The sequence below is a fragment of the Populus euphratica genome, unplaced genomic scaffold (assembly GCF_000495115.2).
Source record: "Populus euphratica unplaced genomic scaffold, PopEup_1.0 scaffold32.1, whole genome shotgun sequence".
In the NCBI taxonomy this organism is placed as follows: Eukaryota; Viridiplantae; Streptophyta; class Magnoliopsida; order Malpighiales; family Salicaceae; genus Populus; species Populus euphratica.
The window spans coordinates 1210168-1263671 of NW_011499861.1; the positions used below are offsets into that span (position 1 = coordinate 1210168).

The 53504-nt window shown below is 34.0% G+C and overlaps 6 protein-coding genes across 8 annotated transcripts; 1 reads left to right on the plus strand and 5 right to left on the minus strand.

The window, feature by feature from the left end:
• Positions 1–4810: 4810 nt before the first annotated feature.
• Positions 4811–6459, minus strand: LOC105124808 (Calcium-dependent lipid-binding (CaLB domain) family protein). The gene has a single exon (XM_011024946.1). The coding sequence runs from the start codon at positions 5985–5987 to the stop codon at positions 5205–5207; it is 783 nt and encodes a 260-aa protein (XP_011023248.1). The 5' UTR covers positions 5988–6459; the 3' UTR covers positions 4811–5204.
• Positions 6460–8552: 2093 nt separating this feature from the next.
• Positions 8553–13804, minus strand: BAG6 (BCL-2-associated athanogene 6). The gene is made up of 4 exons (XM_011024950.1): positions 13600–13804; positions 12156–13045; positions 10956–12121; positions 8553–10607 (listed from the first exon to the last, which is right to left on the minus strand). The coding sequence occupies exons 2-4, from the start codon at positions 12946–12948 to the stop codon at positions 8850–8852; spliced, it is 3717 nt and encodes a 1238-aa protein (XP_011023252.1). The 5' UTR covers positions 12949–13045; positions 13600–13804; the 3' UTR covers positions 8553–8849.
• Positions 13805–15720: 1916 nt separating this feature from the next.
• Positions 15721–18765, plus strand: LOC105124810 (rRNA-processing protein FCF1 homolog). 2 transcript variants are annotated; one of them, XM_011024949.1, is made up of 9 exons: positions 15721–16040; positions 16132–16197; positions 16323–16428; positions 16571–16613; positions 16824–16896; positions 17141–17228; positions 18126–18182; positions 18262–18367; positions 18417–18765. In XM_011024949.1, exons 1-8 carry the CDS (start codon positions 15970–15972, stop codon positions 18352–18354), a joined length of 597 nt encoding a protein of 198 aa, XP_011023251.1. In that variant the 5' UTR covers positions 15721–15969; the 3' UTR covers positions 18355–18367; positions 18417–18765. The 2 variants fall into 2 exon arrangements, with proteins under 2 accessions (XP_011023251.1, XP_011023250.1); XM_011024948.1 differs by having other exon boundaries at positions 15722–16040; positions 18262–18340; positions 18446–18765.
• Positions 18766–18926: 161 nt separating this feature from the next.
• On the minus strand, positions 18927–26323 carry LOC105124809 (uncharacterized). Its single transcript, XM_011024947.1, has 14 exons — positions 25620–26323; positions 25436–25522; positions 25116–25225; positions 24920–24970; positions 24340–24511; positions 23774–24091; positions 23492–23695; positions 22197–22682; positions 21872–22081; positions 21147–21335; positions 20501–20664; positions 20235–20387; positions 20068–20146; positions 18927–19691 (listed from the first exon to the last, which is right to left on the minus strand). Exons 1-14 carry the CDS (start codon positions 26070–26072, stop codon positions 19242–19244), a joined length of 3126 nt encoding a protein of 1041 aa, XP_011023249.1. The 5' UTR covers positions 26073–26323; the 3' UTR covers positions 18927–19241.
• A 3069-nt stretch (positions 26324–29392) lies between these two features.
• On the minus strand, positions 29393–32562 carry LOC105124813 (UDP-D-xylose:L-fucose alpha-1,3-D-xylosyltransferase MGP4). Its single transcript, XM_011024952.1, has 5 exons — positions 31868–32562; positions 31612–31670; positions 31062–31164; positions 30220–30435; positions 29393–29884 (listed from the first exon to the last, which is right to left on the minus strand). The coding sequence occupies exons 1-5, from the start codon at positions 32345–32347 to the stop codon at positions 29675–29677; spliced, it is 1068 nt and encodes a 355-aa protein (XP_011023254.1). The 5' UTR covers positions 32348–32562; the 3' UTR covers positions 29393–29674.
• A 2712-nt stretch (positions 32563–35274) lies between these two features.
• LOC105124814 (protein ABIL1-like) lies at positions 35275–39841 on the minus strand. 2 transcript variants are annotated; one of them, XM_011024954.1, is made up of 9 exons: positions 39365–39839; positions 39072–39154; positions 38331–38481; positions 38140–38239; positions 37945–38037; positions 37745–37829; positions 37576–37628; positions 37388–37494; positions 35275–35689 (listed from the first exon to the last, which is right to left on the minus strand). In XM_011024954.1, the coding sequence occupies exons 1-9, from the start codon at positions 39458–39460 to the stop codon at positions 35534–35536; spliced, it is 924 nt and encodes a 307-aa protein (XP_011023256.1). In that variant the 5' UTR covers positions 39461–39839; the 3' UTR covers positions 35275–35533. The 2 variants fall into 2 exon arrangements, with proteins under 2 accessions (XP_011023256.1, XP_011023255.1); XM_011024953.1 differs by having other exon boundaries at positions 37388–37628; positions 39365–39841.
• Between the last annotated feature and the right edge of the window lie 13663 nt (positions 39842–53504).

Consider the following 53504-nt stretch of genomic DNA (forward strand, 5'->3'; position numbering starts at 1 on the left):
GTTTTTTTTTCCGTTTGGTTTTTTTCTGTTTTTTTTTTTTTTTTCAGTTTTTCGGTTTTTTTGAACACCCCTATTACCAGTGCTCAACTTAACACAATTTATTTATTTTAATTATATATATATAAAGAGAGGGGTAAGGAATGATATATTAATTATACATGTATAGAATTAAAGTAAAAGATATTTTTGGTATTGAAATATGTTGTGAGCAGATAAGATATTTTTTTCATTAATTAGGATAAAAATTAAACATGTTAACTAAATATATTTTATTTCATGATTAAATAATCATAATAAAAAATTATTATATCATATAAATACGAATTGAGCCATTGAATATATTTATAATATTTATAGCTGCATAAAAATATTATATGTTACATCATCTATATATTTATAAATAAAATTAATGTCATATTCTAACTTCGTAGTTTTGTTATGAGTTAGGCGTATAAATATATGTTCATGTGTCAAATGCAACCAAGTTAATTTAAGAAGTGTTTAAGAATACGTTGTTAGTTGTTTTTCTAAAATATTTTTTAAAAAATAAAATAAATTTAATTTTTTTAAAAATATATTTTTTAAAAAAATAAACAGAATATTATTAATATATTTCGGATGCAGTTGCAAATGGTCGTGGCTAGTGAGTTCCGAGAGTTACACCAAATCCATGGTGCCCATAAAAATCTTAGTATGTTAGACTTTACTTAGAAAAAAATAATAATTTATTAAAAAAAAAAGAAAACTGGAAATTTATGTTTAAGTGCAATATTCTTCCATAAAAAAACTGGAAAACTAATTTTCAGTTTTTTAAACCTGTACTGAATTTAAAAAATAGATTCTAGAAAATTTTCACATTTCTTGAATACAATTATTCATTGCTTTTTAAATAAAAAACATGAATAATATATTTTTTCTTTTATATACAAGCACTTTTTAGTAATATAAAAGATTAAAATTATGTTTTTATAACTTGATATTTAGTTAGTGTCATAAATTTATTTTTGAAAAAAAAATAATGTAAAGAGATTTTTTTAGTTAACAATAGTTTTTTCATGATAATTTTTCAATTCAAGTGAAATAAAATTAATATTCTATAATTAGATTATCACAAGTATAGAATACTAACATATCTATTATAAATTTTTTTTTTTTTATGAAAAATAGTTGTAATTTTGATGTATTTCTTATTTTTCCAGTAAAAAATTTATTTTTGTTTTCAACAAATGAATATGTTATCTAATTTTCTATTGCAAAATGAAAACTAAAAAAAAATGAAAAATGAAAAATGAAAACTATTATGAAAAGACTCTTCGTTTTGCTTTCACCAAGGCAATCAATTTGATAGGTTGCAAGCTTGCAGCTATACAAATCAAGATTCATACCTCATGAAAATGCAAGTTGCAAATGTGATTTAGAGTATTCTCGGTATTGTTGTAGTTTTAATAGTCATGATTGAAAAAAAAAATATAAAAAATATTTTTAATTGAGATTTGTTTGTTAAAATATATTTTTAATTAAAATTATGGTTAAAATTGAGAATGAATAAAAAATTATTTAATATATTTAATTAAGAATACTTTTAAAATTAAAGTTATAAAATAACTAATATATATATATATATTGATGATTTTTTATTTCAATATTGTATACTTAAATATTGCTATTATACTATGAAACAAACAATACTTTGTATAAAATATTTTCTATTGTTTCATTAAATAATTTATAATTTCATTGCATATAAAATTCATCCAACAAGCATTATAGTTTTCATAATTTTTTGTGTATGTAACAATATTAGATAAAATATCATCGAAATAAAATTGAGATTGTAATCAAATTCTGCGTTATATTATTATACGATATTTTTTTAATAAAATTATATAGTGTCACATTATTATATGATATTTTTTTAATAAAATTATATAGTGTCATGATTGATATATTAAATACTAGTTTTTTTATAATAAAATATAATATCTGAGTATTGTTTTTGGATGTTTTTATTTTATTGGTCGAAGCGATCATTTAGGTTTGGATTATACCCTAGCTGTTTCTATTGTTCACTTTAGTGAATAACAAAGAGCAGCCCAAACGAAAAAGAAAAGGAAAGGAAAGAGTAGTGCAGTAGTGATAGACTGAGGGATGATGAAAACACCAGAGGCCAGTCACTATTCATTCTTCACATGCAACGTGAACAGTGAAGATGAGGAAATAAGTTGAAGGTGAAGGAGAAGGAGAAAAGGAAGGTTGCGGATCTGTTTATGCTATTCTTTATCTTTTTTAAACAGTGCCTCTGTTTACAGTTTAGACGCTTTTCATTGTTTACTTTGTAGAACCGTGGAGACAAGGTAAGCAGCAAAAGAAGAAGAGGAGGAAGGGAACATCACGCCTCTATTTACAAAAGAATAGGAAGCAGCCTGACATCGTCTTTAACTGTGTCCCCTAGACTAGAAAGAGAAGCAGAGGAGGAGAGAATCCAACAAGTAAAAAGAACAAAGGATAGGAGGCAGTATTAGTTAACCAACTCATTCCTCACTATCATCTATCAAACAGTAGATTGAAGGTGTTTTTTGTTAACCTTTAGTATAAATATAAAATAATAATGGATCCCACAAACAATAATTTATTTTAATTGTAATCAAATAGTTTATTTTTGTGATTTTATTTCAAACATAAAAACAACAACCACAAAAATAAATACTCTTTTACCGTAATAGTATAAGTGCTTGTTGAAAATTTAAGTATAGAGGCCATGCTATGAACGGACACTCTTTTATTGAAGTAATAATTTTTTTATAAAATAAAATATTATTATTTTAATTCATTTTCAAATAAGCAACATTCTAAATTAAAAATGGGAAACAGTTTGAAGTTTTGGCACTGTATAAAACCTCGAATTTGTCGATCATGTTAAACAACTGAAGGAGTTTCCCTTCAATTTCGGAAGATGAGATTGGCAACATGAGCTTCGTTAAATTTAGAAACTTGTTTGCAATTCGTTGGCTTTTTTTCTCTCGTGAATGCGCTTTATATGCATACAAACGACTGGTATGCGCATGAATGGAAACAAGGGCATATATACATGGGGGAACAAAACGAATGTCGCAATAAAATCACATGGGACAGTATAAATATCCTTTTTCCAGACACCAATTATCGCTGCGGGATAATTATTTGGAGACCCAGTTACTTAGGATAGGAGCTCATAAACAAAAAAAAAAAAAAAAAAAAAAAAAAAAAAAAAAAAAAAAAAAAAAAAAAGGCAATCACATCATAAGCCCATTGACCTCAAATCGCCACAACTGTCTCCAAGTTACCTTTTTCCTTGTAGTTCATCTCAACCCAAGGCACTATCAGCTACAATGGTTAATACTCTTTTCACTGGGATCAAGAACAGGGAAGTTCAAAGGTTTTTGACATCAAGTTGTAACAGAGGAGGAGGTGAAAATGAGAGAAACACAGACGTCGAGAGCATTGCAGTAAATGGGCGCAAAATTTGGAGAAATAGCCAGAGAGGCCACGAAGCGACAAGGAGACCCAGAGCCGTTGCGTCAGATATCAAATCCATCCCTCCATCCGATGAAAATGTAGTACTGCTCCTACTTCCTAGTTTCTACTATACAAACCTCGATTTACCAAACACTGATTTTCGATCACCTCCAACAAAAAAAAAAACACTACTTTGCCGTGGCTGGCTAGCTGGCTTTTGTAGCGGTGCTAAATAGTAATTATCAAATCAATCACATCGTGTTCTGTGCAATACGACTGCTACTGGGGCTACAGCTAACCCTGTATGCACCAGCATGCTATGCTGCCTTCTCTGCTCCCCTCAGCACGTTTGATTTTCTTCTACTTTGTCACCTGTGCCATTTCCTCCCTTCTGCCTGAATTGTGATGATTTTGAGGGGTGAAATACGTTTTTTTAATGTTATTTTAATTAGAAAATATATTAAAATAATATTTTTAACATTAATTTTAATATTAAAACACCAAAACAATTTAAAAATATATAAAAATTAATTTAAAATAAAAAATTTAAAATTTACCCGATCCCTATTTCAAAACCCTGTTTCTAAAGGGTTTAGAAAAATTTAATTTTTTTATTTGTAAATTATTTTGATATAATAACATCAAAAATAATTTTTAAAAATTAAAAAAATATTATTTTAATATATTTTAAAATAAAAATAATTTAAAAAACAACTTTTACAGCTATTTTCAAATACCCAGCAGCGATCAGGATGAAAGAGTTGAAAACCTTGACAATCCAATCCTGGTTTATAATGGGCTATCGGAATAAATCAAAGGTTAGAGGTGTCCATTGGGCATCATCTCGGCCTAAACTGTGAAACTCTGTGCCCTCTAGGGCATTTTCCAATTGGCTCATAACTGTTGAGTCTTCTGTCTCATTTAATCATGGCAGCAAAATCAACCAAATGGAGAACTGCCAGCTCCTTGACTTGAAGGCCACTATAACTTTCCATGATACGAAATCAGACCACCTTAACATGAGCCAGCCCATCAGGTTAACTACATGACCAAATTATGACGGTTCATCACTTACCAAATTGGACTCTCATTCAGTTAGCTGAGAGTCCAACCTGATTTCAGAGCCACTGCTGCCGTGTCGCGGAGACTACAGGTCTTTTTATAAATACAAAGGCGATTATATTATTTTTTTAAAATATTTTTTATTTTTGATATTACCTCATCTAAAAAAACTAATAATAATTTAAAATAAAATAAAAAATTTCGGCATTGCATTGAGATTTTAATGTACTCCAGGTGAAGAGATCAAAAGCTGTGAAAAAAAGTATCTAATTATTACTAATTAGCAAATGCCGATTGGTCCTCACAAATCAAATACCAACACCACCTCTGTTCATTTTTAAAAAGGTCAAAAAACCAGCACCAGCACCAGCACCTGCACCTGATAGGCAAAGAAATATTTGAAATATAACCGCTACGCAACGGCTACAAGATTCAAAATCATGTACGGCATCAAGAAACAAAGCACCGGAGAGAGATGACCTCCACCGTTGATCTGTTTTTGCCTTGATTCACCTTGGATGATGTCTGCCACGCAACAGCTCTACTTCAGTTTCAGCTAGACCTTCTTGTTCAGAAACTCAAAATCTCCAAACCTCTCTCGAAAACAATCTCGACCGCTAATAAAAAATCATGATTAGTAATCATGATCAGTTCTCCTTCTGTGGCTCACCAAAGGACTGAAGGTTCTGTTCAGACAAACATGGAAGGAGCCTCCTCTGCATCAACAACCCACACAACAAACCTCCACCGTCTGATGAAGACCTAACAAGATTGGTCCCTGCAAAATCCCCAGCCCTATTCCAATCCTTCAACACGGTTGATGCTGTTGACGATGATGAAGTCGTTGAATCAGTACCGTCTGATAAATCTCCCGATTCACCACAAGAGTGATTAACATCCTCGCCGACTGAACTCTTCGTGTCACGCGGTCGCTCCTTCCGCCGCCGACGGATACTCTCTCCCATAAGATCACGAAATCCAATCGCCGATGCTCCATGCAATGCCCAGAAATCAGAGCCGTCGATCACGTTCGCTCCAATATTAATCACGCCGTGGAATCTTCCAGAAGGACGGCGAATTTGGAGAGCGATACAAGAAGGCATGGTAATCGCGGCTCTTGGGGTAGAAAGCGGGAGATTACTGACAAGAAAACGGACGGTTCCAATCAGAGCGTCACGGATGCAACCGATGGCGTATATTTGGATGGAGACACCTGAGGTTTCACTGGATAGGTATTCCGGCGTGACTTTGAAGAGGAATTTATCATTCCAGGTAGGGTTTTCGGACCCCACTCGATCTGTTCGGGTTCGGAGCTTGGTTGAAGGGTCAATCCAAACGATGGCGTATGTTTGCATCCGGCGTAAATTAGCAGATGGCGGTTTGAGACCTTGTGCAGAAATCAAGTTGACTTCTAGAACCTTCATCTCCATGTGAGTCTCTCTTTAACTTTCTTGTTTCTGTTTTGGTCTCTTTCTTGATTTTTTTCCCTAAGGATTGAGCGGTTGTGATTTGATCAAGAAAGCGAAAAACATGGTTTTCTTAGTTTCTAGATATTCTGAGAAATGGACGGTCAGTTTTTGATCAGGAAAGCAGAAAAAGGGATTATCGGTGGAGGTTAGAAACAAGAAAGAGAAAGCAATGGCGAGACATGGTAGTCGCTGCAAATCCTTTGCAGCGGAGATGGGCGTGTGGGAGACACACTAGGATGAGGGGAAATGATTAGAGAGAACTTAATTTGGATATTCTGGGCTTTTATTTGGTGAAAAAATATGGTCTGGGCTTTTATGTGGGCCAGATATCCCTTTTTATTGGGCATGTTGGGTCATCCAGAGGCCGAACGATGACTTCCAGGACAATGAATTCCCTTAACTGCTCCTTTATTCGAATTAAATGTGTCTTGAATGAAACTTTGTTTTAGTGCTGACAATTTTTTATTTTATTTTCTTTTCTTCTTGGTTTTTGGAATTGACCATTTATATTTTCAAAATTGCCTCTCACTTTATTTTATCTTTAAATTTAATATATATTTTTTTATTTATAATTTTTATCTTGGCCTTTTTGTAGAGTCTTGATTATTTTTTTAATTTTATTATTTAATCTCAATCTGTCATGTTTTGTTTTTTATTATGATATTCATTCTTTTAATTTTTATTTTTTTTTAATTATGTTATGCAATTTTTATTGGTTTTCAATATCAATTTTTTTCTTAATTATTTTATGCAATTTTTATTGGTTTTCAATATCACCACTTAATCCAAATTTATGGTGTGCGTATATATTTTAATTTGTTCTATTTTTTTTTGTAAAGGTTATTTTTATTTTTAATTTTACCATTCAATTAAAGATTTATAATTGCCCTTTAATTTATGTTGTATTTTTATTTTTATTCTCATTCTTCCGGTTGCTATTTTTTTTATCTTTTTGTATATATTTTTTTTAATTTTATTTTTTAACATTTAATTTATTAGGGATTGAGTTTCGTGACTTTTCCATATATGGTGCTTCAAGTCTCATGATTGGGGTCACAAGTTAGAAAAGTTAATACAATAGATATCTTTTTTTTTTTGCTTGTTTTTTTAATTGTTTAGTATTTAAAAAAATAATTATGTTATGATTTTTTTTAATTTTTTTCTATAAAATTATCCTGATTTCATAATGTGGATCATGAGTTTTGTTTGTCAATCCATGTTGAATCTCCCTTTAATACGCTGCATGCCTTTTATACCACCTCAAGCTATCATGATTTTTTTTTTCAATAAAATAAAATTAGTTTATTAGATCCCGTTAGAGTTATAATTTAAATTGTTAGTTTTTTTTTTAAAAAAATTCTTTGAAATATATTTATGATACTTAGGTTTTTTTTTAAAAAAAAATTATTTAAAACATGCTTACAACATTTAGACATTATTTTTTAATTGCAAGGTCATGGTATAGGATGAAACTAGAAAGCCATTTGGGAACATGTTTGGAATAACATTACCCAATAAAATGATTTTTTAAAGATATTTTAATATGTTAATATTAAAAATATTTTTAATTGTAAAATAAAAAATATTCATTATCAAACTCAATTACATAACTATTTTAGCTTTTGTTATTAAAAGGATATTTATTTAATGGAAAGAGATTTTTTAAGAATCACTTCCCAAACTTTTCTGTGTTTATTTATCATTAGAAAAGTTGGTCAGTGAAAAATACTTTTTAATGAGAGAAAAATTTATCTTGGTTTTCAAGAAAGTGTTTTTTTTTTTAAAAAATTGGTCAGTGAAAAATACTTTTTAGTTAGAGAAAAATTTATCTTGATTTTCAAGAAAGTGTTTTTTTTTTAGTCAAAAAATACTTTTTAGAAATTGTGAAAAATTTAAAAATATTATTTATTTTAATTATTATATTAAATTTGATTCTCAAACTTTTAATTATTATATATATATATATATATATTATTTTAAATATTATTTTAATTTCATCTTTTAAAATTTATTTTTTATTTTTATAATTATTTTTTATTTTTTATTTTTTAATTAAAATTTTTTATTTATCAAATTTGATACTTATTTTTTTAATTGTTATTTATTTTATTTAAAATATTTTATTAAATAATTATTAATATTATTCTAATTTCTTCTTCTTTTAATTTTTTTATAAAATTTAATTTTTATTATTATTTATTTTATTTAAGATAATTTATATATATATATATATATAATTTTATTTTTATTTAATTTGTAAAACTTATTTCTCATTATTTTAATAAATTTAATAAAATTAAAAATTAAAAAAATATTTTTTAATTTAAAAATATTTTAATTTATTTTTTATTTTTTTCTACCAAGCATTAAAAAATAATTTATTTTTTAAAAAATCACCTCTCATAAAAAAACTACTTACAATCGATGCGGTTGCGGGGAAATTTACCAACAATGCACTTATACCAACGAACTGGGCCAGAGGCTGAGGGCCTAAGGAAGAGCAATCACAGACTAGCACTCAAACAATTACAAAACGACGGCACTGATAAACCACTACAATGTTCAGAATGTTCAATAATGAGGGAAGGACTGCAATCTAAACCCAAATAGCGATGACGTTGGTGACCTGTTGAAACCACTTAGCAAAAACAGCCAGCCAGGCTATATTAAGAAAGATGAAACTTGACAGAAAATCAAACATTGCGTTCTAGTAACAAAACCAGCTTTCCATAAGAGTGTTTATTATGGCATGTGAACATATATCTACAAAGAGCGTGCGGAGTTATCTCACTCACATACTGAACATCACAAAATCCAATATGGTTAAGTTGCAACACCAGCTTTTCTCCTTGGGGACTTGACTGATGGCCTTGCACTGGAAGGTGGACTTGCTGTCCTAAACCGTTTTGCCCATACTTTCTTCTTCCTGGTAAGTTTTTTCTCCAAATCTTTCACTCTCTCAGTCAGATTGGATATAACAGTCAACTGATCCTTTCCTGTCTCCATTAATAGCTCCATCATCTCTCTCAGTTTCTCATTCTCATCAACCAGCTTTCTCTGACTTTCGATTCCCATCCCCTGTTCATCAGCAGATACCTGGCTGGAAATGGCAGTGGATGATGCAGGCAGTTCCTCTCCTTTCTCTTCATCATGCTCCGCACGCATTTGAGAAAGGTTCGGTCCAATCATGGATAAACTCTTGGTGGTTTCCGATCCATCCAGCCGATCTTCCATGGCGTCATTATCACTCAAGACCCGTAGATCATGGGATTGCTTTACTTCCAACTTCATTTCTTCATTTCCACAATCTGTTAGTGGCTGGCAATCGTTGTCGTTTTCTTCCTCAGCTTGCACTTCCTCCTCTTGAGAAAAGATCTTGTTTGCTAATTCAGAAGAGCAGCTATGTTCAGTTTGGCTATTGTCATCTTTCTGCTTTTCTTCATTGCTTTCTTCTTGTTCCCGGGAAAAGCATAGCACCTTTTCCTGTCCACGTATTTCCACTTTTTCCTCATCATTTTTGACATCTAATGCTTGAGGCTGTTGCGCACACACCCCAACCATTGCATCTTCATGGCTGTCATCCTTTTCAGGGCCAACCTTCACTGAATCCTCTGATTCAGCAAGAAAAGCCCCTTTCTTGAGCACTTCCATGCACTGGTGCTGTAGCTCAATTGGGATTATCACCTCTTTTAATGAAGACGGTTCTGTATCATCTTTATTGTCCCCACCACATCGAACTTCATTCTCCTGAATATTCGAGTTGTCCAATTTCTCTGGTGCCTCGTCATCAATCAGTCCTGAAGGGAATTCTTGTAGCAAATTTACGTCAATAGTTTTTGCAGAAGTTGTCGAATCAGGAGAGTTAGCAGTTGAAGATGACCATGATGCATTTGATTCCATCTCCTCACCATCTTTGACTGCCACCAATTCTGTTCCACATTCTTCCTCTTTATCAGAAATGGCACCCACCTTACCACTTATTTCATGTGCCGGTGCTTCAGTTCCTTTCACTTCAGGACTATTTTCCACATTGCTCAGTTTCATCCATCCAGCTTCCTGCTTGTTATGTGGACTGCAGCACATATTCTCCGGTAGAATTCCCCTGATCTCCTCTTTTGCACTCTCCTGTGACTGGGATAGGACAGATTGTTCAATTGCTGACGTTTCCTGCCCATTCTCTGTCATAGCAACTTCACTAGATTGGAACCCTCCACTGCCAACCTTGTTTTCTTGCTCTGCCACGTAAGACCCTCCATCAATTTCGACCTCCCTACCTTCATTTTCAGATTCCCTGTGCTCCTCTTTGATAACAATAGGAGACTTTGAAGTTTCCTTATCCTCCGAGTCACCTCCAGAGTCTACCATTTGAGAAAGACAGTAACCTGGCTGTTCTCCTAGCTCCATTTTTTGTGCATCCTGGATTGCTGTAATGACACTGGATGGGATGAGATGGTCCTCAGAATTTTTGGGCGCAGAAGTTTCTTCGCACTTCTTCATTATGAGTGAATCAAGCTTCTCCTGTAGAGCTACAAGTTCCCTTGCTAAGGATTTCCTGATATCCCTGATAGTTGGATGCAAGCCCTGGGGAGCAAAAATAACCAAGAATTGAATCAAGACACTTAATTCCAGAAAACAATTCCAAAGTTGCTCATTCTACTACTCATTGCTATGCCTAGTAATAATTCATTCCAGAAAACAATTCCAAAGTTCTACAAGACAAAATGCCACACAAAAAGTTGCTCATCGTACTACTCATTGCTATGCCTAGTAATAATTGGACACATAACTGCTGCTAAGCAAACAAATGGCATTTGCACAGTCAATCCTCCTGGATAACTTGTATTATGCACAGAAAATTCAAATTTTCCTTTCCTTGTGCAAACGCTTCAAGAGCAAGAAGTCATTGATAGTTGCATCATGCATACGTACCTGGATAGAGTCCAATTTCAGCAGAAGGCTCATTATCATTTCTCCAATGACTGCCCTTTGCTGATCATCTTTCTGGAGGTCAGAAGAGGACTCGAGAGCATAAATCTTATCTCTAACCACAACTACCTGCTCCTGGACCTTAGCAATTTGCTTTAATTTCTTCAAAGGTTCCCATCTCCTCACTTCAAACCCACGATAAGCTGATTGTATAAGCAAGGCGGCTGCTTCATCTGATAAGTTCTTTCTCTGTTCTTTATTTTCATCAATTGCTGATCTGGTTGCATCTGTTACTTCCTTTGACTTGGTTGCTTCACCAGCTGCCAAATCTTTAGCATCTCTTGCTCCTTGTTCCTCTTTTTTCACGTATTTATCATCATGAGTTTCAGCTTCCTCTGCTTTTGGGTTTCTTAAGACCTCCTTTTGAACATCTGTTAAGGCAACGGGAGTCTGAGTTCGAGATTCATTCCTTGCTTCGCCATCCTTGTTTTCAATACGTCCCCTCTCTACGACCTCTATGATTTTCCCACCTCTTTTATTTGCCTCTAACTCCTTGCCGCTACTTAGAGCGGCATTCTGAACTTGTGGGTCATGATGAATATTTGCTTTTAAACCTGATGAAGCAGAAGGTTTAGAAGTGTCCTTTGATGCCTCCTGCAGCTGACCTTTTGACCCTGGAGGACTAGGAGACCTTGAGCCTGAATTTCCATTCTTCTTCTTAGGCAATGGGTCAACTCTTAAACAAACAGGAGGTAACTTCGATGCCTTTGGGGAGGCTAAGGATTGTCTTTTTGCACAGGTCTCAGAAGAGTTACCGGTTGGGTTACCTTCTGCATTTTTCAAAGAGGCAGTTCTACCTCTCTTACCCATGCCTTCAGAATCTTCCTTCTCCCTAAATGCTTCCATTTGCTGCACTGGTATGCTTTTCTGGTTAGCCCCTTCCTTCTCCCCATGCAATTCCATTTGTTTAACAGGAGTGCTTTCTGTCCCTGAACTTCCTTGGTCTCTAGAATTGTATTGGCCTTCTAGAAGATTGTTAGAGCCATCGCCGCTGCCAGGTAGTTTCACTGGGAAGAACTTGACCGCAGAAGGTGGCTCGTCTTCAGGTTTTGAAGATGCAATTGTCTGTGCACCATCTTTGTTGGAAGTGTCATTCTGTTTGTTGTATGGTGGCAGCCAGAATATAGGGTAGTTTGTTGTATGGTGGCAGCCAGAATATAGGAAATGGAAATTGTTGCAATTCGTCCTCATTTTGATGATTTTGAGTTCTCTTCTGATCTTCAGCTTGCATGAAGGGTCCAAAGCTTTTCAAGTCAAGAGGAACCCAGCCATTCCACACTCTCGGTTTTTCTTCGGGTGGCTTTACAGTCTTAGGAGGCTTCATAACTGGTGAAGCCTTCTCCCCGCTTGCCATTTCTGAGTCCACAGGTTTTCTATCTTTTTCATTCTTTATTTTGTCTGGTGGGATCCACATAAATGGGTACGGGTAATTTTTCACCTGGAATGGAACCAAGGCGTCGCCTTCTTTCTTCTGAGAGTCAGGATCCAGCTCCTCCACCTTCACACTTTCATCTCTCTTCTGGTCATGGGTGCGACTCCGGCAACCACAGCAATGATTGTTGCTAGAGAAGACCTTGTCATATTCATGTCTTGGCTGTTCCATCGAATAATTTGGAGAAGGGACATACTGTACAGGCATAGTTTCATGATACGGAGGATATCCATAGCACTGATATTGAGGTGGTGGAAAATGAGAACAAGAAGGTATGGGACCGTAGTAACCAGTGAAGTTACCATGGCCACAGCAGGCATGGCATGGAACCGAGTACCCGAAGATGTTCCCATAAGGACAAAGTCCATATGGAGCAGCAGATTTGGATGGATCAACATGCATATGAGGTGAAACAGCCCCAATGCTTGGATGATAATGCTGCATAGGAGGTGCATGGTCTCCGCGCATCGGGTGTGAGTCCATGTATCTATACACAGGCATCATTTTCGGTAAAGCTTATCCAAACCAAGAAGCCTTGGCAGCAATTTAGCAGGTTGAAATTCCTGGCTCAAAGACCACCAGAGGTCGATGTACGATGTAACTGAAAAAGTTAAAATGCAGATCAGCATGAACGATCATCTTGAACATCGACACAGAGCCAACAATTATTTTTTTCATCAAGGAGAGCGATAAAAGAACAGAGGCCACCATCTGGACATATCCAACAACAGACACAAAGAGCAATAGAAAGAAAAAAGAACAAATAGTAATAATTATAAAGAAGTTGCATGAATTCATAGAAATATCAGCTTTTATACATTCAAAACATCATACTGAATGCTTAGTCTTCGATTTTCTTATTAACCGATAGCTTAAAAATGGAATAAATCTTATGCTGTTCCAGAGAAGAACCTATGCACATGTAAACCCTTAAGAAATCCTCTAAAACCTTTTAACAACAACTTGATGCATTGTAAATCCACAAATTGTAGAAAGAAATAATTCCTAGAAGGTATAAAATTACTGGCATTATCGATTCATTCATTGAGCAAGAACATCCCTTTACATTTCAATAAATCTCCCACAGATCAACAGATAACAAGATTATGAAATCAAAGCCAAGCAATCATCTACAAAGCAGGAGGAGTAACTTACATTCTCTTTTAGCTTTAATACAAAGTAACAAGGAGAAAACGAAATGTCCAGCCTAACGTTTCCACAAATCCAATTGACACAGCAGCGCTAATCAATCCACCCCACCAACCTAAAAACAAAAGCTTCAAATTCTCGAAACCGCGAGCGTGTTTCTTTTTATCAACTGATTTCTGATTTTCCTGATATTAATCTTGTGTTAGATATTGCCTTTTATATGCCAACTTACCAAGAGGTATTTTCAACTGTTAAGACATGTCGAAATCATCTTCTCCTCCCTTCCAGATGTTTCGCGCGCCCCCGCCAACTACCGGTGAACTCTCTGGAGTTTTCTTGCCACGTAAGACCTTTTTATCGACGTCCACGTTTCGCGATTCCAAATGTAGCTCGGTTTAACTAGAATTCTGCGTGGGCCCTTTGGTATTTGAAAGATATTGTGTTTATCCAGTTAACAGATTTTATCCTTTGTTTTATTGGACACGTCGGCCTAAAGTTCCCAGCCCATCCCATTGAGCTTTGATTCATTTATTCTCACGACGATTAAGGGGGTGATTGGGTTTTTTTCCGAAAAATATAAAAATAATATATTTTTTATTTTTTAAAATTTATTTTTATCATCAATATATTAAAATAATTTTAAAATATTAGATTTATATAAAAATACTTTATCACCGCAAAACTACACAGGCTGCAAGTCAAGTTCTTTTTTAAAATATTTTTTTAATTAAAAAATATATCAAAATAATATATATTTTTTATTTTTTTAAAATTCATTTAAAACAACAACAAATAAAAATAATCTAATATTATAAAAATTAAAATTAAAAATTTTCAAAAACTGTTTTTTTAACGAAGAAATAAACACCCTCTTCATTTTCTCCCCCCAGCAAACAGAACACCACCCTCTCCCCTCTCCCCTAATCGTAAAACATGATGGCAGTGTAATGCTGGAGGTGCTCTCTCTCCGGTAGTTGCTTGTGTGGATTTGCCATTATTCTATACATTTTTTTTTAATCTATGATATCTAGCCAAATAATCAGTCTTTCTGATTTTCACTACGGGCGATAGAAGCTTGCGCTGCTTTATTTCTCATCTCACTTTAATTTTGTGCGATAATAAACAGCATGAATATGCTACTCATATATTTTGTTATCCACTTTTTCTTATTGCTATCCTGTATGCGTAAGTATTGATCCATACGGACGATGGCTTTAAAAAAATAATCTTGGGTTAAGTATTTTTTATTTCAAAATATATTAAAATAATATTTTCTATTTTTAAAAAATTATTTTTAACATGAACATGTTAAAATAATCTAAAAATATTAAAAAAAGATATTAATTTGAAATAAATAAATAAAATTTAAATTTTGTTAGAAAGTATTTTTGAAATGGGCCTAAAAATTTAATGATTCAGGGAACCAGTGGACGTCATTTGTTCCGGCCCAGAAGTTCTTGTTGGACTTTCAGCTTCTCAACAGGCTGCAGGCAATGGTTATGTAGGAAACGTTCTAACGATTTATTTGTTTTTATATTTTTTATTAATTTTAAATTAATATATTTTTAGTATTTTAAAATTATTTTGATGTGTTGGTATCAAAAATAATTGTTAAAAAATAAAAAAAAGTATTAACATATATTTTTATACAAAAAATTATTTAAAAAGTAATCACAATTATATTTTCAAATAAAACATAAATAAATATAAAGGTCTAATGCTTTGGAACCAGCACCATGATGATCGAAATGGATATTGTTCTCCAATTACGAACAATGTTTAATTTCTTAGAACTAATCCTTGCATGTTATGAACCGTTGGATTTCTTTTATTAAAAATATTGTATGGAAGTTCTGATTAATATCATAAAAATCAAAAGACTATGTCACGATATATATATATATATAAACAGCACCAATCAAAATAAACAAAAAGAAAGGCTTTTCGTTCTAGAAGTAAAAGGAAAAAAAAAGATTTTTTTATCTGGGCTGGATTCAATATCCTCTGAAGCCCGATATAATAAGGAAAATGGGCTGGATTCAATATCCTACGAAGCCCAATATAATAAGGAACCTGGGCTGGACTCAGTTCCGGCTCATATACATCTTCCAGGTTAAACAAATGCCCTGCGGCGGGCGTCTCTTTTGATTTTTTTCCTTCACCGTCACCGTCCCCGTCCCAAAAAAAAGGCTGCTGTCAGATTTTCTAATATCAGGCCATCACTCTCTGCGTATGTTATCGACCAAACTGAAAGTACTTTAGCGAGCCAAACAGCATAAGTATCTTTTTTGGAAGGGGTAGTGAGTTGGAATTTGCAAAAACAGTCTCTTCTTACCTCTCCCTCTATATTAGGATTTATACTCTTCAAACGTCGCGATGGGGAGAGCCAAAAAAGGCCCGAAATTTGCAAAAATGAAGAAGATGATTACCTCTAGAGCAATTAAACAGTAAGCACTTGTTTCTTTCTCTTATTATTTTAGTTCCCTCTCTAATGTTAGCTCTCTGCTTAATTAGTTTTGCTGCTTAATCCCTTACTAGACATAAAGAAGAAGTCTTGGATCCAAAGAAAAAAGATTTGTCCCTCGAAAAGCTCCCGAGAAATGTGTAAGCTTTTATGTTTATAACTATTGCTATGATTGTTGTTTTTTGTTCTAGCAAGTAAAGTAAAAAAACATTTGGAGCTCAAGTAACGCCCCCCCACCCCTCTTCTCTTTTGTTTATTTGTACAGTCCACAGGTTTCTTCAGCTCTCTTCTTCTCATACAACACAGCATTGGGGCCGCCATACAGGGTTTTGGTGGATACCAACTTCATCAATTTCTCTATTCAGAATAAAGTTAGTGTTAAATGCAATTGCCAATTTTTACTTCCATCTGGTTTTGATTCAAAAATTGCAAAGGTCAACTTAAACTTGCTGTAGGCTCAGCCCACGGAATTGAAATTTTGGCCCTTACGATTTTCTGGTTTTCCATTTGTAGTTGGATTTAGAGAAGGCGATGCTGGACTGCTTGTATGCGAAATGTGTGTTCGCTAGCCTCTGCTCTTTTTTTTTTAGTAGCTCTAATTTATATGCTTTTGATTTAAATAATATCTCAATTGTCTGAGTAATAAGACTGGCTAGGGAATGAGATGAAGTCCGGAACTTCTTTTTACTGCTTGTTTGTTGATATCTTTCAGTTTTTGGATTTGTATAGCTTGTTTATCGATAACTTCCACTTTTTGGATTTGAAGGCACACCTTGTATCACAGACTGTGTGATGGCAGAACTTGAGAAGTTAGGTCAGAAGTACCGTGTGGCTTTAAGGTATGATTTCATGTTGCTGAGTTTTGCAATTGATATTTTTTTACCTGCTATTTTTTGCATCAAGAGTCTAGGTTGTTGAATGTGTCTATGGAAGTGGTTCTAATCTGCTTGTAAATTTTGTCACTTAATAGTATACATCCACAATGTTATTTCTTTTTGTAATTTGGAGGCCAACAACCTTCACTACTGTTCAAATTTCATTTATTTACAAGAATTTTGATGATGGATGTTTGTGTCTGAACAGGATTGCTAAGGATCCACGTTTTGAGAGACTACCCTGTGTTCACAAGGGAACTTATGCTGATGATTGTATTGTTGAAAGGGTTACCAAGGTACAAATCTGACGCGAATATATTTGGCCTACTCTTCATGTTGAGTGTTATTTTCTCAAAATAGTAACCACCTTGGAGATAACTCCCCCTCCTCATCATACAAAGCTAAAAAGCATTAGCCAGTTATTTGCTAAGTTGAATTTGCCAGGAAGATGATCTTTCATTTTCATTAAATATGGACTGTTAACTTCAAATGAATGGTTTGGATTACAACAAATTCCCACCACTTCCCACTAGTCTGGAAAACACCCTAACCACTTGCTAACTAATAGAAATAGAATGTGACCATTTATTTTAAACCCTATGGCTTGGATTTAGCAAACATGATACATCATGTTGCAAGGAGCATAAGGGTCAAACCTGTTTTAAACCCTACGGGTTGGATTTAGCAAACATGGTACCTCATGTTGCTAGGAGCATAAGGGTCAAACCTGTTTTAAACCCTACGGGTTGGATTTAGCAAACATGGTACCTCATGTTGCTAGGAGCATAAGGGTCAAACCTGTTTTAAACCCTACGGGTTGGATTTAGCAAACATGGTACCTCATGTTGCTAGGAGCACAAGGATCAAACGAGATTTATAGGTTTTGCCATTTATTTGACAGTAACAATGGAAAAAGTAGCCAATCCTTGCAGTGTGTGCGCAATTACAGAAGTTAAAGAAAATTATTCTTTTAAATATTCATGTCCATCTTTTTTTTCTGTTCTATGAAAAACAATAATCTTTATTTGAAGAAAAAAAGTACAAAATAGTGGCCATTTGCAAGGAATAATCCTTTATGTGACTCTATTTCAAAGTATTTTACTTTATGGATACTGCCTTTCATGATAATTAATTTGCAGTTTATTCAACATGTTTTTTTAATGTAACTAACCAGATCATTTGTTTGGGAACAGCATAAATGCTATATTGTTGCTACATGTGATCGAGATTTAAAGCGGAGGATCCGCAAGGTACCTTCAAGTGAATACTCTCTTCCTGTGCATTTGAAATGAAATTGGTTCTGATATGAAGTTGCTTGCTTGGTGGCAGATCCCTGGTGTGCCCATCATGTACATTACTCAACACAAATACTCAATTGAGCGGTTGCCTGAAGCAACAGTAGGTGGAGGTAGGTCCCCGTGACTCATGTTTAGTAGAAACATCAATTTGGTAAATATTCTCTGGTGATATTGATTGGACTGATTTCATGACTGACTTGTGTCTTCTGCTGCAGCTCCAAGGTATTGATAAGTTTCCAGAATGGGAGAACAGAGGATTTTGCCTGAGGATGTTGAATGTTATTTACCCCACCTTCTAGAGATGTAATTGATGTCGTTTACCATGCGGTGACACTCTTGGGTGTAGTTGTTTCCTCCCTCCAAATGAGGGTTGCAATTTTGTTTCTTTTCTGTGATGAGAGGAAATACTCCCCGCTATGCAACTGATTTTAGCCTTTTCACTCTCTGTTTCATTGCCCTATATCATGCTTACAGTCTGAATCCTGTATTGGTGTTTAACCCTTCTGAAGCTTAGCTGTGTTCCTGAATTTGGTGATACCGCGTGATTATAATTTCTATCTGAAGGTCGGGTCAAATGTCGCCTGATTATATTTTCTATCCAGAGGTCGATGTGGAAGACAAGGCTGATGAGCTTATAATTATTGCTAATGTGATCTGGCGAGTATATTAAGCTCTCAAGACAGCGGAACATGGATGGGAGTATAATGAGTTATTGAAATTACAAATACTCAACACAATTCTTCTTTCATTGTGGTTATGAATGTAATAGCTTCTACAATGGGGTGAAAAAAATGAAATGAACAGGAAAATTAGTATACATTTGATACACTCACAAACACTAATGACGTAGGGATGCAGTTAGTTAAATACAAACCCCTTCATGAAAAAGATACAAACACATGCATCCCTTTTGCCAAATAAGAACTGAAGAGGAAAAATCAAATATAAAAGAATCATCGAGCTAGACTCCACCTCCAAATGCTGGCCATAGTCGGACGGGTGAACTTAATGCTATAAAGTTTCTGACGTAGACATTGTAGAGTTTGAATTTTCTATGTCTTCTGGTGGGGGCTTCACGTATTTTCCCAACACTTTTTGACGGTGTTTTTTCCTCATTCTTTGTTGTTTGTCCTTGCTTTGTTGTCTCCTCTTCTCTTTCTGATGATTCCGTAGATTCCTCTCTTTCTCATATACACCTTCCCATACAACCTCACCCGTTGAAGGCCATAACCACCTTCTCTTGGGCCGATCAGAATCTGCCTCTTCAGCCAAGTCCTCATCCATGCTCTTAAGAACGCTGTATGAGAACCATCTAACCCACATCTTGCCTCTGCGGCTCTTGACTGTGTGTTGCTCCTTCATCAGGCCAGTCTCAGGATTCACGTACACCATCTGTCTTGCGCTGTGGTATGCCCAGACATTTATGAGCAGCTCAAGAACCCGTGAGTAGCAATGCTTATCCTGCAATACATAAAAGGAAAAAAAAAAAAAAAAGGGTCTTGCGGTTATCAAAAGGACTGCAGATCTATCTGTCAATTTTGAGGGAATTTAAAATGCCTAGTTGACTGTTCAAGCAGCATCTCCCAAAAACAGAATTTGCCAGCCGATTGAGCACCAAGTGAGGTGAATGGTATGGTTGTAGTTATTCATCATAAACTTGAAGGGTAAACTGAGCTTCAGTTGAAACTGTTGTCTAGCACTTGGGGTTGCAGAGTTTCTACAGGTGAACTCATTGAAAACCTAGACTCAACTCATACTAGTCCCCAAACTAAATTCCAAGAACAGACAAGTTACATGCTTGCAGCACAGAAAACTCATCAAATGAACTCGAAGTTACCTTAGCTGGACTCAGATAACATCGCCCACTTTGATGGTGCTCATCATACATCTGTGCATCCAATGCGTCCACAAACATTCTGCACTCAACAGTTCAAATCAGCATCTGAACCAGCTTACACTTTGAATTTTTGAATTCCTAAAGCCAACAAACGCAACTTATCACACCTTGAAAACATTACAAACTCCAGGAAGGACCTTGTTGGCAAAGCAAAACTCAACATGACAGACCATGTATCCCCATCTTCAGGCATGGATGGTAAAGAATCCAAATCATGCTTGATGCCGTACATCCTCTTAAGAGCCTCGGAAAAAGCTAACCTTCAATCACCAACAATTAAATGGTGGAAATCAGCTAGAAGAATGCAAATGAGAAAGGAGCGCAATTGTCAAGATTCACATGATAAATCTTGATAAAACAGCATAGCTCTTACTTGCAATTTCCAGCATTTATAGCATCACAGAAAGACCAAAAGTCCCTTGTTAAGTGACTTCTTGGATCCATGTCCATGGGGACCCAAAAGTAAAGTGCGTCCCGATGCTTTTGTGTTTCAATAGCATCTATCAATGCCTTTTCAGCAATCCTAGACAAAGATGCCTGTTTATACCCCAGAATAAGAAATAGTTCATTAAATGTATGAAATTAATTATGAGATTGCATTTGTTTAACAATGAACTCATTACTTGCATAGATTTCAGAGAACCAAAATGGTAACTACTCATAGTAAAGGTAATGGCCAGAGGAAATTTGGTGCTAGAATCCCAGAAAAAAATTTCATCAATTTAGCTCATTTTGAAGCAAGGCAAATCACATTTGTAACTATAGTTGCATAGGATGCATCAATTGATCTCTGCAACTGCCACATGCGCTCAGAAAGCCCAAGTGGTTGCAAGTAACCTTGTCTTTTTCACATTTTACAGTGGATTCAAATCTGACCATGTTCTGGCAATATCAGTCTGAATGACCAAAAATGCAGGATTAAAGATCAATATCAGATCCTAAAATTGCAATGTAGGGCAGAGCAAACAACATGACAGCAAGAATACAGGGTAGACAGAAAATAGGGAATCATCATATACCTTCCTTGCCGTTGCTCTCCAAGATTGGAACCCTATCCAAGAATTCTTGTGAATACGGTCAATTCGATTTGCAATTGCAAAAAAAGCTCCATAATCACCTAGGGCATCTCGATAGTATGAGTTGCTGAGAAGTGACAGACGGGAGGGTGCATCAATGTCATCTGTCCTGGGTCTTCGACCTTTTGTGGACTGCAACCATAGTCAGTATACAAAATCAGGAAGGAAACCAAATTTATAAATTCCAACTACAAGCAGAAGTATAAAGCAAGCTCCATAAAATAAAAGGTGCCACATGGTTTGGTTACAATCGCAAAGGCATATGCGACTAAGGGCCTTCAAATTCCTTCAATGTGAGATGAGCAAAGGATTTCGTGCAAGTGTTCAACCAAAATCATTTTGCAGGTAAAACACACCATAGTGCTGAGGAATATGCAAATGGAGAGCTTTCAGATACATGAATAAAGATACCCTGACCATTTACCTTTTCCTCAACTTGCTAAATGTGGAAGATTAAGATTGAAAGTTCAAGTAATTAACACCTTCAGAAAGTAGAATCTTTATAATCAGCACAGAAGATTTTTAACCATAAGCTACGTGTTAGAAGAGGGTGATGTCAATAATGTTGGGAACAATCATCTGACAGGACACAAAAGTCAAGTAACTTTGAGAAAAATAGAGATGTTGTGCACACGGATTTCCAGTATAAAATACAGATGCAAACTCACCAATCCTATGCCTCGATAAAGTGAACTTAGATGAAGAAAAGACCAGGTTCCTTCCCCAAAATATGGTTCATATATGCATAACGGTTGCCCTGTCCTCAAAAGTTCTCCTTCATCCCGTTCATGTAAATCATTCCTGGACCTATCAGCCCTTTTGGCACTTCTATATACTTCCTCCCATGTTCCACGAGGTTGATCAGTTCTATCTTTTAGCTGCCAAATATCAAAAAGGTCAGATTTTACAAAGGATGCACTTCAATAATGTAAAACAGGAAGACCTGTTCCATCAAAATTTACTCTTAATATTTATCACTGCACAAACTCTTACCTCTTCTTCCTCTCTTCTTTTTCTAGTATTGAGCATCAGAATATTTTTCTCTTCCTCCCAAATGTCATATGAGAAAGAATCATTGGTAGCGGCAATTGAACCAGTGCTCTCTCCTTGCTCATGGTTCCACTGTTCCTCAACCTTGTTTAAATATCTAGAACTTTTCAAAGTTATGTCTTCATGTGTTGAATTTAGAAATACTTTAAATAGATTCCAGCACCACTCTTTTTTTAGTTTTGGAGGAATTTCTGGAACAGCCTTAGGAAGTGCAACTTCTGATGGAAGCTTGAGAACATTTTCAAGTAGTTTAGCATAGCCCTCAATGGTTTCTAGAACCATCAGGTTTTTAGCTGTACTTTTTCCTATTGAAGCAATGTTACGAGCTAGAGGTGATAATGTCCCTTTGGAGATCGCTTGCAATACAATCTGTGTCAAAACCTTGAGGTTTTCCTTGGGAAAAAGATAGCCATTCACCCTGTCATCAACCTAATTGTTATTGCCAAAAAAGTCAGTAGTTTGCTTAATGGACATACGTGTGTAACAAGAAGATTATTCATTATAATGTAAAATAAAAATATGACACCAATAATGTTTTATTAATCATTGTCTATTTGATATTTCAAAAAGCTGATAAAAAATTTGTCATTGCCCAAAAAAAATTAAGAACTGCTAGTTTCCAGGGCCACTGGCTTTAAAGAAGGGCAGTGACTATATATCGAATTGGACAAAAATTATGTCTCAGTGCAAATTGATTTGAAGAAGCCATTCACAAAACAGAATATTAGTCTTAATGAGGCAACAACATGAACTATAAAAGAATGTTCCTGATGTGATGACAAGAAATGAGCAAAACCTATATGGGGATATTGAGATGAATGGCTTGTAAGATTAGATAAAGATATACAAATTGGGCAAATAAATAAGAAGTTATTGCCCTGGTAAAGGGAGGCAATCTAATTCATACATGCACAAGGATCAGAATAGGTTAGGCAATCTATTCATACAAATACAAGGATCAAAATAAGCCTTATAAGAACTCAGGTTTAGGCTATGAGTAAGCCCCATTGAAATAAGAGTTCTTATTCATCAAGAAAATTGAGTCTTGATAGAGCTGAAAAGGCAGTAAAAAACAGAAAGGCTAGTGATCCACTCTAAGTGATGGTGATAGGCTAGTTGAGCTGACAACACTCAGGAATGCGAGATCATCTTTCAAATCATCCACTTAAATCAATGTACTTCGTGAATTCAATCTGTTTGTGCATAAAGACTAAATATAAAAAATAACTAAGGCTTACATATTTCCCGATCATGGAGAGATCTGGGGCTATGATGGGTTTTCCTATGGACATGGCTTTCACCAAAATTTCAGGAAAAGACTGCTCCTCAAGAAAGGATCCATATATCACAAGATCAACTGCGCTAAGGGCACTATTCACATCACCATCAACAGCAAAGTGTTTTACAGTTCCTCTTGGATAACTCAAGTTAACAGCAATAGCCTGAGAAAATAAAGAGATCACAGGAGTTGGCATCTATTTTTAGATGTAATTAAATCCAGGCATGCATCTAAACCATACCTCAACAGCTGCACTGTAGTTACCAGTAGAATCCCCACTTAAAACAATGATTTTGAGATGAGAAATTGAATTACTATCCAATGGAAAGTCTTGCAAAAGTGGTAACAGAGCCTTCAAAACAAGCGCATGCTCCAGCCACAAACCCCTGTACAAAAATTGACTTCCCACAACTGCAATGACAACGTCAGTGGGCTCATAGCCCATCTTCACACGTATATCATCATTGTACAGTGTCATTGTAGTATCTGCTTCCCATACTTCAGCAGGGGAACCAGGAATAACATAATAGTTTCCAGCATCAAATGCTGAGTACATCATCTGTTTGATATGCAGAAATGGAGATTAATGCCAACTTCAGCTCCAATGTTAATAGCATGAACATTGAGGACAACATCACAACACAATAACGTTACAACACATTAAGTTGCTTATTACTATGTATAGGAATTTTTTTAAAATATAGATGAGATTTATTGGGGAGTTGCATTCTATCTGCAAGTCCACATTAACCCCATGGAATTTTCAGATAGTGTCCACAAGGTGGAAGACTTATCACAGTCAATTACCGGAAGGATGTGATTTGGGAAGACTACTACAGTAGCCCGGTTGAAAGCTTTTCTCCAATCATTCAGAAGCTCAATTTGCCAACTTGAAGTGTACTGTCTTGAACGAATAGCAAGTGCTCTTTCATGGATGGTCCATATAAGAGGCACAGGCTTAAAAGGTTCCTGCATAAAACTGGTGAAGTGAAATCAATCATGTTACTTGACTCAGACAAGTAGCGTCTCACATAAATTAACTAAGTTACTGAAAGGTTTTATCCTCATATATACATTTCAACTAGAACGAAGTAACAAAATTGTGTTCCATCACATTCAGCACACTGAGCATTTTAATTTGCACAGGCTGTCAAGTCTTGGGCATAGGGACAATTTAAGATTCCTGGGTAAAGATAGCATCCTCAAATCATTACAATACTAAATAGGTTTATCCTAATTCACTGCTAATGAAAGACTAATCACTTAGGATTGCCCATACAAATAGAATGATTGAAACAGAGAAATGGATAAAAGAAAGAGTTTGAGTCAAACCATAATTTTGGAGATACATCTATTATTTGGGAGAAAAGATGGTAATATATCTTACCAAGAGATGACACTCCTTGTTTCAAGAGAATTCACAAGTATGCCATCATAGCTGCAAAAGGATACGTCAAAATTCAATGCAACCAAAAGCCTTTAAATTCAATGACACAAACCATGCTCAATATTTTTTTTTTCAAAAAAAGATGATAATTAAAAGCTCATCATGTTTCAAAAATGCAGTAGAATGCCATGCATACTTTAGCCAATCAACAGCAATTTCAAGTTTGTGGCTAATTTGAATGATGGTAACCGGAATTCCCATGCTCTTCCAAATGTTTTGCACAGGACCATCTTGTAGTGTATAAACCTGCCAAACAAATTGCAAGAATTTGATGCCAAGAAGAATGAAATATCATTAATCTAACAAATTCTTATACAACTTAATGGAGAACCACAAGCACTTAAAAAACTAAAAAAAAAAGAAAGAAAGAAAGATGCACAATTGTTGCTCGAACAGTTCGCTTTTTTCTTTTCACCAAACAATCGGCATTAAAAATTGAAGCACCAAAATACATACATGAATTGTGTAGCCAATCTCTTGCAATGCAGTAGCAACAGTCACCATTAACAGTTGCTGTGGATCAACCAACAGATCCGCAAACACCTGAATTAGAAAACATAATTAGACCACAAGTCAACCCCGCAGAAAAATAACAAAAAGGAACAGCAATGGATTATAGCAAATAGTAGCGGAAACTAACCAATGCAAGCTGCGGTTTCCTATAAGGAAAACGACTTAATGTCCCGTTAGTAAATGGCATATTCATCTCTCTGTTCTCATTTTGAAACTTTTGTAATATCTTCGAAGGTTCGAACTTGATATCTTCACCAAAATCTAACCCACCAATCTCCTTCAAATACAACAAATCCTTATTAACCAGCTCCATTCCTCTCCATGGAGAAGAGCCTAGTTCAGATTTCTCCACAACAGAACCAGGCAAAAACATCTGAAATAGAACTACAAAGAAGAGAAAAACAGCAACAGTACAAATCCATTGAATGTAATCTAACTTCTTGAAAAGCAAGAAACGAGAAAGTCTCGATCTGGGTCTATACAAAAAAGGGTTTCTTTCAGTTCTACCAGCTGAATGAGAACGAATAAGATTGTTGCTGTCTCTTTTGAAGGAGATTCCTCCACTCTCTAATGAACCCATTTAGAGTTCCATAAAAAAAATCAATCCTTTGCCTCTCAGGACAGACATGCATATAAGCTAATCGTTGTGATGTTGAAAGGTGGGGGAAGCAAGGCCAAAGGCAAAGTGGAGTGATTGCAAGATGCTTGTGAGTTGAGTAATTAGTGAAGAGAGGAGGTAGCGAGAGAGAGAGAGAGGTCAATTCGGGGAGTTTCTTTCTTTTATTGGATTTTGAAGGGTATTTTCGTGTCCTGTTCTTACAGTGATTCACACAGCTAAGAAATCGGTAAGAAACTTTTTAATATATACACACACCCACACATATTAAATTATTTTATTTTATTTATATAACAATACGAGCAGCCTCTCCCAAAGCTAAACCACGGAAAAGGCTAACTTAAATCATCTTTCTTCAATGCATAATATCTCTCTCTCCAAATTATATTTTCTATCTTCTTCTTCTTTTTTGAAAACACACATTGAAGTTCAGAAAGAACCCTGATTTCTTATTCTGTCTCAAATCTAAGTACTCTGTTGAGATTGCGACAGTGGTTTTGTGGGAATTATCTGTGCTATTGACAAGCTTCACCAAACCCTTTCAAGTTCCCTTTCAAATTTGATCTCCTGCTGACATCACTTTATAGAAATAGTTTATTTTATGTTTTAAAAATAGTATTTATTTATTTACTTTAAATTAAATTATTTCTGTATTTTTCGATCACTGTTATGAAAAATAAGTCAAGAAATATGAATCAAAAGTGAAAGTTTGAACGTTGGTTATCTTCAACTCTTATTATTACCAGCTGCTTAAAACTTTTCCCTCCCAAAATTATGTCTTTGCTCTCATCTTTTTGCATCATAATCCCAAAAAATGTCAAACCTAATGGAAAGATACCAAAATCTTGGTTACAAAGAGGCCTTAACATGAACCCACCATTACCCTGTAACTTGTAAGGAGCTTAACTTCATTTAATGAGAGAATCCTGTAACAAGCAACCCAATAATCTTCATTCTCTTGTCTTTCAAGACATTTTTTCTGCCTTCAAATTCCTTCATCAGTAAGTTTTTATTTTCCTGAATTGTTAAGAGGACCCGGTTTGTTATGTTAATAGGTTTAATTAAGCCCTTGTCTGGTATTGCCTTCCAAATCAAGGTTGGGAAAATTTTTAAAAATTATTTTTTTATATTTTGAAGTTCCAAATCAAGGTTGGGAAAATTTTTTAAAATTATTTTTTTATATTTTGAATTTCTAATATTAAAAATAATTTTTAAAAATAAAAAATATTTTAATATATTTTTAAGTAAAAAAATACTTAAAAAAAGACAATTCTTGCACATTTTCAAATACCCTTTGAATCAATAATCAATTAAAAAATTGTTTTTCTTCATCATAATCAATCTCGCATTCGAGTTTTATTTAAAAGATAATATTTTTAATAAAAAAATATGTTTTTGTTAAAAAAAGTATTAATAAGAAAATTTAATTTAATTTTTTTAAAAATATTTTTTCCTATTTATTTTAAATTATTGAAATTTTTAATAAAAATATTTTAATTTTCTTTACTTTTAATTAAAAAATATTAGTAATAAAAAAAGGGTCAAAAAATACATGAATAATAAAAATACTACTTTTAATGATAAAAAAAAATACATCATGATTCCGGTGCTGATCATTTTAAAAAAACACTTGTTTTGGAGTGCTGCCCAAACAGAAATTGATTGAAATTCAATTTTTTATTTAAATTTTTTTAATATAATGATATAGAAAATAAATTTATATATATATATATATATATTAAAAATAATTATCGTCACATTTGAATTTGTAGACCTAGTTGCTTTTGTATGGTGTTTGACATCTATAGTAAACAGTTCAACTTCCTATGTGCACAATGATACAAATCTCTATTCAAATTAATGTCATAATCACCGTTGACAATTGAAAACTAATAAATTTGCTGATGGCCAGGAATGAAAAGTATTGGCAATGACATTGAACACAAAACATTTATGTCAAGATCACCAATCGCTTCAATAAAGCTGTGTTTATTCATGTGATTGAGGATGAGGTTTTTAATTATACACAAAATTTAATTATAAAATACTAATTTTTTTGTATTTAAAAACAAACAAAACCCGAACTGCAGTGATCGGTGATTCCAGACAAGGAAGCGTGGTGGAGATGAACATCTCAATGATGTGCACAAGCACAAAAAACAGTAAGGCAATATATATTTGCTTGAATTTACGGTGATTTGGCAGTCTATTCAGTCTTATCTCTCTCAGTTTTGTCTGCTTTCCGTTTCAGTGTATTGATTGATGTGTATATATAAACCAATTTTGTCCGATTTTAATTTCATTTGATTCTTCTTGTAAAAAAAAGGTACTAATAACTATAACTACTGAAGAAGCTCACGCTAGAAACCTCTCCATCAGAAGCAACTCATGGAGAAACCATATTTTTTTTCTTTACATGCTAATCAATAATTAATATACATAAAATTAATATATCTAACTAGAATCTACCTGTGTTTATTTTTATTAAATATTTTTCCTCGCTAAGTGTTTATTTTTATTTTTATTTTTATTAAATATTTTTCCTCGCTACCACTTCACAATTTTTATTTTTATTTTAATTCCGAAGACCCACTTGCTTGCCCGAATCGAATTCAGAAATTTGTTCACCATGCCTGCCTGATGTCAATCAAATGAGGGGCCACACCCAGGTTTCAATAATTGAACGTTTATTTTACGCAGTGTATTCCTCACCGACACTTCTTTGATACTGCCTCCTCCTCTAAGCTGTAGCTAGTTTGACTCCAAATTTTTATGCAAATAAAGGGAAAGAAATCAAATTACTTGCAGTACGCTCCCGAGGGAGGAAACATTTTACTACCACTTGTTTAACTCCTTGACATGTGGCAGCTCTCACCACTAATGCCTCATCTACTCTATTAATGCAAGTTATTAGCTTGACTTCATTTGGCATTACCTTGTTGCGCAAGACTGTTAACTGCCTGAGAAAGTTGGCGCATTGATGCCCTAAACCACTAATCGAGCATCACCAATGCTTTCATTCACAGAGCTGGGAGGGAGCACATGAGACTGCGAACTTCACAGATGATATCAATAATTTCACTGGTGAAGATTTCTGAAGACATGATTGATTTTGTAATGCAGGGAAAAATTGTGTTTGCATAAAATTTTAAGCAAATAGTTCCTCGGCTTGACCACAAAAAGGTGGGTCAAATATGAACCAGAAATCCAATTGATTCAACAGACTACTCGTGGGCTTCTGCACTTCCTGCGTGAAAGGAATTCCATCCATGGGAGAAAGAATATGAACAAAGCCATTTCCTTTGCTTTTTGCACTGTCTATGTGAATTGAATTCAATCTGTTAGAAAGGATATCAACCAAGCCATTTCCAAAGCAATCCACCCTTGAGTTAATGCATTGCTATTATAAGGAAATAAAGCACGAGGAAAAGAAAAGGAAAAAAACTAGAGTTTCTAATCATCCATATTCTATATGTGATTCCATGAACAATAGCTGACATTTCATCCAGGGTTCTGAAAGAATGTGATTAGCCACGCAGACAAAACTAACATGGTCTTTTGATTCATTATAATTTACCAAGTGGGGATTCACTAGCATGACCATCCACCAACCAGAGACCATAATCATGGAAACGCTTTATCTTCTTCTCAAAACCTGTGATGTAATTGTTGTGAATGATAACATGCTTCCCCTTAGTTTCTTGCACCCATGTCTGATTCTTGAAGTATAATCCTCCTGTTGGGAATGCTGCCTGGGGCAGAAGATACAGATCCACCTGTGGACATGTCATGAATATACAGACATCACAACTCAATTGATGCACCATGAAACGTATGGAAAACCTAGGGGGAATAAATCTACTATTTGTCTACTGGGTACAAATTTGAACTCATTTTACATTTTTAGTTCATAAATTTAAAATGTTATCCTTCAGGCTCGAGCCTCGATAGCCAAAGCACTGTCCACATGTTTTCAATACCTTAAGCAGAATTAATTATATCAGAAAAAAGGAAAAGTGAAATCCAATAATCCTGTTTGTGGAATGTGGATGCACTAAAAATGTGGATGCACAAACCTGTCCAGCTGTTTTGTTCAATGGTCAGCACAAACCTGTCCAGCTGTTTTGTTCAATGCCCAATTAAAAGCAGGCTGATCATTGGATTTCTTTGTTTTGGACCAAGGCTGAGCTTGAAGTTCCTCAATCCATTTCTTCAAAACTAGTTTTGCTCCATCAGTGGGGTGCATGAAAATCATGCAGCTACATATATAAGTGCGCCCCTTCTTTCCCGGGGGTGGTAAATCGTGGGAATGGCCCAGCGGCTTCACCTGGTAATGCAAACGAAAAGGGCATTACATATAGTATTTATTCCAAAGATTGCTGAAACCACCCCACCGCATAAAAACAAGCTTACAGTCTAAGGACAGGTTTCATTTACTTGATTTTAGGTTCTCACTAACCATATAAATACCGAATTGCTTATAATCAAGTGGAATGGTGCGAAGGGATGCATAAAGCTGATAACAAAATAGTAAAAAGAAAAATGACATATCCGCCACCAATATCACTAGAAATGGAGTTAAACTTAGTAGGGAAACGATCCACAGACAGCCAGTTCATGGCCACAAAAGGATATCGAATGGTGAAGTTTTACCTTAAATACCAAGTATTAACAAGCTCTAGACGAGTCAAAATGCAAGAGAACAAGATACAGGATTCGAGAGTTCTAAGGCAAGGTAAAATAAGGTTACTGCATGGTGTGATTTTCAGCCACGACACGCCAAACTCACTCAAAACAAAAACTAGAATTTGATATGAAAATCAAGACATTTGAAACAAAACACAAGTTAATCAACAATGCTTCAAAGAGTGCGATGCAGCAATCATGTCCCAGAATAGGGTAGGAGTTCATTCATACCACACATCAAAGGTACAAGCAGGTTAGCATACATACCGCAGCCATGTCATCGGTGAAGTAGACATCGTGGTTTCCCTTCAAATACGGGAAAGGATCTTGCAACCAGACCATATCCACATCATTGTACATCACATTAATATTTTATAAAAATTATAAAAATTAATACTTTTCTATTATTTTAATATTTTAATATACTAATATAAAAAATAAAAATAAAATTATTTTAATATATTTTTAAACAAAAACTACTTAAAAAATAACAATCTTAAGCATTTTTTAAATTTAAAGATTTTCAACTCTTCGCTCACGCGTGTTTATGACCTTATGGAAACGGAGGAAGACTGTCAAAACTATTGGAATTATAGTTATAAGACATGGCTCAGCCCATCTAGTTATTTGGTTGATTAAATAGGGTATCATCTAGGTTGAGTTAATAAAAAAAAAATTATTAAAATATTTTTTTTTTTACAAACATAAGAAAAAAAAGATTCTAATAAACTTGTAGTTCATGATTCTAGTTTTGAACCGAGTGGAGCCAAATTGTTTCTATTCAGCATCCACAAATCAATCAATGAGACCTTTTTTTCCAAGCTCCAAAATGTGCAGCAAGTGCCTAGGCCTCCGGGATGTGAAATTGAAAAACCCCTATCCAACGAAACCAATCAGAATCGTCTTTTCAGATTATCAAAATAAAGTAAACTATTAGCAAGCCAAATCAATCAGAATCCTTAAAATAGCAATTTCGTTTGCCACAAACGATGATTGCCAATTCAACAACGGCGACAAAGAAAATAAGAGTTAATTGAAGATAAATGAATTAAAGAATTAAAAATAGCAAGTACCTGAGAACCAAACTTATGTGCAGTCTGTGAATCAGGAGCAGGAGGTACGAGAACAGCATGACCAGGCCATTTCTCATTAACCTTATAAAGAGTAGCATAATCCTCAGCAATAACAAGAACCTTATCTTGATGCTTTTGTCTCGAAATACTAATCAACCAGTTACTTAAAAATGGCAAGTAAGGCTGGCTGACCGCACAAACAATCACTGTCTTGTTTTTTGCAACAAACGACACCGCTTGGGATAGTGTGTACTGTTGCCATTTTGTTAGTGAGGCAGGTTTTGTTGCTGAGAAAATTGAGGGCGTGCCTGTCCAGGGTAAAATTACGCCAAGAATCAGGAGGAGGGACAGTAAGGCTATTAGACCTGTGCGGCTGAAGAGGGGTATTTGTCTTTGGGAGGAGAAAGATTGGCGTGGTGATAGTGGGTCGGGATCTGAGAGTGGGCTGTGGAGAGGTCTTTGGTGCAAAAATGTTGGCATTTTCTTAGCTTCTGTGTCATATAATGGTGATAAATTAATGGGATTGGGAGATGATGGGGAAGAAAAAGCGAGGAGATGAGCTTGGGAGTTTGGTTTTGCTGGGTTTTTTGAGATTGGATCTGTGATTTTGGCGGTGACATGTGAGAAGCAGAGGATGATGGGTTTTTTTTTTTTTTCCTCTTTTTGTTCAAAGGGTCGGGTTATTTTCGAGCACAAGGGTAACAGAAACAGGTTCGGGTTTGACGGTGCTGAATAGATAAAAAGTATGTTTGAAATTGTGTTTTAAAAAAATATTTTATAAAAATTATAAAAATTAATACTTTTCTATTATTTTAATATTTTAATATACTAATATAAAAAATAAAAATAAAATTATTTTAATATATTTTTAAACAAAAACTACTTAAAAAATAACAATCTTAAGCATTTTTTAAATTTAAAGATTTTCAACTCTTCGCTCACGCGTGTTTATGACCTTATGGAAACGGAGGAAGACTGTCAAAACTATTGGAATTATAGTTATAAGACATGGCTCAGCCCATCTAGTTATTTGGTTGATTAAATAGGGTATCATCTAGGTTGAGTTAATAAAAAAAAAATTATTAAAATATTTTTTTTTTTACAAACATAAGAAAAAAAAGATTCTAATAAACTTGTAGTTCATGATTCTAGTTTTGAACCGAGTGGAGCCAAATTGTTTCTATTCAGCATCCACAAATCAATCAATGAGACCTTTTTTCTCTTAATTAGTGTCTCTTGTCCAGTTTTTCGCAATGCTCCAACTTCCAGTTGGTGATACACAGCTAGTCGCCTGCCATGTTGAAGAATTTGCAAAGATCGAGAAGTCTGATGTTTAATTTGAAGGTTGTATAATAGTATAGTGTTGGTTATTTTTTAAATTTAAAAAAATTATTTTTAATATCAGTATTAAAATTATCTGAAAAGAAATATTAATTTAAAGTATAAAATTAAAGAAAAATTAAATATTTTTAAAACGTAAAATTATAAATGGCAATATGGACTTTTCTCTTGAAAATCAAAATATATTAGGCAACGCTGTAGGCTGTTGACACCTGACAGTGGCGAAATTCACTAGGGCCAAGCCTCTGGGGCCTCACAAGTCTCTATGGACTGCGAATTGCAAGTACATGAGGTCCTTCCTGGCTTTGCAGTCAGAGTTCCTCGTGCCATGACGAGCCTCAGCCCCGGAGGATAGGAATCTGAAGGTCCCCCCGTCTTTCTTTGAACAACAAACGCACAATAAAAGTCCCACATAAGTTATGATATGCTTTATGACTTCTCACCGCACTGCGCGGAATTATCAGCAGATTCACAATGGCTGGCATACACGCATATCGTAGTATATTTATCTTCGCTGGCATCCACTACTTGTGGGCAACAAATGCCTTCACGGCCTCATTTTCTCACGTCGCTAAGCTAACAGATGACCCACAGTAATTTAAAAATTTTAGGAGAATAATACATTTTGAAAAACTTAAAAAAAAAACTTACTGTCAAAAAACATAATATTTCAATGATATCATGTTTTATATCTATAACATTTTAATTGATATTACAATTAAAAAAACATTTTAAAATTTTAATTATATTACAGTTCACAATTATATTTTTGCTTTGAATTTTTTTGATGCGGTATCTTTGCTTTCTCATATAAATTCTGGACTTTATCTTCGTCCCCTCCAATATCTCTTTCAGTTTCCTTTCCTGTACAAATCTTCAACTTTAAATTTGCCTTCTCTCTCATTTCCGACCCATCCCTCATTATTCTAATTCCGAGTCTACTTTTTTGGATGACGATGATGATTATCACAACAATGACACCGATGATGATGATGGGTATCATTCTTATGGAGGTCAGGAGGATATGTTAAAAGACAGTGATGGAATGGAGATAAGAGATAGTTAAGGGAGGAGGAGCAAGAAAAATTACCTTGGGAGACTAAACTTTGAAGCAGAGGAGAATGGCAAAATATGAAGGGTAGATTAAGCCTACAGAAGGCAAACCGTGTGAATGCAAAAGGGAAGGAAAGACCGAGTTCTCACATTGCATCTCTAGTCGATGTTGCTTCAGGATCAAGAAGCATTCCACGCTCATCCTTGTAAATACACTCAACTTCTTCTTCCATACTTTGCAAAGCCTCATCAACTTAAAAATATAGAGAAATGAAGTAAATGGAACCATTCAATAAAAAATCACGTTCAGATGTATGCTTTGCACGCTCTGGTTAGAAACACTAATAGCAGGGTCTAATATAAATCGACAGACAAAACAAACTAGTACTAAGCGTATATTTATGCAAGGCCCAAATTTCCACGAGAAAAATATGATTAGACTCTATCAAGTCAATTCTCTAACATCAATTAACTGATATAGCGATTACCTTTTGTTGTGAGTGACAACATGATATTTAATAAATATTATGATTCTAAACCACAATACCGCCGCGATATCCAAAACTATACTATTTCCCTATATTAATTCATCATTTCTTGCTAATTGCACAATTTATCCGCTATCCTCGGCACCTCTTCCTAAAATTCAAGGTTGTTGACAGTAGCTGCTACAACCACAACATCGATAAAAAATAAACAAAAATAACAGATGAACATGGACGGCTTACATAGTTTATTAATTTCAGGACCTGTAACGCAGTCTAGACATCTAAATTAATTAAAAAATAATAACATATCAGCATAACTTGCTCAAGTGACATTATCGAAAAGACACCAGTAAATAAGCTAATCCTATGGACAAAATGCATACAAACTAACTCGCAATTTCAAATGACAAGATTTTCCAAAAATCAGTGTCAGTACATCCGAAACGGAACGTATTCACAAACACCACCAATCTGACATCACGTAAATTTGTGTTATCAATCTCAGCAACGTAACACAATGCACTGTGACATCGACCATCATCAGAACCCAACTTTATTAACATAGGCCAGGGGCAAAAAGTTCAGGCAGTAGACAATCTCGATTATATTCATCACTGGATCTTTATGCACAGCATTCCCATTATCAGAGTCAAGCTAGGGGAATTATTGGAGTGGAAGAAAATATAATTTTGACAAATTGACTAAGTAGTGAGCTGAAAAGAACTCATTATCAACAACAATTGGAGACATTTACTGGTAACATTCAATTTGCTCCACCTAGGAATCACGAAGCAGAGCCAGCCTTCAACTTCGGGGTTTTCTGTTTTAGAAAGAAAGCTGATAGCATGCTTTTACTGCGAACAGGAGCACGCACAATCTCATGCCTTGGGTTGTCAAATGACCTGAATGCTGTCAAAGGCTTCGAAGCATCCAACAATTCCTGCAAATTGAAATTCTTATGTTAGCAATGTCTCAACTATCAGGGCAGGTTTCAAAATTGGAATAAGCATATGCCTAGCTGTAACGCATACTGTAAGCAAATACAACAGAATGCTCGGATGAGCCAACCAAACCTCGAGATTTGAAATCACATCCATTTGGAGAGGACATGCAGAAAATAAACTGATGACAATAATCCTCACCAAAATTTGTCAAGCAAAGAAAGTTGTATGACTGGCCAGAAAGATACGCAGTTTTCAATCAATGATATAGCCCAGAAGTGTCTTGGGTGATGATTAGAAAAATAGTCAGTAATAAGCTAACAAGAACCCCTTCATCTAATATTTAACCATAGTTCACTCACCCACAAATGGACCCCTAAACCGGGTGGTCCCAAAATATTTATTTGTCTACTACATGTACATCTGTAATGGCATTTGACAACTTGTAAAACCCAATCTTTCCAAGAAAAAAAATAAAATCAAACTAGCATATATGAAATATCCAATCAAACCGGGTGGTCCCAAAATATTTATTTGCTTGATATAAATGAATTCTTACAGTGAATCATAAGAACAACTAGTTCCCAGCTGCTAGGCCATTTTAGGTGAATTTTGATATGTACTCAAAAGTTCAAAAGTCTGTACTGTTACATATTCCTACTTCTTTGAAAGGCAAAAGGAGAGTTCATATGGTGAACAGCTCTACTGTGCAAAATTTTATCCATGCACCTTCTTTTTAAGGCATGTGGTGTTAACCAGAATTTCCAGACTTGAGAGAAGCAACTGCTTTCTTTGTTTCTTCATTAAAGCAAGCATAACAAGGTTGCAATAGACACTACTTTCACTCAAAATCAGTAGATTCTTTCTACAAAGAGAAAATTTGAGCGTTGACAGCCCATCAAGGTACATAAGGTGAACACCATAAGGCATGTTCAGTCTCATTACCACAATCATGACCATTTCCAGATTGCACCTAAGAACTTTCAATACAAGTCATTAAACTATTATGCAAACCCAAACAAAGCATAGCCTTTTCCTGCACTATCATTGAATATCAAAAGGACAGCACTAGAGCAAGGGCAAGAAACCATCCACAATAATGCCTATGGATCCAAACAGCTTAAAAGCTTGAAGTATTCTGCAACACTATTTAAATAATGCAGCAGCTTGTCATGATTTCCCCATAATAGCAATTGGAACCTCAAGACCTCAAAGAGTGGCACATCAATGTTCCTCAAGCAACTTACCTGGCACTAGATTAAGACTCATACCATTTATGTTTATGATTAATTTGAAAGATTTTTCAGAGCAGGATATCACAAACCACTTTAAATTGCAGTACTTTCCCCCATCAAAGCCAAGAAGACACGCACTTTCAGAAGCAGTCAAAAAGAGGTGATGAGAAAAATATAATACAGAAATTAAGGGACTTAATAGCTGAGCATGAGCTCCTGAGGTATGGTTTTAAAGAAGAGATCATGAGAACACGAAATGAAAATATGATAGAAAAGCTTTCCAACCGAATTTGGCATGAATGTTTGAAAAACACTATAATAATCTCATGCAAACATGCCAACATTATATGAATCTCATGCAAGGAGATGCTGACAAAATTTAATATACTCTTTGTTAGATAATCAAGTATGCACTTGGAAGAATATTGGGCGTATCTATGTTCTAGCTGATTTTGGCATTACCCTGCGTGGGACATCAAATGTTGGCATGATTGCACCAGCTGCAGGACTTCTGCTTGATAGTTGAGCAAGACCTCCTGAGGATCTTGTTTTTCTACTCTCTTCTTCATCTGCATGCATAGAATCCAAAGCATAACACATTAATATTTCTAGACTGATTTGGAGTTGCAACATTCTGCTTTTATACATACCCAAGAGTTGAAAAACTGCAGAAGATTTTCCAGAAGTTTTTGCATCTTCATTACTGGATGATAAGCACATGTAAAACACCTCAATGTCATATTCAGCAAGAGAGATGCAAATAGAAAAGTTCTTGGCAGACATGGTTGAAAACCCAAGAAAGAGTTTTTATAGGGTAACCTTGTCATAGCATGCAGAGTCCCTTTCAGTGTAGACTTGGTCTCGGAAACTAAGTGCCAGGAAAGAGTTTTTGATGCTGGGGAACCTGACGCAATGTTTTGACAAGTAATTTGATCCTTCCCATCAACATTGAGAGAAACAAAGGCAAAAACAGTATCAAATCCACCAAGAGTAAACGTCTCACTAGGAAAACTTAATACCTGCAAGCTGAAGACGAGATCTAGCTTGAAAATGATTTTGTCTTGCATCAGTCTGTATTTGTGGGCTAAAATGTACCTTCTTATTGACAGAGTCTAGCACAAACAGGGGGAAACAGAAAGTAATGGAGTGAGAAATTGATAACACCGCCCTACATAGACTAGCACTTCTAAAGAAATTAAAGAAATTAGTATTACTTGGCAAAATGTAGTGCTTGTGATGTCTTGGGATGAATGCCACCAGCTGCTGTTGTCGAAGACCTCCCTTATCTGTATATGTTTGGCATGTAAGAAATTGCTGATATCAAAAAACTAAATGAGTTAAAGTCCATCCATTTCATATGATTTCAAATGCTAAGACATCCAGTCAGATGAATGTTGAGAATTACCTGATTCAGACAAGAAACCGTAACCTCCATGGTTGAGATATCTAATGTTTGTTGCTCAAGAAGGTCAGTTAACTTGTAAGCCACAGTACCAAGGTGATCGACAGCATTAACAAGAGCTCGCACGGCATAATCTTTCAGGTTGTCCAGTACCCTATTCCATGGCAATAAGAGTATATGTGAACATGAGCAGAGAATGGATGCATTTGATTTTTTTAACTTTGACCTAATTCACACAGCATTAAAATGTCAATGCCTTAACCATGCACTGTCAGACGCAATCAATGGTTAATTGCTCCAGAAATGCAGACCTATGTTACTTTCTGGTTGTTAATTCTGAAGAAACAATTCCATATTCCTTCAAAATATAAGGTTCACTAAATCCTTACGTTCTGTACCCTAAAAATGTGATTCGTGGCTGGCTACATAAATTCCTCACCTCACATTCAACAGCAAACGTAGTCTTCAAAACATTCTGCTCTAAAATAATTTATGCATCAAATTCTACAATTTCATAAACTCTGCAACATACACAACACAATCAAATCAAGCTTTCATACTCAATAGTCCACGCAGAACTCAATATAAATCTAGTAAAGAATAGATATCGACTGTCGTCTCTCCAAATAAATCTCCAGTCGGAAAAATTAGGTTTCATAATACCTTGCAGAAGGAGCTAAGTCATGCAACGAGTAGCGAGAACATCAATTAAATCAAGAAAGCACGAAATACATAAATCCTTACGTCTGTTTCTGCTCGCTATGAAGATAAGACTTCTCACAGTATTCGGCAGCAGAATACAATTGAGGCCTTAAGCTCTTCAGCTCCTGCAAAAATCACCCATCGTATAATTTTGCGCACTTCAAAACACTCAATCCACCAAAAGCAATAGCGGACTTAAAAAAAGTTCAACGGAAGAGAAACGCAACACCGGAGAACACAAATCAATGAAACAATATTAAAGAATTGGTAACAGATCTGGTAACAAAGATTCCTCACTTGTGGCTCTTATTCTGATACAAGAAAGTAGTTAGTACCTGCAAGGCTTTGATGAAGCTCTTGCTACGCTCCATGGACACCTCATCGAAAGTCATGGCCGGGTTCTCCGGCCTCGTTTGGTCCAGTTCCATCATCTCTCTCTCTCCTCTTCCAAAAAATTTCAGCTACAAGTTTCCTTGAAGTATTGAATGACTATAAGAAAATAAATGACTACTTAACGCGCAAACCCTAGAGTATAAGAAAATAAGTGTTGAATGACTATTTTATTATTATTATTATTATAAGATTGTATATTAGTATATTGCTTATAAATGGTTAGATTTGGGGTTAGGTTATGGTGGGCAAAAAGAAGAAGGTTAGTAGAAAGAATGAGACAGGGAGAGAGATTATTGAGAGTGAGTGAAGCAGAAGCGATTCCGAGCAGTGGGAATTTGTAACATTTGGAGTTCATGGCCAGCGAAAATGACTGAACTGCTGTGTTTATTTTTTAGAATTGACAGGCTTTCACTTGAGAGGGAGAGAGAGGGAGACTTGTGCACAGTTCCAGAAAAATATTTTTTAAAATTAACGGCAATGCTTGAAAAGACTGTATTGGCCCTGCATTAAAGGGCGTTGTCGTTCGATCCTGGTGACCTGGTCTGGTCTCGTCAGCTGGACGGCCAGGTGAATCTGGTTTACTCTCACGTGATGGTGTGGTGGTTAAAAAAAGTAACAACCGCACCAGAAAGGAAAATTCAAAAGTTGCAACCGCACCAGAAAGGAAAATTCCTCCTTTGTAGCTTTGTCCATGATTGTAAAAGCTCGAAGTCGTGATGCTTTATCTAAAAAAAAATGGAAATGTGTATTACGGGACATAAATATTCTATCAATCGAGGCACGACGAATATTCATCTAGCTCTCTCATTACAATCACAAGATGATAGATAACACATGCTTTATTATATTCTCTTTTTCTATTATTAGTATTTTTTTGGCTTTTAACATAAGCTGAATGACATTCTTTTTTTTCTTTTCTTTTCCTAGTAAGTTATACGATACTAATAGAATAAAATATATATTATATATATCACTCCTTTCCGTAAAAGAAACGCAAGAAGTGTGGGAGAAACAAATTCAATATAGATAAAAAACTTATTCATCTTTTCTATGAGTCGGTTGTTCTTTCTCAGGTTTTGATAATTATAACATGGTATCAGAGTACAGTTAATTATTTTCTTTCTCCAATCAAACCATGGAAGAACAATCCTCAATTTCATAATTTACAAACACCCAAAGTCCCAAACCAGTTTCTCTCTATTTCAACTTCACATATCTAAATAATCCATGTCGTATGGAAAATGGGGACCACACAACTTTGATTCTTGTCACTGAGCTGCTCATCACTGAAAATTATATCACCTAGTCACGAGCAATATGTCGAGCAATTAGGGCAAAGAACAAGCTTGGCTTCATTTCTGAAATCATTACTAGGCCAACAAGTGAAGAGGATCCTCTGTTTGAAATGTGGGAAAGGTGCAATGACATGGTGGTTTCTTGGATACAAAATGCAATCAGTATTGATATCAAACATACTCTGGCTTTCGTGGATGATGCTCAAATGGTATGGACAGAGCTTAAGGATCGTTTCACCCAACAGAATGGTCCTCGCATCTTCCAACTTAGAAGAGATTTGGTTGTTCTTCGACATGACAAGAACTCTATAAGTACTTATTTTGGTAATCTTAAAACTCTTTGGGATGAAATGATTATTTATAATCCAATACCATTATGCACATGCGGCAGTTGAAATTGTTGAATGAGAGGTATCAGAGAGATTATATTATACAGTTTCTTATGGGTTTGAATGATCAATATACTAATGCTAGAGATTAAATCATGCTAATAGAGCCTCTTCCCAGTATTAGCAAGGTGTTCTCAATGATCCAACAACAAGAGCAGCACCACCAACTCGCCAACAACACTCCTTCCTATAAGTCTATGGCATTAGCCAGTAAGTTTTTCCATGCCCCTTTTAACACAATTAAGAGAAATTTCACAAACTAGAGGAAAGAAAAGCCTTACTGTCCACATTGTCACACACAAGGTTATACACTCGAAAATTGCTATAAGGCTGGAAATGTTGAGCCTCCAGTATGTTCTCACTGCAATATGAGTGGGCCTTACTGTCCACATTGTCACACACAAGGTCATACACTCGAAAATTACTATAAGGCTGGAAATGCTGAGCCTCCAGTACGTTCTCACTGCAATATGAGTGGTCACATGGTTGAGAAATGTTACAAGCTTCATAGGTATCCCCCGGGTCACAAACTTCACAAAGGAAAAATTATAAGTTCCTTTGCTAATCAAGCTGCTTTGTTTATAAGTCCTTATCAGAAGGAGGTGAGTAAGGAGAAAATGGTTTTCACCAAAAAGCAATATCTTCATCTCACGAGCCTTATTCAGCCCAAAGATCCTTTAACTGCAACTTCCTCTGCAAGTCAAACTCTACCCAATTCAAAAACCAGTATCACACCTTCAAAGATGTCTAGTAAAATTATGCTTTTTAATGATATTCCTGCTACTTTTTTAAAGTCAAATAATATTTCCTAGATTGTTAATTCAAGGGCTACGGACCATATGGTGTGTAGCCCTTCCCTTTTCACTTCTAATATTGCAGAGGTATCCTATAGGGTAAATTTACCTAATAAAACTTTTGTATCAACCACACATCTAGGCAGCTTTCAACTTATTGATAAGATTACCCTTGATAATGTTTTGTGCATTCCTTTCTTTTCTTTTAATTTGATCTCTATTAAAAGACTTACAGAAAAACTGAATTACTGTTTGGTTTTTATAAATAATACATGTTTTATACAAGACCTTTCCACCTGGACCACGATTGGAATTGCTGAAGTGAGAAGTGGCTTGTATCACCTTCTTCCTAGAGCAGTTTTTCATTCATCCTTGGCTGACCTTCTATCATATTTGTCTCTAAATTTCCCTTTAATTGCTATTTCTGTTCAAAGTAGTATAGATGTGATTGATCTTTGGCATTGTTGCCTTGGTCATATTTCTGATTCACGAATGAAATTGATAGATGATACTGCTGTAAGAAGTAACTTATTCATAAATAAAACTTCTCCTTGTTGTATTTGTCCCCTTGCCAAACAGCATAGACTCCTTTTTCCTATTAGTGCACATAAATCTTCTACTATTTTTGAATTAATATACTGTGATATTTAAGATCCATGTTCCACTAATGCTTATGATGGTTCAAGGTATTTTTTTACCTTAGTAGATGATTTGTCTAGAACAACTTGGGTCTATTTACTTCAACCAAATCTGAAACAAGAAAATGCATTAAATCCTTCTACCACCTTGTAGAAACACAGTTCAAATGTAAAATCAAGAACATACGTAGTGATAATGGTATTAAGTTCAAGATGACTAACTTTTACAATAAAAATAGGATTATTCACCAACGAACTTGTGTTGAGACACCCCAACAAAATAGGATAGTTGAGAGAAAACACCAACACTTATTAAATATAGCTCGTATACTGTTTTTCCAATTTAACCTTCCCCTCTTATTTTGGAATGATTGTATCTTGACTACGGTCTACCTTATAAATAGAACACTTACCCCTATACTTGCAAATCAAACCCCTTATGAAGTTTTTTTTAATAATAAACCAAATTATTCTCATTTAAAAAATTTTGGGTGTCTTTGTTTTGCCACAACCATTTCACATGAGAGAAGAAAATTTGATCCGAGAGGTAAAAAGTGTTATTTTCTAGGTTACCCCTTTAGAGTTAAGGGATATAAGCTGATGGATTTAAATAGTAGGACCATTTTTCTTTATAGGGATGTCCTTTTTCATGAAACTAATTTTCCTTTCAAGTCACTCTCTAACACCACTACAAAACATTCCACTTCCAATCCCATACTAGGACTGTAGAACATTCCTTGTTCAGATTATTCATCTGACTTTCATTGTTTTTCACAGAATGAAGACACCACCTCTACTCCACCAAACACTCTATCTTTTTACAGTAATACTGCTTCTACTCCTAAGGATTTTGAGCTTGAAAACTCTCATATCTCTTCTAATCCTATTGCACATGATATTCCCTTATTTTCCCCTTATATTGCACTTCAAAAATCCATTAGAAACAGGACTGCCCCTAAATACTTGCAGGATTTTCATTGTCAATAAGCTGCACTCATTTCAGATTTTCAATCCACGGCACAGGTATCATTCCCTCCTACAAACTATTCTTTTCCTTTATCCAATTACCTTTCATATGATTGTTTTTCACCCAAGTTTCAAGTTTTTTCTTCTCAACTTTCTATCATGGTCGAGCCAACCTCCTATTCTACAGCAGTTAAGGATCTAGGTTGGTGTAAGGTAATGGATGTAGAATTGCAAGCTTTGGAAAAGAATCAGACTTGGATTCTCACTGATCTGCCTCCTGGAAAAGCATCGTGGACTGTAAATATGTCTATAAAATAAAATGGAATTTAGATGGCAGTATAAAAAGATTAAAGGCCAGATTGGTTACTAAGGGGTATACTCAACAAGAAGGCATCGCTTATCATGAGACTTTCTCTCCCGTAACCAAGATGGTCATTGTGTGATATCTTTTATCAGTTGTTGTTGTTCGTAGTTGGCATTTGCATCAATTCGATGTAAATAATGCTTTCCTACATGGCGATTTAGAAGAAGATATTTACATGAGAAAACCACCAGGGTACAACAAGGGAACAACTGGACAGGTGTGCAAGCTCCTCAAAAGCTTATATGGTTTGAAGCAGGCTAGCAGACAATGGTATGCAAAACTCACCTCGTGCTTATTGGATTTTAGTTTCTCCCAGTCAAAGGTTGATTATAGCTTGTTCACCATGTCCACTAGCACTTCTTTCACTTCCCTTCTTGTTTATGTCGATGACATAATCCTTGCCAGTAGCTCCATGGACACCATCACTACAGTCAAGGATTATTTACATAATAGGTTTAAGATCAAGGACTTAGGTGCCTGGAGATTTTTTCTTGGAATCGAAGTGGCAAGATCACTTACAAGAATACACATCTACTAATGAAAGTATGCTCTTGATATTCTAGCTGATTTAGGGATCCTAGGTTGTAAGCCAATCAAAATTTTTATGGAACAAAATTCCAGGCTATGCAAGGATACAGGTGGCTGCTTGGATGGTCCCTTTACATATAGAAGACTCATTGGCAGATTGCTTTATCTCACCATCACCAGGCTTGACATTAGTTACCCAGTTCAAGTTCTTAGTCAGTTTATGGATAAACCTTCCAAAACTCACCTAACAGCCACTCACAAAGTTCTGAGGTACATCAAATCTACATCTAGGCAAGGCTTATTGTTGTCAGCTTCTTCTAACTTAGAATTAATTGCTTATTGTGATTGTGATTAGGCTTATTGCCCTGATACTCGTCGATCAGTTATAGGATATTGTGTTCTACTTGGCCAGTGTCTCATTTCATGGAAATCAAAGAAACAAAGCATAGTATCTCGGTCTTCTGTAAAGGCAGAATACCGTGCCATAGTTGCTACAATCTCTGAGCTCACTTGGCTCTGTTTTCTACTTACTGATCTATATATCGAACACTCTCAAGCAACCACTCTTTACTGTGATAATCAAGTTGCAATCCACATTGCCTCAAACCCAGTTTTCCATGAATGTATGAAGCACATTGAGCTGGATTGTCATCTTATCAGAGATAAATTTTTTGAAGGATTCATTCTCATAATGCATGTCCCTACTCACCTTCAACGAGCTGACTTTCTTATAAATGCATGTCCCTAAGATCAAGGACTTAGGTGCCTGGAGATTTTTTCTTGGAATCGAAGTGGCAAGATCACTTACAAGAATACACATCTACTAATGAAAGTATGCTCTTGATATTCTAGCTGATTTAGGGATCCTAGGTTGTAAGCCAATCAAAATTTTTATGGAACAAAATTCCAGGCTATGCAAGGATACAGGTGGCTGCTTGGATGGTCCCTTTACATATAGAAGACTCATTGGCAGATTGCTTTATCTCACCATCACCAGGCTTGACATTAGTTACCCAGTTCAAGTTCTTAGTCAGTTTATGGATAAACCTTCCAAAACTCACCTAACAGCCACTCACAAAGTTCTGAGGTACATCAAATCTACATCTAGGCAAGGCTTATTGTTGTCAGCTTCTTCTAACTTAGAATTAATTGCTTATTGTGATTGTGATTAGGCTTATTGCCCTGATACTCGTCGATCAGTTATAGGATATTGTGTTCTACTTGGCCAGTGTCTCATTTCATGGAAATCAAAGAAACAAAGCATAGTATCTCGGTCTTCTGTAAAGGCAGAATACCGTGCCATAGTTGCTACAATCTCTGAGCTCACTTGGCTCTGTTTTCTACTTACTGATCTATATATCGAACACTCTCAAGCAACCACTCTTTACTGTGATAATCAAGTTGCAATCCACATTGCCTCAAACCCAGTTTTCCATGAATGTATGAAGCACATTGAGCTGGATTGTCATCTTATCAGAGATAAATTTTTTGAAGGATTCATTCTCATAATGCATGTCCCTACTCACCTTCAACGAGCTAACTTTCTTATAAAGGCACTTCCCTCTTCCCTTCTGTGCTCTCACTTATTCAAGATGGGAATCGTTAATCTACATTCTCCATCTTATAAGGGGGTATTACAGGACATAAATATTCTTACCAATGGAGGCACGACGACTAGTCATCCAGCTCTCCCATCACAAGCACAAGATGATAGATAACACATGCTTTATTATATTCTCCTTTTCTGTTACTAGCATTTTTTAGCTTTTAGCATGAGCTGGATAACACTCCCTTTTTCCTTTTTTTTTCCTAGTCAGTTATACGATACTAATAGAATAGAATATACAATATATATATCACTCCCTTATGTAAAAGGAACGCTAGAAGTGTGGGAGAAACAAATTCAATACAGGTAGAAAACTTATTCATCTCTTCCATGAGTCAATTGTTCTTCTTTCCCAGCTTTTGATAATTATAACAATGTGCATGCTTATTAATAAAGAAAAATAATAAAAGTTAAGGAAATAAAAATTAAAAAAAAAAGATTAAGTAACAGTTTGTTATTAAGAAGGTGGTAGATATTATTTTTTAAAATATTTTTTATTTGGTTGTGCATTTAAAAAATATTTTTTTATTTTTAAAATCAACATATCAAAAAAAATTAAAAATAAAAATAAATAATTTAAAACCAAAACTAAAAAAATAAAATAAAAATTAAAAATATGATTAAACCACCTAAATTGTGTGTTCCTCTTAGTTGTATCTTAAGCTGTTTTATACAGGTATTGGTAGTAATTCATCAGTTTTTCTTGGTAATATAATAGTTTAGCTTTACCTTACTCCCTATCTCTCCTTTACAACCAAAGATTCCAATGTAGTAATCTTTAAAATTTAAATTGAAATGAGATAGCAACAAAAATTAATCTAATCTCATGCATGCAAAATTAATGCCCGTTTCCCTCCCAATTATGCATACAAGTGCTTTGTAAACTTTGATCATCGAAAGGCCGGAAGGAAGGTTGTCATAGAGCACAGGATCTTTGAAATCATAGAGCACAGGATCTTTTTAATCACAGTCACATCAGTCATCGTTTCACTGTTAAAACACGTTTTATTAGCAATAGTACAATACTCTTCGGCAACACGATACAAACTAAATTTTTAAAAAATTTAAATTTATTTTTATTAAATTTTTATATATTTTATATGTTTTGAATCATTTTAATATGTTAATATTAAAAATAATTTTTAAAAAATAAAAAATATTTTTAATATATATTTTAATATAATAAATTATTTTAAAAACAATTACAACCATAATGTTAAACAATTTATTGAAAAATGAGCAAAGTAGACAATTTGAACTCCCTTAAATAAGAAATTTCTTGTTTCTTTTTGCAATTTTCTTGTTCATATCCTTTCTAAAACACTTTAATCATTACTTCTATCTTTTTTTTGTGAATTTTTTGAATTTAGTAAATTTCACTCAATTTTCTCTCCCTCTCAAAGCCCTAAGCCGGCCAAAATGATCAATTCTTCACTCCCCACTAGTTTAAATATTTACAAGTTTTTACCTTTTTTTTCATTTAAAAAGTTCCTTATTTTGTTTGGAACAATTAGGCTTTAAGTTTGATTTATTCAATTTTATCTTATCCGACGTTAACTTCTTTGGATCATAATTTCTACACCATCAATTATTATTATTTTAGTTGTTTTTATATTTAAAAAAAATAAAAAATACAGAAATTTACTCTAAAATTACAAAAATATTATAATCCTTGCGAAAGACCTGCGTTGTACACATTTAACCCTAGCATTTCCTTAAAACTTTTTCTTCATAGAATCCCAGATTCCCTTCGAACACATTTAACCCTAGCATTTCCTTAAAAAAAATTTCTTCATAGAATCCCAGATTCCCTTCGAAGTCTCCTTATCCAGGATAGGTACGATTGATGGCCTAAAAGAGATAATTATTTGCTCGTACATCTTTCAATCTCTGATCTGTCATTTTTGTTCGTCCGCGAGATCAGCATCCTTTATTGTAGTGGAAATTCCCCTCTCAACTATGCGTCGATATTCTTTGAAGCGAAGAAAATTCTTTATTAGCATGCTCCAATGATCGTGGTGCCTAGCATATCGTTAAATTTCTGGTTGAACGAAACTTCCTTCAGTTGTCATCTTTAGCTGTGGCTACAAGATTTGAAAAACTTCGGCACAGGTCTGGAAAGGCTTTGATACCAAATATCAAAGCTAGTTCTCTTTAGGAGAAAAGCTTACATTATTTAACATGCAAGGTGACTTTATATATAAGCATACAGAAGGTGACAGAAAAATAAATACCATGTTATTCCATATAAATATGGATCATAGCCAAAAAAAAAAAAAACATGTTTATTTTCTACCCAGTTGAATGTTTATTCACTTATGCATGTGATTGGATGAGAGATTTCTTGCTTCTTCTGACGCCGAGCTATATAATTGCTCCAATCATCATGAGTAATTTTTATGGCCAAGGTTTTACTGCAAGTGAGAATAAGAACCAGACACCTCGGCTAATAAAATGACGGCCCAATGTTTGTTTTTTTTTAAAAGAGTAGGCTTTTTATTTTTAATTGAATTATATGATATTCACTTAATCTTAATTAATACATAAATTAATCTAAAAATATTTTAATTGGATTTTATAATAATACAAGTATAAAAATCTGACATAATTATATAAAAATAATAAATATTATATCTTTTACACTCGTTTATTTTAAGAAATCTTATCATGTTAGAAATAAAATTTAAAATGTTTTAGTAAATAGGACTTTCAAATCCAAATATATTTGAAAGAATTTTCATGTATTTAGGTTGGAGATAGAACTTAGAATATTAATAAATAGAACTAATTAAATGTATTTATATCATTTTTAAGAGAGAGAGAAAAAACTATAGTCTCTGCTTGTTTTCCCCATAATTTTTAAATCCAGTTAGGATTTTAAGTTTTAGTCGGATTACTGGTCATCCTAATCAATTTTTTTAAATTAAAGCAATGTAATTTCAATAAAAAAAAAAATTAATGGCTGCAATATGATTTTTTATCGGGTCTTGTTGGTTCAACTAGTTAAATTATATAAAAAATTTTCTTTTTTAAAAAAAAACATAACCTAATTTTAATTTTAAATTAATTAATTAGATGGAATTTCAAAACTACAATATTTTTTATCACCAAAAAGGCTCGTTGCATCGAATGAATGAAGCCCATTGGCCAGGGTTTAGTATTTTCGTGGTTAGGCACCTTTAGCTCCCTTTCCTGCTCATGAACTCCTTCACGAAAAAAGAAACTCTTTCAACTCAGGTAGAGATGGAGTTTCCATCTTGGAAAAACAGGGGATTTGATTATGAATTGCGCAGGCACAATCAATTTGTTTTTTCCTGTTGATAATATTGTTAAACATCCACAAGTAATTAAGATTTGATTCATTAGAGCAGAAAGTTGTGAAATTCGTTCAAGTTAGTAGGAAAACATTACCGAGATTATGATAAGAGAGGAGGCAACATAAGCCGATCGAGGACTGCCAGAACAGAACAAGATAGTTGTCTAATTAATAGCATCCCGTGTACGTTTAAATTAAGGGAATATATAAATAATTATTCAGATAAAATAAAAAGGAGGCCTAATGAAGTGAACCATCAGCCGCGAAATCGTTAATATAATAATATTGTAACTGTTCATTACTGGGCTATCTTTTCACTATAAAAAAGGCATGTTTTAATCATCACAGACACAGGAAAATCATAGTAGCAAATTAGAGTTCTGTATAAACTTGGGAGAGTAAAATGGCTTTCAAGCTCTCAATTTATCTAGCTCTGCTTGCAATTCTTGTACTAGTAGTGGGTTCCGAAGCTGGTGGAATAGCAATTTACTAGGGCCACAATGGCAACGAGGGCACCCTGGCGGAGAGTTATGCTACTGGAAACTATGACCATGTAATCCTAACGTTCCTTCCAACTCATGGAAATGTCTAGACTCCAATTATTTTTAGTTTTTTTAGTTAACGGAAGTGTCCGGTGAGCGTATGTACATCATAATTAATTTCATAAGTTTTGAAAATAATAATTATATAAATTTTCAATAATTATTATTTAAATTCTAATTATTATTATTATTATTATTATTATTATATTAATATGGATGTTCAGGTAGTATGTGCACACCACAACTAATCCTACGAGTTTTAAAGTTAATGACTACATAAATCTCTATTAATTATCATATAAATAATTAAGCATTTAAACCCATCATCATATAAACAATTAAGAATTTAAAATTTTAAACATGAGATCGAAAAAAGTAAATTTACTTATTATTAATTACATTGATTGATGACTATTATTTATGTTTTTTGTAATTATGTAAAATATTAACTTCAACTATTATTGGACGAAGAGCTAAAATAGCAGAGTCTAGCGTTTTAAGAGTTTACACATGTAATATATAAACTAATGCTATTTTAAGCATCACTTTAAAAGGTGTAAGTTTTTCATTGTGCAATGCTCACTCTACTGTTCATCTTCTTTACATATTAATGTGGAGGAACCCAAGGCAACGGCCCAGCGGTGGAATGACATCTTGCGCTTTCTGCTGTCACGGGTTCAAGCCTTGGAGTTGCATGTCTGGTTTACAGATTTTATTTTATCTTTCTTTCAAGAAATGGAAAATCAACAAACAAACCAGTCATACCATATATCAATGATGGCACTATCACCCAGCTATCTCATTCAAGAGCGAACAATTGTAGCTCCTAAGGCCTCTAGAAGGGACATTAAAAATATCCCCCGTCTACTTTTATCACCCACTTAATGCTGAATATAAAATTTTAAGTTAATTTTTAATACAAAAATAAATATGTTAGTATTATAGATGTATTTTAAAATATTATGATTTTTTATAATTTATAAACAAAAATAGTTACGTTGTGGGTATGATTTCAAACTCGTAAATAAATAAATAAGAGTTGTACTTAAATAGAAGAAGAAATTTAATTCTCATAGTAGAAATAAAAAATAATTACACATACAATGCTTATTCTTTTTATTTTCAATATTTTTATTCATTTTATCTTGGCGGCTGAATGTTATTGTTAATAACAAGTGATTTTTATTTTTATATAAAAAAACTTCATACAAATATAAATAATTCATATAAAAAATATATATAAAAAAAAAAAATTCAATGCAAATCATACTAGATTTTTCCAGTATCACGCAACTAACAAAATATAAAAAGATTGATATTTAAATAGAAATAGTTAATTAAAAAAACTCAAAATAATAAAATAAAAGAAGCCAAGTGTTGATAGGTCAAGCATATGTACCCAATCTTAATAAAAAACCTAGGTATGTTCGAGTCTAGACTCTCGTCTTAGTCACCAAAATTAAAGTTTGTTTTCGGGACCTAAAAATCCAAAATTCAGCTCATTTTTATCCTAAAGCATTTTATAAACATTAAAAAATCACTTGATAATCTTAAAACACCTTAAAACAGTTTATAAAAAAATAAAAATAAATTTAATCAAAATAACTCAAACAGTACTGGTCTTTTTTTCACCATGTTTATAAATAAAATTATCTCCATTAAACTCCTTTTACAAAAAAAAAAATTTATTGATGCGAAAATCCTTCTAGCTAGAATTTGGTCAATAATTTTTTTTTTTATTGATTGTTTTTCAATGAGTTTATGTGTTCTTTCTCAAATTCATGGACTAGGAAATCAATGAAACAAGCTTTTGAGCCAAGACTTTGAAACTGGCTACGTATTTTCCTTGTGTTATAAATTGCGATCCTTTGTCTTTAATTTTATCTTCTTGTATAATTTAAAACTTTATCTTATAAAATTATACCACAAAAGGATCAAATAGCAAATTTTTAAGAATTTTTTTTAAAAAAAATGTTGTGAAAAGCAAAATTTTAAAAAAAGTTAATCAGGAACAATTCGATTTTTTTATCTTCTATATGCGTAAGGACTATATCATTTTTTAAAACAAAATTTTTATAAGGTTAATATGGGACAATTCAGTTTTTTAACATTTTAAAAGCATAGTGTAAATACCATATTATCCTTAAAAAAAATCTAAAGCTTGCATTCAAGGGTTTTTTTTTTTTTGTATTTTCAAATAGGTCTTTCAGCTATTGATAAATTGACTGAGGAGCAAGTTGGTGATGTTAGGTCCCTTACGATAGTGCATGCGACATCGTTCCACGTCCAAACGCTGTTTTTCAAGGTAACATTGGAAACATGTCGTCGTAATCTTTTTGTTAGTTCTGCTTAAATACATGGTGAAGTATGGTTGATTTACGACGAGATTTGTTTTTCTCCTTTTTTTAAAAAAAAATATAAAGATATTATTTTATTTATTATTTAATTTAATTTGATTTTTATTTTTTAAATTTTTATTTTTTTAATTTTTTTAATTTTACTGCTGAATATTTCACTTATTTAAAATTTTATAATGTTAATTTTTAGAATTTATCTTTTACAAGGATGGTCTCAAACTCATGACCAAAATCATTGATTTTAAAAGTTAACATGAAATGTTTTTTATTTTTTATTATTTTTATATTTTTATATTTAATTTACTAAAAAATGATTTTCATATTTTTTTTTGTGGAGTTATTCCAATTCTGAGTTTAGTGCCATGATATTATGAAATTAACTCAAATTGACTTAAATATTTTATATTATTTTTTAATTAATCATTAAGTTGTTTAATAATTTAATTTTATAATTTTATTCCGTTTGTTTTGAAAAACTTTATAGGTTTTTTTGCATTACTAATTTTTCTTGATAATATATTTATTATTTTTATATTTTTTATTTATATTATTTAAATTAATTAATTTTATTAAACTTAATTGATTCAATAACTTAAATCTTATTTAAAAAAAATACTGGCACTGCCTTAATGTTTTTATATATTAAAAAAGTTTTAGGTCAGTGAAGAGCCTCTGTACAGTAATAACAATAATAAATATTTAACATGTTGTGTGAGTGTATGTTTGGCTTTAAACGGCCATCCTGTCAGGGGCTCGTAATCGATGCTATGATGCTGTGCCACTTTTGCCTAGTCGAGGGGTAAGGAGCCGTGACGACGGGCATGATTTCTCACATGAACATCAGTGAAAGCCATGTTTTGTTTTCTAAGAAATAGGAAGTTCTCTGCAAAAAGCATGTGAAGCAAAATTTATTGAAATTAGTTACCTGTTTATTTAAGGTTTTGTTTTTTTTATAGAAAAGTTTTTTTTTTTTAGAAAATAAATTATGAGAAAAGTAAATTCTGAGAAAATAAATTCTGAGAAAAATGAACTCCTAAAAAGTAAAGTATTTTCCGGTGTTCGGCAGTATTATGGAAAATGAACTGGAAAACACTTTCCAGTATTTGGTTATGATATGGAAAATGAACTGAAAAATGATTTATTAATATTTTATTTTTCTCAAGTTTATTAAAATAATAAGAAATAAATCTTACAAATTTAAAAGTTGAATAATAATGAAATTAAAAAAAAATAATTTCAAATAAAATAAATAATAATCAAAATAATAAAGATCAAATCTAAAAAAAA

What these genes read in the sequence shown, in the direction of transcription:
- LOC105124808 (XM_011024946.1), bottom strand. Translation starts at nt 5,987, where the DNA reads ATGGAGATGAAGGTTCTAGAAGTCAACTTGATTTCTGCACAAGGTCTC.
- BAG6 (XM_011024950.1), bottom strand. Translation starts at nt 12,948, where the DNA reads ATGATGCCTGTGTATAGATACATGGACTCACACCCGATGCGCGGAGAC. An exon ending in TCCTATATTCTGGCTGCCAC is followed by an intron (nt 12,122 to 12,155) that starts CATACAACAAAC and finishes TCTGGCTGCCAC; the next exon opens with CATACAACAAACAGAATGAC. An exon ending in TGAAATTGGACTCTATCCAG is followed by an intron (nt 10,608 to 10,955) that starts GTACGTATGCAT and finishes TTTGCTCCCCAG; the next exon opens with GGCTTGCATCCAACTATCAG.
- LOC105124810 (XM_011024949.1), top strand. Translation starts at nt 15,970, where the DNA reads ATGGGGAGAGCCAAAAAAGGCCCGAAATTTGCAAAAATGAAGAAGATG. An exon ending in AAGTACCGTGTGGCTTTAAG is followed by an intron (nt 16,897 to 17,140) that starts GTATGATTTCAT and finishes GTGTCTGAACAG; the next exon opens with GATTGCTAAGGATCCACGTT. An exon ending in TAAAGCGGAGGATCCGCAAG is followed by an intron (nt 18,183 to 18,261) that starts GTACCTTCAAGT and finishes GCTTGGTGGCAG; the next exon opens with ATCCCTGGTGTGCCCATCAT.
- LOC105124809 (XM_011024947.1), bottom strand. Translation starts at nt 26,072, where the DNA reads ATGGGTTCATTAGAGAGTGGAGGAATCTCCTTCAAAAGAGACAGCAAC. An exon ending in ATAAATGCTGGAAATTGCAA is followed by an intron (nt 20,388 to 20,500) that starts GTAAGAGCTATG and finishes TGGTGATTGAAG; the next exon opens with GTTAGCTTTTTCCGAGGCTC. An exon ending in GTTATCTGAGTCCAGCTAAG is followed by an intron (nt 19,692 to 20,067) that starts GTAACTTCGAGT and finishes TATGTATTGCAG; the next exon opens with GATAAGCATTGCTACTCACG.
- LOC105124813 (XM_011024952.1), bottom strand. Translation starts at nt 32,347, where the DNA reads ATGCCAACATTTTTGCACCAAAGACCTCTCCACAGCCCACTCTCAGAT. An exon ending in TCACCGATGACATGGCTGCG is followed by an intron (nt 30,436 to 31,061) that starts GTATGTATGCTA and finishes TTGCATTACCAG; the next exon opens with GTGAAGCCGCTGGGCCATTC. An exon ending in TGAACAAAACAGCTGGACAG is followed by an intron (nt 29,885 to 30,219) that starts GTTTGTGCTGAC and finishes ACATGTCCACAG; the next exon opens with GTGGATCTGTATCTTCTGCC.
- LOC105124814 (XM_011024953.1), bottom strand. Translation starts at nt 39,460, where the DNA reads ATGATGGAACTGGACCAAACGAGGCCGGAGAACCCGGCCATGACTTTC. An exon ending in CATAGCGAGCAGAAACAGAC is followed by an intron (nt 38,482 to 39,071) that starts GTAAGGATTTAT and finishes GCCATGGAATAG; the next exon opens with GGTACTGGACAACCTGAAAG. An exon ending in CATTTGATGTCCCACGCAGG is followed by an intron (nt 35,690 to 37,387) that starts GTAATGCCAAAA and finishes TTCAATTTGCAG; the next exon opens with GAATTGTTGGATGCTTCGAA.